Source organism: Triturus cristatus, chromosome 5_1, assembly GCF_964204655.1.
Source record: "Triturus cristatus chromosome 5_1, aTriCri1.1, whole genome shotgun sequence".
Taxonomy (NCBI): Eukaryota; Metazoa; Chordata; class Amphibia; order Caudata; family Salamandridae; genus Triturus; species Triturus cristatus.
In genome coordinates, this window is record NC_140587.1 from 915,056,026 (window position 1) to 915,128,114 (window position 72,089).

The 72,089-nt window shown below is 45.2% G+C and overlaps 1 long non-coding RNA gene across 3 annotated transcripts; it reads left to right on the forward strand.

Annotated features, from left to right (window-relative positions):
* Nucleotides 1-4,446: 4,446 nt before the first annotated feature.
* Nucleotides 4,447-48,552, forward strand: LOC146831593 (uncharacterized). Of its 3 annotated transcripts, XR_014961595.1 has the most exons (7): nucleotides 4,447-4,600; nucleotides 12,022-12,078; nucleotides 15,536-15,571; nucleotides 17,447-17,482; nucleotides 19,358-19,393; nucleotides 44,600-44,656; nucleotides 48,442-48,552. It is a non-coding gene; the product is annotated as an uncharacterized LOC146831593 (long non-coding RNA). The 3 variants fall into 3 exon arrangements; XR_014961596.1 differs by lacking the exon at nucleotides 19,358-19,393; XR_014961597.1 differs by lacking the exon at nucleotides 17,447-17,482.
* The last annotated feature ends 23,537 nt before the right edge of the window (nucleotides 48,553-72,089 follow it).

The following is a 72,089-nucleotide window of genomic DNA, read 5'->3' on the forward strand; positions in this document are numbered from 1 at the left end:
TGGAAATGTCCTGTGAGAGATTAGTAGTAGATAGCGCTTGCACTTTAACTGAATCAGGTATCATATCCCCATCAGAAAAGATTTGGCCAAAGAATTTCAAACTGGTCTTATGAAATTCACATTTGTCAGCTTTCAAAGTTAATCCAGCAATATTTAGCAAATGGCATACTTCAATGAGATCTTTGTCATGCTCTTCCTGAGTACCTCCTAAAGCAAATATGCTGTCACTATAGTTGAAGGCATTCACAACAGGTTGTATGATACGTTGAATTACATCTTGGAAAAGTTCTGCAGCATAGGATACACCAAAACTCAGTCGCTTATAGTGAAATAGAGCAATGTGTGTAGAAAAGGTTGCTATGTACCTGCAATCTTCTTCAAGTTCCAACTGGTGATATCCTTTGTTTAGGTCAAGTCAAGAGAAAAACTTTGCACCATTTAATTGAGCTATCATGCACCTCCTTCGCAATTTCACCAAACCCTTGTTAAATATTTCATCATATCTCTATTCTGTCGGCTTCACAAACCATAGATTTGTGGTTACAATTGGGAATTATGTAGCCACTGCTTTGTGCAGTCTGCTGAGATGCCAAGAGTTGAAAGACCCTGGAGGAAGAACAAAAATGTATGGCCCAAATACTGGCATTGTCAGAACCTCACACTGCATTCATCCTCAAATCCAGAGCTCTTTGCCGTGCTACCAAGGACACCCTTCCACTCTCAGAACTCACCTGACTCCCAGAGGTACCTCAGTTTGCAGTATGCTAAATACAATATGGGATTTTAATATATTACATGAAGAACACAAGTGCAGATACACAGCATCTGGGTAAAGAATACACTCTTAGGAAATAGGAACATGTGCACTGTTCAACATGAAGTAAAATGTGTGAAATTAACAGTGAATGCATCATTGACATGGATTGCCTTAAGGGTTAATGGTTTGCGTACTTCTTACACTGTCACACTTTTCAGGTCATCCAACAGCCCTACATCTCTCAGAAGCAGTCGCTGCAGCAGTGAGTGTCTCAGGGCTAATTTATGCATGCGACCTTTGGCCTAACTTATTGAGGGCCCTGGTGTTCATACAGTATCTTACGCTGATGACACATAACTATAACGTTGGCTCAGGATAACAATAACGCCACAGACGATTTCCAACTGTGTCGGGTAGACCTGGCCAACTGGATAAAGGACAGTTGTCTGAGACTGAATGCAAATAAAACAGACTAGGCCCTAAGCTGGTTCCTAAACCAAAGGTGAAAAATCTAGGACTCTGGTTTAGTTCCAGCCTATCTTTTGAAGATCAAATCTTGTTGGTACCTGAAAAATGATTCAGAAGATTTTAGGGCTTCTACCTGACCTTGCGCAAAGAACAGTAGTTCAGGCCCTTGTAGTATCATGGATGGATTAATGTTATGTACTCTATCTACGGGCCTCTAAGGGCAGGCTTCAAATGCTCCTGAGGGTACAGAATGTGGCAGAGTGACTGATTATGAATATTCCCAGAAGCGATCCAATGGGGCCTGCCCTGGCAAGGCTTCAGTGGCTTCCCTTTGAGGAGAGGATCTCCTTTAAGGTAAACGACCAAAATATAGAATCCAAAATATAGACAGGACAGAATATCAACTCTAAAATATAGATAGCACAGAATATCGAATTACCAAAATATAGATAGGACAGAATATCGAAATTGGGGTTTGAAATATCGATTTCCATAATATCGAATTTAAAAATATAGATTTCCATAATATCGAGAAAAAAATATTAGTGTTATGTATGGTAGTATATGTGTTTAATTTTTTTAAAGTAGTGAATGTTATGTAATTTAATTTTTGCGTAATTTAATTCCGTAGCGGGTTGTGGGTTTATAGGGGAATAGGGTGGGAAGTAATTTATGTATAGTAAATTAAATATTAATTTTTATTTATATGTATTGATAATTAATTGATTGATAATTAATTATTAATTGGTAATTAATTTTGATTAATTGGTCATTCATTTTTATTCATTGGTAATTACTTTTTATTAATTGATTAATTGATAATCATGTTAATTGTATTTTTTATTATTAGGAGCGGGTTGTGGGTTTATAGGGGAATTGGGTGGGAATTAATTTAATTGTAATAAAGTAAATATTATTTGTTATTTATGTGTATTCATAATTAATTGATAATTATTAATTGGTGATTAATTTGTATTAATTGATAATTAATTTTTATTAATTGCTCATTACTTTTTATTAATTGATTAATTGATAATGTTAATTGTATTTTTTATTATTGGGAGTGGGTTGTGGGTTTATAGGGGAATTGGGTGGGAAGTAAATTAATTGTAATGAAGTAAATATTATTTTTTATTTATATGTATTGATAATTAATTGATAATTATTATTAATTGTAATTAATTTTTATTAATTGGTAATTAATTTTTTCCAATGGTAATTACGTTTTATTAATTGGTAATTATTTTTAATTCACTTTTTTATTGGTATTGATAGTTAATTTAATCTTATTTTAATATTAAATCATTACTTTCCCTACTGTTGCACTCTCAGGAGTGGGAATAGTAATTTTTACCCTCCCGCTATCCAACGCTTTCCCTACTGTTGCACTCACTGGAGTGGAAATAGTAATTTTTACCCTCCCGCTATCCAACGCTTTCCCCACTGTTGCACTCTTTGGAGTGGGAATAGTAATTTTTACCCTTACACTATCCAACGTTTTCCCTACTGTTGCACTCACTGGAGTGGGAACAGTAATTTTTACCCCAACGCTATCCAACGCTTTCCCTACTGTTGCACTCACTGGAGTGGGAATAGTAATTCTTACCTTCCCGCTATCCAATGCTTTCCCTACTGTTGTACTCTCTGGAGTGGTAATAGTAATTTTTACCCTCCCGCTATCCAATGCTTTCCCTACTGTTGCACTCTTTGGAGTGGGAATAGTAATTTTTACCCTCCTGCTATCCAACGCTTTCCCTACTGTTGCACTCACTGGAGTGGGAATAATAATTTGTACCTTCCTGCTATTCAACGCTTTCCCTACTGTTGCACTCTCTGGGGTGGGAATAGTAATTTTTACCCTCCCGCTATCCAACGCTTTCCCTACTGTTGCACTCTTTGGAGTGGGAATAGTAATTTTTACCCCCACGCTATCCAACGTTTTCCCTACTGTTGCACTCACTGGAGTGGGAATAGTAATTTTTACCCCTACGCTATCAAACGTTTCCCTTCTGTTGCACTCACTGGAGTTGGAATAGTCATTTTTACGCTCTCACTATGCAGCAAAATCTCAACTTTTTTTACATTACATTTATTATTTTTACATTTTAAGCTTTTTTATATTATTTTAAGTATGTTTTATTTAATTGTTTTTAATATTTAATTACTTTTATAATATTTTTAATACATTAAAAAAATTCTATATTTTAGCTAACTATATTTTAACATTCTATATTTTGGAATCGATATTTTAGTACTTACCTGTTTGTAGATAGGGATTCTATATTCTGAACTTCTATATTTTGGAGTCGATATTTTGGGCATTCTTTATTATGTCCCTCGATATTTAGTCACTGAACCCTCCTTTAAAGTTCTGTGCTTTGTACATGAAGCCATTAACAAAAAAGGCCCCCGGTTATCAGTCTCCTTTGATTAAACCTTACTTTCCGAGTCAGTGTTTGAGATCATCTGGAACAGGTTTGACCAGAGTTCCCAAATTTCATAGAACACGTCTTGGCAGCAGTACTTTTAGGTTCCTGGCAGCCAAACAGTGGAACCGACTGCTGCTGAATCTTAGCCTAGAACGTTCTGAAGTCCTTTTTCAGAAACATCTAAAAACTTGTTTTTTTCAAATGGCTTTGTTCATTAACAATTCAGGGACGCCCGTTACCAGATTGACAGTTGGAATTAAGCATGGGGACACTCCGGATAGGAGTAACCAGGCGCTTTACAAACTGCTAACATAACACATAACATAACATAATTCACTCATTGCTGAAAAATAAAACATTGTGTTTGCTTGTAAAGTTAAGACCCTGAAATTTAGTGCCTGATCAGGGCCCATTTTGAAGTTTGTTTTGGTGAGCACCCACCCCACATTCAGCCCCGACTCACTACATTCACAATCATAGAATCTCTCTCTTTCAGTCTCCTGACAGCCCATTACTGTTGTTTACAGAGGGCTGCATCTGTCTCACACAGCATAAATGAACTGTCAACAAGCTGTTTATCAGGATCAAGAGTGTCCTGATCCCATAAACAGAGTGCCAGAGGGGTCCATGAGCAAATACAGTAAAAGTCATCTTCCTGTTTGGCAATGAACCATGCAACAGCTGACTAGTTTTACTACCATATTATGTGGCTTACAGGACAGAGATGATGCTTATGCAAAAATTTCAAACTATTAAACAAACAGATCTGAGGATATAAAAGTGATGTTAACACCTTCGAAGAGCAATCCACGTCCAGAATCTGCCAAACAGATTGAATTAAGGAGACTGCACTAAACCATGGCTCAGAAGGTGCTCTATGGCCTGGCTCTGGCCCTTATTATTGGAGTCATACTTGTGAATTGCGAACCTGCTAAATCTGACGAAGGTAATGTATGATCAATTTATCATCCAACTTGAAAATGATGTTCATTAAGGCAATCCTGTATGCTGATATTTCTGGGGTATAAAATGAACACAAATGTTGTTGAGTTGTAACACAGAATGAGATAATGTGTTCCTTTATTTTGTCCATGCAGCACATGGGTCCTTTCTTAATAGTCGAAAGGTGTTTATTTCGAGGTAGGACACATCTCGAAGGTCCTTGATTCAGTATGTCTTTTAAAGAGGCAGCAAACAAATTATGTTCAGTGGATGTTTTGGCAAACTACAAAAACTATTGAACACTACAATAAATGATGAACTGCTAATAGCTCTGTCATGGTCCAAAACTGAAATCTGTATCAAGACTTTATAAAAGCTTTGTGCAATGTGACATTTGCAGTATGACATTTGGAACAACTTCCAGTTGTCCATTCTTAAAAATGGTTTCAATTGTGCAATTATACATGCCAACCAGAGGTCTGAAATATTGGCTAAAAACATCAAAGTGTAACATTTAAAAAAGCCAGTTGTAGTTATACAGCAGATGCAGCTATCAAGAGTGGTGAAATACAACGTTCAGGACTGGGATCTGGGATCTAAAAGGGCATTTTATTTGCAGGAGTGGAGGTAATGAGGAAACATAAACTATACTATTCACCCTCCCAAACCTTATGAGATGATCAGAGTATGTGTCTATATCTATATGGTACTTAAAGCATGAACCTAGTCGAAAGGCAGCAGGATGCTCCACCCAGTTAAAGGCAAAGATATAATGACCAAGTGATTGGAGAGGAGGTGGGCTCTTGGTGAGGAGGAGGACAATTAGTGGCAAGTGATGAATGGATCTGGCTATATGCCATGACTGCAACTAGATACTGAACACATATCCCTGAGTTGTGTAGATGTATTGCTGATATTTTAGTCATTCATTTTAAATCTCTCTGCGGCAAGGGTTCAGACTGGTCTCCAAAAAAACACCTCCAGTGGAGGCCATGTCCACCAATTTGAGTACAAAACTTATAACATATCACATGAAATGTATCTGCAAATAGATTTCCCTTTCTCTAACTACCCCACTAAACTACCGCTGAAGGCAGAGAATGCCATCTTTAGTCTTCAAAAATGTAATTATTCTTATTTTAAACTGATGAAGTGGTGAAGAGAATGGATATATTGGGAAATAGATGAGGAAAGGGAATGGCACCATCACCCAGTACAAAACAATGTGACTAGGTCCATTCTTTTGCTGCTCTTTTCCAGTAGTCTGCTCCATACGAAATGCAGTAAATTCAACATCTCCAGTCCCCTTAACATGGCGTTAACAAGTGCTACATGTGCGCTCTATCATCTTTAAAGGGTGCTAGCACTCTAGCTCACTGCTGAACTTCTGTGGTGAAGCCATAATAGAGCAGTAGTGTCCTAAGGCCCCTGCTCTGTCAGCTGAAGCGGGAACTGAAGGGCTGCTTTTGGGGTCGGCTGTGCTGATCAGACAGTCTCTAATACCACCAGCACTTGTCAGAACAGGGCAGCCAGCAAGGGTTCACAGGCAGCGGCTACTTAAGGCATAGCATCTTCTTGGGGGTTGTGGTCCACATGTGCATTCCTCACTGAAACCACACTGAGTTTTTCATTTTTCTCAGGGAGGAGAAACAGGGTGGAGTGAATCATACTAGCGCTGCTGCAGTAACATGCTGATGGTGCACCCTGCAGGACCAGCACTTGTCACCACAAACAGCAGCATAGGCTGAGCAAAGGTTGGGAGCATAGGATGATCACAGGGATAGAGAGAAGTCATTTGGGGGCATATGAGCAAGCAGGAGTTAAAAAATTATTGCCGCTATTGCGTCCATTTTTGGACGAAAAGCGGCGATAATTTTATCGCCTGATTAGCAAGGTCACACTATCACGTGAAACCTTGCCTTATCGCCATTTCCCTTAACGCCCATCTTTGCATCTCTAATGAGATGCAAAGTGGGCGTTCCTCCCTAGGATAACAGGAGAAATGTCGCTAAGCGACATTTCTCCTATTATCAAGCCTCACGCAAAGCAGCATAGCGACAAGAAAAGTAGCGATAACCTCTGTTATCGCTACTTTCCTTACGCCTGCTTTGAAACTAACTTAGCCATGATATCCTATGGAAGGTGGATATCATGGCTAAGTATGTGAGGCCCTATCAGCAAGCTATTGCCAGAAGTTGTGTGATTATCGCTGGATTTCCAGCGATAATCGCACATTTGGCAGCTTGCGCTCTGAATTTTATCGCTTTGGAGATAAGCGTTGCTAGTAGCACGCTATCTCCACGATAAAATTCAGAGTTGGCAGGCGATAATTATCTTCACGCTAAGAGCGCTGAGCGATAATTATTGCCGGCCATTGCTGATATGCCCCGCAGTTCTTAAGGATGTCCGAGTCCTGTTCGAAACCCAACACTGAAACTGAGCTCTGTTCTAGTTTTCCCTCTATCTCTTCAGCCATCTTTGCCTATAACATGACAAGAAAACCAGATAAAACTGATTACGTAATTGGCACAACTAAATGTATGGTATTCCATCCCTATATATGTTCTGAAAGAATTGTTATGTATTCTGAAAAACAAGCAGGCAAAGATGATTAATAACTTGTGGATGAGGTGATGAAAGGATGGGTCAGAGGGAGTCATGAGAGCAGCAAATTAAATACTGTTTCATGGATTTCGACTACTCTGCCTTTAGGGACATATATGCAAAGCTTTGCCAATTGACCTTACATCTGGACTAGGTGACTAAATGCTAGAATAATACTACTGAGCCCATAGAAATAACTTTGCTAGTGTACCTCTTCCCTGGCCTGTGACAACTGATGCATATTAGCCAACATTCTCTGCAAATTCCTAACGATATGTAAAGAATGGTGCATTAAGGCTTTTCAACCGGTGCCCGAAGATAGCTTAGCGAGTTTATGTGGGCAATTTTTATTGGCACATAATATTTGCATCAAGCAACAAGGGCATGGGAGGTCTATGAGAGACTGTCTCAAAGTAATGTCAGGCCATGGTTCTCAGGCAGTTCTGTGACAATGTATGCATTGGCAGGTATGGGTTCCTGGTGCACAAGGTTTCACAACTTATACTAAGAAGGAGGGGACGTGGAGTGCTCAGAAGTTAGTATATCTGTGGCAGATATCTTTGCATACATCACTGTGTTGCTTATGAAAAGCCTCTGTATTGGGATGTTCAGCGGACTTAAATTTGGCCCCATTTCAGCAAAATAAATCTGGCAGGAGAACTTTACTAGCTCAAAACAACTTTGTATGTGTTTCAAGAGGGGGTAGTTTTTTGACTGGCTACTCCTTTACAATAGAATATTTTAATTGAAATAAAACCTGTTGTATCAGGTACACCTTTCCCTCAACATATCATAGCTTTTTCTGACAAGTTGATGAAGAGCATTCTACTGTTTGAGACACTTTATCACCATTTTACATTTATATAATATCATTCATATTTGCTCTTAAAATTTTATGAACAAAACCATTTTCATTAAAAGGCAATAAAGCTAATTGTTGCAGATGAACAATTTTGCCATGGTGAATGTGTGTTGACGTTCATATCCCTATAATCAGGGTTGTGCTCCTGACAAATGTTTAAATTATCCCTAAAATCTAATGTTTATCAATCAATCAATCAAAAATCTTTATTCGGATACAAAAAGATCCATAAAAGTAATGTTTATCACTTTGAATGCATTGAAATTTGAGCTACTCAGAAAAAATAATCTTAGGGTTTAATCATCAAAAACATTGTGTCGTGTAGTTCCTATATACACTATACAGGATCTACATGTTTGGATAACATAAACTGTGGGATTGGTGGCAAACTGGTTCCGTGCACCCCCACCGGGTATGTTAGCCTGTCTGCATCAGCTAGCTTACAGTGCCACTAGAATCTCCTCTTATTGGGGAGAGAATAGTTTCTGGCAACCTCAGAACATGCCAACCCTGATCCCTCAGAATTGTGGAAATTATATACTAACGTTCGCTCAGTCACTCGTACTCACTCAGTTGGTCTCAGAGATGCACAGAAAAAAACATACTGGGCATTTTGTCAATAAGAATTTATTGAACAGCTGTTATTCTAGTGTATAATAGATGAGCTGTAAAAACCATTAGACAGCAGCAGAGATATATGATTAGCAGTACTACGAAAGTGATGGGATGGTACAGTTCAACCCTTTTGCAGTAATCACGAAAATATAAAAGTACATAAAATACATGATAAAAAGTGTGTACTCCTACGATGCCTCCCTAACTAGATGTACCTAAATATACCTAGCATCTATGTAGCTGTTATGCCAAGAATCCCTCTAGGATCTAGTCAACTCCATTACCTGAGAATAAGAGAATATGGGACCCCATCCTGGTCTCAAGTTGGACACCCTGTGAGAGATGTTAGACCACTGCAAGCTGGAGTGTCTGCATGCAACAAACCGCAGCTACTCTGGTCAGTGTGTCAGCCGGGAAGTCATGGTCTCCTCTGTCTTTCTAAGCAAGACATGATGTATATATACACATAGGTCTTCCCAGGGGTCCTACCTTGCTGTGTTACTGTCTCGGCCTAAAGAATGACATCGGATCTGAACTTTATACAGAGATATTATACAGGAGATGGTAGTCCTGCTGTGCTTCCAAGAAACCTCATGCATAATGTATGAGATTCGAACTAGGGATAAACCCGCATTCTGAATGCAGTGTCATATCTAGGTAAAATGTCAGTCCCTAAGAACTGGTATATATGTAATGTAGGGAAGAATATAGGTGAAAGGCTGCTATGTTACTTGTGCCTATGTAGGGTACCTATATGGAATATAACTATTGCAGCACAGGTTTGTAAATGGCCACATAAATACTACTAACATCTTACAATAACCTTTGTGTGCAATCTGATTTGTAATAGCAAAATTTAAGACAATCTAATGCAGCTATTCATCATAGGAGAGGGATAGGTCTAGGCTTACCTTTGGACCCTAGAGCTCCATGTCTGGCCAAAAACTACATGGGATTGCCCTAACCCTTGGATAAAATTGTTAATATTGCTTACTTAATGACTGTTGCTCTGTTAAGGTCTATCTCGTCCCACATCTCTATTCACTGTGGATGGGTTCATGCATGCTCATGCCAGAGCAATAGGTTTGCCATCTCCCATGGATTACATTAGATTATTGTGCGATATTAGTCCTTTGACACTGTCATTGGCATTATTGTGTGAATTTAACATCAATCCATATTTCTGACTGGACATGTATGGTACCTTTACTGAAATCCTCTCATGGTGGCAGATGTGCTGAGGAGTGGTGAATATGTAACTCACATAAACAGGGTATGGTACTATAAAGATGGAGAGAGCAGATGGTAAAGGCTACCCGCGTTTGGCTTCAAGTGCTGAGGAATTACTTTAATGGCTACATCTCCCTCTAAATTAGCTTTTTTCTTTACTCATTCGTCTCAACAACTCTTATCTCATATGCTGCGTATATCTTTTTCATTTTCTCTCTGTGTCCATTCTCTAAATCCATACACCCACTTGTGTTTCCTATATTGTCTTACAACCTCTCTATCAATTGCCTTCCATTCATTCACAGATTGTTCATGCCATGTCACATGTGTGATTATATCTTGCAATCCTACCTTTGAGCATGAGGATACTGAGATGATGCCAATCTCTCACTCGCCCCATCCGAAAATTAACTATATACAACAATACAGTCTGCTTTGGCATGTGTAGTTAGGTCTTATTGCATGACTCAATAAGTTCAACCCCACTCTCCGCTTCGATCATTGGCACATCACAATATCGACTTTTATAGTTATCCTTTGGAGACAAAATTCATATTTGGTTCAACCAATATTCTCACCAAGCCTCTGGAATTTCTCCCCACATTGTTAATAGAAGTACTCAATATGCACAATTTGTATTCACAAACTAGCCTTCATATGCTTGATTCAAGAAGATTTGGTCAGAGTCATAGATAACCAAATATCTGCTATTGCATGAGTTGACTACCGCTGTTAATGCAGACATGCTGAATTTCATTATGTGAGTATGGTTGAGTGTTTCTGCCCTCTTCAATGTTCTGTGCAAGTAGAAGAATCGTTTTTTTCACTTTAGTGCTGCTTTTTCCATGTGAATGCCATGTATATGGATGACAAATGGTTTCAAATTAGGAGTGAATATTTGTGAAACTCCAAATCATGTATAGAAAATTCCAATTTTTGATGACCTTGGGATTTGTTTTTGTAAATAATTCACTTTATAAGCACTGTTGTACCAAGAGAGCATGTCAACATCTTTTTTTTACTATTTGTCACCTATGAGTTTAGAAAATCACCCCAATGAGGTTGGGACCTGACTACAGACATAGAAGACAGACCACCCTTTGCAACCTATATATCTTATGTTATGATATTCAATAGCTGCCAGAAATCAAAGTAGGGTCTTTAGTTTCCTGAGAAAATGTAGGCAAAAAATAGCTTGTAGAGCCAGTGGCAAGTAGTTTCTGTGAGACGGTAATGAACTATATGAACAGGAGTGAGATGATAAGCTTTAAGAAGCTGCAATGGATTCTCCCTAAAATATAATGCATGAAGATAATTATATATTGGGGACTCTAGTGAATTATTAAGTGAGGAGTTCTCTGTTTGATATGAATGCTGTGCGTCTATCAGCTTGTAACTGCTATCAAGGCCACTGATCTGGAAATTGTATGCAGGGATGATGTTGGACCTCAACTCTCCTCTAGGATGACTCCCGACCAGGACTACAACTCTAAATTAGCAGGTGTCCCAAAAGGGAAGGGGGGAAGAGAAGAAAGAAAGAAAGGAGAAGTTCCTAGACATCAAGATGTTGTGTAGGGGAACCTCCAGAAAGCCTTCTTCTAATTTGATTGCTGAGGGTCTTCTGTCAGACCGTTGCATGTCTGAGACTGGGACTGTATACCTGTTATCTATTCACAAGAGAGAGAGAGAGACCTTAGTGTTCATGTTACATCAACTCTCCTTATACACAAACAATCATTACGTATCAATATCTGTGTACTTACTGTCTATAAACTTTAACCACTACTTGCGTTTATGACCCTTACTTCAGGATCATCCTGTATACTGGAGTAGAGAACCTCCCTGCTTGAAATCTACTCTGAATCACTGATTTTCTTTCTCAATACTGAGCAGCAGAGGATAAACCAGTTATTTCCTTAAGATAAATTAAAATGCTCCCAAGAGCTAGTCCAAAGTTTTCTATACTTAGGAGTTAAAAATGTTAGTTGAACACAAAGAAAAGAAAAAACGCCAGCTAGCGCACTAACCTTAGTCTTTGTTTAGTTTTCAGTTAGCTCAAATAGGAATCCTTGAAACACATGTTAACCCTGCTCTTTCCCCTTTTACTCTTTCAGGCAGAATAATTCAGTCAGATGAGGAGGCCCACCAATTGAGCAGACACGAAGCATCAGGTAAGGATCTCATGGGACTCAGGCAGAGTATCAGGGTTCCAGGCGGCAGGTCTTTTCGGGAATGCAGATTTCCAAATTAGGGCAGGAAGAAGGAAACACTCTCTTTAAATGGAATGAAGCCGAGCAAGATCTTGTGGTTTGGGCATGGAATGTACACTGTGCTCAAGCCAGATGGTTGCTCCTACCATGTGACACCCGAAATCCCATGAGATTTTGTGTATCACTGATATTTAGGGAGAGTGGGCCTGACAATCAGTATCAATAAAGCCCTAATGCGGGCTTGAACTGACTGGGACAAAAGACAAAAGGCCCCGGGAATAGTGTATGGCAGCCTAAAGGGTCTTTGGAATAAAGGGCCCTGGGGGATGATCTATTGGAGCGCAAAGAATCCTGGGAAATGAAAGTCCCTGGGGGATGGCAATATGAGTGACAGTATGAAATCCCAGGACACAAATCACATAAAAGGGGAGCAAGAGAACGCTGGGCCAGATGTACGACCAACAAAATTGCGACTCTTTTGCGAGTCGTAATTTGCGAGGCGCAATTTGCCATGTACAACAGTGTGTTTAACACTGTTTGCGATTCCCAATGGGGCCGCACATTGCGAGGCTCATTAATATTAATGAGCCTCTTGCAATTTGCAAGCCCATTGGGAATGAGAGGCCCTCCCAGATATGGTGGCCTGCTGGGCTCAGCAGACCACCAAGTCTGGGACTGCTTTTCAATAAAGCAGTTTTTTTTTTAAATGCAGCTCGGAATGCATTTAAAAAAAGAAACATGAAACATTTTTGTTTTATTTTTTAAAGGCAGGTAGTGGTCCCTGAGACCACTGCCTCCCCTTAAAAAAATATTTTTAGAGGCAGTCACAAAGTGGAAGGGCCCCCCTGGGGACCCCTTCCAAATTGCTACTGCATTACCACCCTTTTAAAGAGAAAGGTAATTTGCAAGTGCTTTGCAGACACAATTGCGGTTGCAAAACATTCATACATGGGTTAGAGAGTTGCTGTTTGGAACACCCCCTCCAAATAGCAATTCTCTAAACACTTTTTTTCGAGTCGCAATTCATTTGCGACTTGCAAAATTGGGTTGGTACATCGCCATACCAATTTTAGCATTCACAAACGGGTTGCTAACCCGTTTGCGAATGCTAAAATTGGTCGTACATCTGGCCCCCAGATCCTTGACAGTTCCCTTCTTACTAGGATTGTGGTTCCTGGTTGATTAGGGTGCATACCTCTGTCAATAATATACCTAATTTTTAACACTTGTAATGGGAGAAACAGTTTCTGAATAATGGGTAATGAATCATCTATAAAAATTTGCAAAACCTAGGAAGCTCTGTATTTCCTTAGGGAGTAACCCATGATGTCATCTATGTACGCAATGACACATATATCCAATAAGTCTCTTAGGAACTGGAATGCTGCTAGTACCTTATAGAGGCCGAACGACATTACCATGTATTCAAGGAGGTCGAACTTAAAGTGAACGGCCATCTTCCATTCATCGCCTTCTTTAACTCTGATGAGGTGGTAAGCCTCTCGCTGGTCCAATTTGATGTAAATGGTTGCATTCCACACTTCATCCAACAGAACTAAGTTTAAGGGTAAAGGATAGTGGTTTTTCACCTTGATTTTATTAAGCGCCCTGTAATCAATATTTGTGTGTGCGATTTCCAACTCTCCCACATGGAGGAACGGCCCCAGGAATTATATTGATTCTTTAGTCAAACTCCCTACGGGGAGGTAAATTAATGGGATTGTTTTGTCAAATACATCCTTGAAGTCTTGATATTTTATGGGTAGGTCTGGGATAGTTCCCTGGTCAATAAATGCGCAGGTAAAAGGAGATAAAAGGTCTTGAGCGGTTTTATAGCACACAGATCAACAATGCTGCAAACACAAGCTCACAAAAGTAGAGCCCAATCAATATGAGGGATGTGGGTGTGCAATCAATGCACCACCAAAATTGTCCCAAAGGTGGGAGTGTCTATGAGGTCAAATGTCAGGGTCTTAGTGTGGCTATTTTCACAAACCAAAGACAAAGGTATAGTTTGTTATTGGATTGCTTATGATGAGAGCTCTGAGCCATCAGCTGCTCTCACAAGTTCCAGATTGTCTTTTATTAATTCAAGGGATTTTAGAGAAGTTGCAAGGATGAGATATGAGAAATTGCCAGAAGCTCCTGAATCTAGTGACATGAACGAGACCTTTCGTTATTAAGGTCAAATGATTACTGTGATCAGGATGGTTAGCTGACATGGGATACTTCCCATGGTGCTAGCCAAATATTGAGAGGTCTGTTTCCAAAATACTGCCTATCTTTCTTGTTTTGCGTAATCTTTTGATTGATAACTCCTACTGCACACAGTTTTAGGCTCCGTAAAGCAGTCCCGGGCACAGTGCTCCGCCTTATTGCAATAGAGGCATAGATTTAACTTTTGTCTTTGCTCTTTTTCCCTCACTTGATAAGGGACATCAAACACCTCCTATCTGCATAGGCTCTAAGGTATTTAGTTTGTGATGTAATTTGACCACCTGGTCTATAAACTTGGGGTAATTTTATTTTTGGGGGGGGGGGGAATGTCAGTTTGGGACTACTTTAAAGTGTCCCACAACCCCCTATAGAAGAGAGAAGTCCTTTTTTCCTCCTCCCACTGGATCTCAGCAACCAGTTTTTAGTCAGCAGGCGCCCAGGCCCAGCTCTCTACCTACCTCTGTTGGCCGTCGGACAGCTTCCAGGTAGTGTGTTCTTCCAGATCCCCTCTCCTCTGCTGCATTCTTCTTCTTCTTCCACTTCCTGCTTCTGCACCACTCTCTTCTCAAGCCAATTCCTGTTCTCTTACCCACCCTTTTTACTGCTCCTGCTGTCTTTCTCACCCTCTTTGCTGCTGCTCCCACCCATGTTCCGCCCATTTTTCTTACTCTACACTTCAGTCTTTTCCCTATTGAGTCATTCTCCTACAGAAAACATCTCTTAATCTGATTGCTAAGGGTCTTCGGTCAGAGCATTGCTCGTCTCAGACTGGTGCTGTATGCCAGTTATTGATTCACAGGAGAGAGAAAGACCTTAGTTTTACCCTAAGTGTTCAAGTTCCTGTACATAAACTCTCCTTACACACAAATAATCATTCACTACAAATATCTGTGTACTTACGGTCTATAAGCTTTACCCACTACTAGGGTTTCTGGCCCTTACTTCAGGATCGTCACTGAGTCCCTGTCTCGACATTGAGCAGGAGAGGATAAACTTGTTAGTTCCTTACATTAGAATAACATGGCTTCGAAAAGTTAGTCCCATGTTTTCTATTCTTAGAAACTCTAAATGTTGGTTGAACACGAAGAAAAGAAAAAACATCAGCTAGTGCACTAATCTTAGTCTTTGCTTAATTTTCAGTTAGCTCCATACTGAATGTTAAAAAACATGTTAATGCTGATCTTTCTTTTTTCACTCTCAGGAGGAACTCACCACGGGAGAGCAGACAAGCATCCAGGTAAAGAGCTCGTGGGGACTCCAGGTGGAGTATCAGGCTTCCAGGCTGGAGGTCTTCAGGAGGGAGTGCAGATTTTCAAGCAAGGACGGGAAGAGAGAACCACTCTCTTCAAAAGGAATGAAGCCATTCAGGGCATCGTGGTTGGGGCGCAGGATTTTTACCACGCTCAAGCAAGATGGCCACTGCTACTGCATGATAACTAAATTCTCTACAGATTGTTGGTGCAACTAATTTTTACTAGGGAGAGTGGCCAAGACAATCAGTAGGCACAAAGGGACCTGGGGAATCAATATGGCCTTAATGGTGGCTTGGACCAACAGGGACAAAAGACAAAAGGCCCTGGGGGATAGTGTATGGTAGCATAAAGGGTCTTTGAAATAAAAGGCCCCAGTGAATGATCTATTATAAAACAAAGGGTCCTTTGAAGGAATGGCCCCAGGGATGGCAATATGAACGACAGAACGAAATTCCAGGGCACAAATCACAAAAGAGAGTAAGATAATATAGATTCTTGACTGTCACTCCAAAAAGGAGTGTGCAGACATTGGCAGTTCTGAGCCATCAACTGCTCACACAGGTTCAAGATTGTCTTTTATTTATTCAAGGGATTTTAGGGAAGTTGCAAGGATGAGATATAAGAAATTGCCAGAAGCTCCTGAATCTAGTAACATGAACAAGACCTTTCGTTATTGAGGTCAAATGATTAATGTGACCAGGATGGTTAGCTGACATGGGATACTTCCCATGGTGCTAGCCAAATATTGAGAGGTCTGTTTCCAAAATGCTGCCTATCTTTCTTGTTTTGTGTAATCTGTTGATTGATAACTCCTTCTGCACACAAGTTTTAGGCTCCGTTAAGCAGTCCCGGGCACAGTGCTCAGCCTTATTGCAATAGAGGCATAGATTTAACTTTTGTCTTTGCTCTTTTTCCCTCACTTGATAAGGGACATCAAACACCTCCTATCTGCATAAGCTCTAAGGTATTTAGTTGGTGATTTAATTTGACCACCTGGTCTATAAACTCGGGGTAATTTTTTTGGGGGGGGGTGAAAAGTCAGCTCGGGTCTACTTTAAAGTGTCCCACAACCCCCTATAGAAGAGAGAAGTCCTTTTTTCCTCCGCCCACTGGATCTCAGCAACCAGTTTTTAGTCAGCAGGAGCCCAGGCCCAGCTCTCTAACTACCTCTGTTGGCCCTCGGACAGCTTCCAGGAAGTGTGTTCTTCCACAACCCCTCTTCTCTGCTGCATTCTTCTTCTTCTTCCACTTCCTGCTTCTGCACCACTCTCTTCTCAAGCCTCTTCCTGCTCTCTTACCCACCCTTTTTACTGCTCCTGCTGTCTTCTCACCCTCTTTGCTGCCGCTTCCACCCATTTTCCACCCATTTTTCTTACTCTACACTTCAGTCTTTTCCCTATTGCTTCATTCTCCTACAGAAAACAACATTGCTCGTCTCAGACTGGTGCTGTATATCTGTTATTGATTCAATAGAAAGAGAAAGACCTTAGTTTACCCAAAGTGTTAAAGTTACTGTACATAAACTCTCCTTACACACAAATAATCATTCACTAGAAATGTCTGTGTACTTACGGTCTATAAGCTTTACCCTGGCCCTTACTTCAGGATTGTGACTGAGTCCCTTTCTCAACACTGAACAGGAGAGGATAAACTTATTAGTTCCCTACATTAGATTAAAATGGCTCCAAAAAGTTAGTCCCATGTTTTCCATTCTTAGAAATTCTCAATGTTAGTTGAACGTGAAGAAAAGAAAAAACAACAGCTAGTGCACTAATCTTAGTCGTTGTTTAATTTTTAGTTAGCTCCATACTGAATCTTAAAAAACATGTTAATGCTGATCTTTCTTTTTTCTCTCTCAGGAGGATTTCACCACGGGAGAGCAGACAAGCATCCAGGTAAAGAGCTTGTGGGGACTCCAGGTGGAGTATCAGGCTTCCAGGCTGGAGGTCTTCAGGAGGGAGTGCAGATTTTCAAGCAAGGACGGGAAGAGAGAACCACTCACTTCAAAAGGAATGAAGCCATTCAGGGTATCGTGGTTGGGGCGCAGGATTTTTACCACGCTCAAGCAAGATGGCCACTGCTACTGCATGATAACTAAATTCTCTACAGATTGTTGGTGTAACTAATTTTTACTAGGGAGAGTGGTCAAGACAATCAGTAGGCACAAAGGGACCTGGGGAATCAATATGGCCTTAATGGTGTCTTGGACCAACAGGGACAAAAGACAAAAGGCCCTGGGGGATAGTGTATGGTAGCATAAAGGGTCTTTGAAATAAAAGGCCGCAGTGAATGATCTATTATAAAACAAAGGGTCCTTTGAAGGAATGGCCCCAGGGATGGCAATATGAGCGACAGAACGAAATTCCAGGGCACAAATCACAAAAGAGAGTAAGATAATATAGATCCTTGACTGTCACTCCAAAAAGGAGTGTGCAGACATTGGCAGTTCTGAGCCATCAACTGCTCACACAGGTTCACGATTGTCTTTTATTTATTCAAGGGATTTTAGGGAAGTTGCAAGGATGAGATATAAGAAATTGCCAGAAGCTCCTGAATCTAGTAACATTAAACAAGACCTTTCGTTATTGAGGTCAAATGATTACTGTGACCAGGATGGTTAGCTGACATGGGATACTTCCCATGGTGCTAGCCAAATATTGAGAGGTCTGTTTCCAAAATGCTGCCTATCTTTCTTGTTTTGCGTAATCTGTTGATTGATAACTCCTTCTGCACACAGTTTTAGGCTCCGTTAAGCAGTCCCGGGCACAGTGCTCAGCCTTATTGCAATAGAGGCATAGATTTAACTTTTGTCTTTGCTCTTTTTCCCTCACTTGATAAGGGACATCAAACACCTCCTATCTGCATAAGCTCTAAGGTATTTAGTTGGTGATTTAATTTGACCACCTGGTCTATAAACTCGGGGTAATTTTTTTTGGGGGGGGGGAATATCAGCTTGGGACTACTTTAAAGTGTCCCACAACCCCCTATAGAAGAGAGAAGTCCTTTTTTCCTCCGCCCACTGGATCTCAGCAACCAGTTTTTAGTCAGCAGGAGCCCAGGCCCAGCTCTCTATCTACCTCTGTTGGCCCTCGGACAGCTTCCAGGAAGTGTGTTCTTCCACAACCCCTCTTCTCTGCTGCATTCTTCTTCTTCTTCCACTTCCTGCTTCTGCACCACTCTCTTCTCAAGCCTCTTCCTGCTCACTTACCCACCCTTTTTACTGCTCCTGCTGTCTTCTCACCCTCTTTGCTGCCGCTCCCACCCATTTTCCGCCCATTTTTCTTACTCTACACTTCAGTCTTTTCCCTATTGCTTCATTCTCCTACAGAAAACAACGTTGCTCGTCTCAGACTGGTACTGTATACCTGTTATTGATTCACTAGAAAGAGAAAGACCTTAGTTTACCCAAAGTGTTAAAGTTACTGTACATAAACTCTCCTTACACACAAATAATCATTCACTAGAAATGTCTGTGTACTTACGGTCTATAAGCTTTACCCTGGCCCTTACTTCAGGATTGTGACTGAGTCCCTTTCTCAACACTGAACAGGAGAGGATAAACTTATTAGTTCCCTACATTAGATCAAAATGGCTCCAAAAAGTTAGTCCCATGTTTTCCATTCTTAGAAATTCTCAATGTTAGTTGAACGTGAAGAAAAGAAAAAACATCGGCTAGTGCACTAATCTTAGTCTTTGTTTAGTTGTTAGTTAGCTTCATACTGATTCTAAAAAACATGTTAATGCTGCTCTTTCTATCTTTTCTCTCTCAGGAAAAACTTACTACAGGAGAACACACACACTTACAGGTAAAGAGCTTGTTGGGACTCCAGGTGGAGTATCAGGCTTGCAGGCTGGAGGTCTTCAGGAGGGAGTGCAGATTTTCAAACAAGGACAGGAAGAGAGAACCACTCTACTCAAAAGGAATGAAGCCATTCAGGGCATCGTGGTTTGGGCACAGGATTTTTACCGCGCTCAAGCAAGATGGCCTTTGCTACTACATGATAACCAAAGTCTCTACAGATTGTTGGTGTCACAGATTTTTGCTAGGGAGAGTGGCCAAGACAATCAGTAGGCAAAAAGGGACCTGGGGAATCAATATGGCCTTAATGGGGGCTTGGACCAACAGGGACAAAAGACAAAAGGCCCCGGGGGATAGTGTATGGTAGCATAAAGGGTCTTTGAAATAAAAGGCCCCAGCGAATGATCTATAATATAACAAAGGGTCCTTTCAAGGAATGGCCCCAAGGGATGGCAGTATGAACGACTGAATGAAATTCCAGGGCACAAATCACAAAAGAGGGAGTGAGATAACATAGATCCTTGACTGCCCACTCCAAAAAAGAGTGTGCAGACATTGGCAGCGGATTCCCATGAACGATTGTCTGGCCCATACATTTCCAATCCATCAAATAAAATTAATGACCCTTGGTTCTCTTGTCATACATCATGTGATGGACCTCAAACTTTATGCGATCATCTACTTATATCAGAGGAGAGGGGCCCTCAAGACAAGTTTGAGCCTGATAGGGTAGAACCAAAGGAGCATCAAACAGTGAATGCATTGCCAAATCATCAGACAACTGGAGTTCCATTGCCACTGGGCTGATGACTCTGAGGCTAGACAAAGGATCTGATACCTGGGCTGGAGCTTGCAGAGTCCTTCCATTTTAATATTCATAGTGGAGAACCATACCAAATCTCCTTTGTAATTAGGCTGCTGTTTTTGATGTTTCTTGTTTTGCACCTCCATGTGTTCCTTCGACTCTTGTAACCATTGTTTAATGTGTATTTGGACTTGAGATAAGAGATCATGATTGTCCTGGATAAATGAAATATTGGTCAGGGCTTCCTGGTGGATCTGCAGGTAAAGATTGAGGAAGCTTTCTTATTACATAGTTAAATAGGGAAGTACCAGTGGCACAAGGCTGAGAGTTATAGTATGCAAATTTTAGTAAGGGAGTATCTGTTTCCATTCTGAGGAAGTGGTGGGTAAAAACATTGAATAATCTGTTCCAATTACTTTTTTACTTGCTCTGCCTGCCAATTGGTTTGCGGGTGATAGGCAAACAGAGTTGAGCATCAATGTCCAGTGAGGTGCACTACCTCTGCCAGAATTTAGAAATGTATTGTGTGCTTCTATCAAAAAATATAACAATAGGGAGACCATGAAGCTGTGTGACATGGTGAAGCAAAAGAGAGGACAAATCCTTTGACATGAAGAGTTTCTTTAGAGATACAAAGTGTGCCGTGTTAGAAAACAGGTCTACAGTTACCCTGACCGTAGTTTGTTTGTTGGAATTGGGAAGGACTGTGATAAAATCCACGCTTCTGTTATGTCGTAGGTATAGGGTGCTTGGAGAATATATTAGAATCCTAGTGGCACTGAGTGGGGAGTCTTATTTCGGATGGGTTTTGGACAAGAATGAACATAGTTGTGTATGTCCTTAGGCAGGCCGGGCCACTAGAACCATCTTTTACAATTTGCTATTGTTTTCTAAATACCTGGGTTTCCAGTTAGAAGGATATCAAGACACCAAACTAAAGCTTCCTGAACTTGCTCTGGGGAAGGAGGAAATACGTTACTTTTAATGGTAAAAGAGGCCATCCTGTATTCTACTCACATTATCAGTCAACTATTCTCCCTTGTCAATCTGAAGGGCTCCTGCTTTACTCTTTTGAGAAAGGTTTTATTTTTATAAACTCCCAGAACAGTTTCTGTGGAGATGATATTCTGTGGTGGCATGAAGTCGGTTTCTTGGGTGGTATATCCCAAAGTGACAGGGTATCTGCTTTAGGTTCTTGAGCCCCTGAATGATCTGTTATCATAAAATCAAATTCACTTAAAGCCATTAGCCACCAAGTTTTCCTCAGGTTAAAGCCATGAGAGATTTAAAAGATGTGTGAATGTCATGACAGTATGAGCAGCTCCTAATAAGTAATGTTGCAATTCTTGAAAAACTAACTTGATGATGAGCAACTCTCTCTTAGCAATCATGTATTTTTGGTCTGTGAGTAACAGCTTTTTATATAGGTAAGATAAGGGGTGCATGTGTCCTGTATAACTATCTTGCTGCTGACGAACCTCACTGCCACCTCTACTTGAGAGGCATGTGTTTTGCCGAAAAAAACTCTGCATAGGATCAGGGTGCCTAAGCACCTGGGCTGATGTGATCTTGTCATTAAGCGAGGCGAAGGCTTGGTCAGCTTCCTCGGAGCAGTGAGGAGGTACTTTTTCTTCAAAAGCCTGGTAATGGGTGTAATAAAATTTCAGAAAAATGGGTGATGAATCACCTATAAATATCTGTGAAACTCAAGAAGCTCTGTATTTCCTTCATTTTGGTAGGTGCTCACCAATTCAAGATTGCAGCTACCGTTTTCTTATTCATAGTTAGAGCTTCCTGGGAGAGAAAATAACCCAAAAAATTTACTATGGAGGTGTGGATGGTACAGTTTTCAAATTTATCAAACAGATTGTTTTCACATATACAATGTAGAATGGCCCAACGTGACTTACATGGTCAGTCAGATTCGGGGAGTAAATGAGGATGTCATCTATGTACACAGTGACACATGTGCAGTAAGTCTCTTGGGAGCTCATGAATAAAGAACTGGAATGCCTCAGGGGCCTTACAGGTTCCGTACTGCATTACTAGGTATTCAAAGAGGCTAAATTAAGTTCAGAGGCAGTCTTCTATTCATCGCCTTAAATAACTCTGATGAGCTGGTAAGCCCCTTACAGGTCCAACTTGGTTTAAATGGTTAAGTTCCACACCTGATCAGATAGAACCAGGATCAAGGGTAAAGGGTAGCGATTTTTTACCGTGACTTTGTTAAGGATCCTTGTAACAAATAGTCCTGGGTGATGGCAATATGAGTGACAAAACAAAATCCCAGGACACAACTCACACAAGAAGGAGCGAGAGAAACCAAATTCTTGACAGTCCCCTCCCTCTAAAGATAGATCTACCAGATGGGGTTTGGTGGGATAACTTGTAACCCTGGGCATAAAATCCACTCCGCTCATGAAGTTTGTGGATTTTTGGCAACCCTGCATTCCGCATAGAATGCGGGGTTACCGAAAAACTCCACGCTTCGCAACGGAGCAGAGTTTATTTGTGTTCGCGAGCTGAAAATGCGTTTTCCCACGCTTGAGAGGAATTTACTGGGATGCCTGCGTTCGCCGACGAGATTTCCTATCCGTTCGCGAGTGCCACGGGATTTGGTAGCCGGCCGCACGGTCCCACGAGAGTCTGCGATCGTGAACACATCATTTGGGCAACTCCATCGGGCTTCCGGCGGAAGTTTTGTGAAGATCGCGATACAGAACATGCAGAATTTGCAATCTGGAGAAGAATATCTCTTGAGCAGCATGAAACCTTCTAAAAAATGATGATTTGGATTAAAAAACTCCTCAGATTGACATTTGGCTGTACTTTTTGTGCAAGAAGTACTTTTTCTTTTTTACTTTTTTGTTAAGAGGAAGAAAGTGCCCCAGAGTCTCCAACTTCCAGTTCCTGTCCAACAGGCTCCTCCCAGTGCTTTGTGCATCTTCTGTTCACTTTTCATTTGGATTTGGAGCTGAAAGGATCACTCTTTGTATGTGCTGTATCATATATCATTGGATTTGAGGATTTTGGGATTTGAGATTTCACAAGTAAGTTGGAAAATAGTTTTTGCTTGTTTTATTGGGGCATTGCACCTATATTTTTTTGTATTTTTCATCGTTTTTTTATTTATTTATTGTTGTGGGTGGCCTGTAGTTTCAGTAGGGGCCTAGCTGTTTCTTTGTATGTAATGTTTCTACTAGTTCTCTTTTATAAAGGAAACATGTTGCAAAGTTCACTACATGTTCTCCAACTTTTGCAATCAATTTGCAATATTCTTTTAATTCACTAGCCCGGTAGTCTGCCAATAGGCCTTTCAGCCAGTAGGCCCAGAGCTACTCATGGGTGCATGAAACAACTGTTTCTATGGTGTCTGTTGAATTTAAACCTCATTTATGGCATGTATGGCATTGGATTGAATTACAAAATGTGTTTTTGGGGGGTATTTCACTTTTTTGTGTGTGTTAAATAAATGCCTTTGTTGGATGCGTGTGGTGTGGTTGTTGTATAACTTGCAAACCTTTTTTAGCCCTGTGGATTTTTGTTTTTGCATTGTTGCATTAAAGCTGTGTTGTTTAGCATGCCTCATTTGTCTGGCCATATAGGCCCGCTTGACTTCATTGATTTCCAGGCCTCCTGCTTGTTGTGACTGCGAGTGACCATGTGGCTGGTAGCCATTTTGTGGTGGTAGTTAGTTAGTGTGCTGCTTTTGCTGTAGGCCTGCAAGTCTTTCCTTTGTTCCTCTTGGCTTACTGCTTCTTGTTGTTGTGGCCTGGCCATGTGGCTGGCAGCCATTTTGTGAAGGCAGTCAGTGTGCGTTTGCAATAGGCCTGCATTGTCTGTATTGTATTCCCTTTCTTGTTGTTGTGGTGGCCTGGCCATGTGGCTGCTGGCCATTTTGTGAAGGCAGCTAGTGTGCTTCTGCATTAGTCCTGCAAGCCTTCTTTGTGGTCGCCATGCCTTGTTGTTGATTTGCATGCAATTGTTTCTTCTTTTACCCGGCAAAAAATGCAGCACAGTTCACTACATTTTCTAATCCATTTGCAATATTATTGATTTGAAATGATTCACTATGTGGCCTTGAGTGCATGAAACAACTGTTTCAGTGGTGTCTGTTGAATTTAAACATCATTTAGAGCATGGATGGCATTGGATTGAATTGCAAAATTTGTTTTTTTGGGGGGTATTTCACTTTTTTGGTGTGTGTTAAATAAATGCCTTTGTTGGATGTGTGTGTGCGGTGTGGTTGTTGTGTAGCTTGCAAACAATTTTTGGCCCTATGGATTTTTGTTTTTGCATTGTTGCATTTTAGCTGTATTGTTTAGCATGCCTCCTTTGTCTAGCCATATAGGCCTGCTTGCGTTCATTGTTTTCTATGCCTCCTGCTTGTTGTGAATGTGAGTGACCATGTGGCTGGTGGCCATTTTGTGGTGGCAGTTAGTGTGGTGATTTTGCCATAAGCCTGCATGTCTTTCCTTTCTTCCTCTTGGCTGAATGCTTCCATTCCCATTGCCAGCAGCAGCTCCCTGAATGCTGCATCCCACGTGATGCACAATGCCAAACAGGTTCCATTACATTTGTATTTTTGTTTTTGTTCTTCTTTTTCCCTATCCTTCCTGAGTGTTTACAGTACAGCATGAAAGCCCTTGTTGTCAAAGTCTCACAAATGGCTACACTGTTATTTTTTAAAATAACTGAGTTAATAAAATTTAATAATATTAATGATAACCCTAACAAGTGTGACCACAAACTAAGTTATATATTATATTTGTTAGTTTGTACTAGTAGTAATTGAACCACAACAACAAATGCTACGCTTCACTGATGTTCTTCTGGCTTCTTTGCTTTTAGGTGCACCAAAGTCTGAGGAGGAGGTGTCATCGTCACCCGTTGTTCTGCTAGACAGAAGTCCTGCTGTGCACGACATCACGTGACGAGTGACCACAGACAGACATCTCTTCAACTTGTGCCACTGCGTGCTGCTGACATCTGAAGAAGATGGCCCCAAAGAAAGGTATCAGGTCCCCCAGTACCAAGAATGTTGTAAGTGAGAAGAAGGAACTGCCATTCACCAAGTCTGGTGTGCCGCTCAAGATGTATTTTGGGAAACAAAAAACTGCACCTGCAGCAGCGGTGTCCAGGGAGCAAGCTGGGAGCAACACCCCCGCATCAGTGGACCCATCCCTTAAACCTAGGCCCAAGCCCATGTCTGTCGCAGAGGCAGGCAGTCTAATCACGACAACACCGACGAGCAGTGATGTTGAAATTGACTTATCGTTATCGCAAAGTAGTACCCAATCAATGCAGGAAACTCAGATAAGTGGACAACAACATCTACAACAACAGCCGCAACAACAGCCACAATCACTACCCACAATAGTAGTTTTTCCTCCCAAAGTAGCGGCAGTTTAGGAGATAGAGCTTCCTGCAGAGGAAGAAGAGCAAGACACTCTTTCAGAAGATCCATTGTCTTCCAGATCCCCAGCAAGGAAAAGGAGGGTTAGTCCATCGAGTTCTTCTGCAAGCCCCCCTTCTGATGAACTAAATGCCACTTGGAAGCCACCACCTCAGTCTGAGAGGGAGATATGCCACGAGACAAGGCTAGGGAAAAGGAAGGTTTCAGAAAGCCTTAGAGTTATGGAGGTTGATGTAGAAGAGGAGGATGATGACAAGCCAGTCATCATGGACATTAATCCCGCCCCAGTGGAGACCGGCATTACCCCATCCCAAATTGCTGTGAGGGATGTGGCATGGATACCACCAACACAGATAACACAAACACCACCTGAAGCTGCCATATTTGCATTTGCAAAGGCCCAGCAGTGACCTACATCCAGCACAACCACCTCAGTAGAAGTAGGTACTGCAGAGAGTCAAACTCTACACCCACCTTCCATCCGTCATTGCAAGTGGCACCTCCAGCAGCACCAGAAAGTTCAGTTCCCCAGTTTGGGACTTCTTTTCGGTTAACAATAAGGAGGAGAACTATGCTATATGCTCCATTTGTGGACAAGGTGTTAGTCGGGGTAAGTTTGGTACAAACTATGGTACCGGAGGCCAAACAACCCATCGAAAAAACACCACTTGATCCAATGGGAGGCGCACCTTAGCGGCCACAAAAACTGCACCCATTGCTGTTGGTGGTGATGAAGATGTAGAAGATACGATTGCGGTGGAAGGTGAACAAGAGGGAGACATTTTCTCTGGTACACAAAGTAGCCCTGTCCCCAGCAGGGCAGTGGTACCGGCTGCATCCTCATCAGCCTCAGCAACACCTGAGTGGCACAAGAGTAAGAATCAGGCTGAGACACTAAGGCAAGAGAGAACGGCAACAAAATAACGTACAGCGTTGTGGCTAACATAATCTGGCTTCAAGAAGTCACCTGCATCAGTGGCACCAGAAAAGAAAAAATACAGCCAACCATTCTCACTTGAAACTTTCATGTTTCTTAGAAAGATACGGTCATACAAGATCTGTGACAGAGACAGACATGACAACGATTCTGCATAAAGGTAGGAATATGTTGACTCCTTCTACCTAAGATGGTGTCAGGGTCTACTCAAAATTGAGTGGGACCTTACGGGCTTTAAGAAAGCTGGTAATGTATTCACCCTACCTGTAGGAACCTGGGTTCACCAGGCCCTAAGGGCGGTAACGTGGCGCGAGCCGGTCGGGCAACCAGAGGGCTATGTGTTAAGCAACCATACACCACACGCTTCTCATGGACTAGAGTCACACACAATAAGGGACGCCACACCGTTTAAATTATGCAAATACTTCAAGTTTATCCAAGTATAGCTGGTCAGTTGCAGTTCAGGAAATAACAAGGTAATACATGAATCACAATACCATCGTTCAGTACATGCGACACTCTTGGTGATATCTATGCAGTGCCTAACCTCGATTCTAGCGCTGTGCGCGCTTATGTAAAGTCTTTCCCTGAACAGGCCGTCTAACACAGCGTAATACTTGTAAGGGGGAACATTGGGTTCATCAACATGGCGCCTGTCGAACTGAGCGCTCCTCGTGACCACTGGCCCCTAGTACTGTGAAGCAAGGCATATAAAACACAGCGCTACGCGCAATCAGTTGCATGTGGAAACGTTGGCGTAGAACAGTTATCACAACGCGTTACTCGTAATCAGTTGCATATCATTACCTTCGAGCAGAGCATATAACACAATGCGCTACTCGCATTCCTGGGCATGTAACTACGGTCGAGCAGAGCATATAACACAATGCGCTACTCGCATTCCTGGGCATGTAACTACGGTCGAGCAGAGCATGTTACACAGTGCGCTACTCGCGTTCCTTGTCATGTAATCTACTTCGAGCAGAGCATATAACACAGTGCGCTACTCGCATTCCTTGTCATGTAATCTACTTCGAGCAGAGCATATAACACAGTGCGCTACTCGCATTCCTTGTCTCTCCGGCTGGGGAAGCAGGGTCGGTGGCGTGAAGCGCCACACGAGGGTAATGTCAGTCAGTTCTTTGGGTGGCTTCCAGCGGGGAGGATGACCGGACTTGAGGAGCGGGTCCCTATGCTCCGGTGCAGTTCACAGAGCACCGCGCTCAGTATTACAGAAGGGGGGACACGGACAGGATCCCTCGGCGGGGTCTCTCCGTCGCGCAGGCAGGGGAGGGGACTCCCACGGAGGGGACAACCCGGGCCAAGTGCGGTGTGGTTTCCAGACCAGCAGGGGGCGCACCAGGGGGGATCTCGGCCTCCGGGCTTACCTCCGTCTCGGCGTCAGCAGGCGTCCGTCCTCACGACGTTGGGGGAACTCGGCCCCGACCTTGCGCACCTCCTCACATGGCTGCGACGGCAGCGACGGGGCCCCGGGCTTCACCTGGGCCTCGCGACACAGCAGGGCACTCCTCCAGGCCTCCAGGCCGCGGCGGTGAGCGCGCTGGCTTCGTCGTCGCAGGGGGGGGGGCTCAAATTAAGGATGGGGGTAAAGTGCTCAGCGGAACACGCTGCCGGGGGTCCCAGACCAGGGCAGGGAGCGCGGGGGTCACAGCGCTAGTACCTGGTCGATCCCCGGTGACTTGGCAATCGGCTTAGTATTTTGTTCAATAGGGTAGCTTGAAAACGCAGTCTCAGCTCTGGCATTCAAGGCTTACAGCTCGCTCTTGTCATGCAGTCTCAGTTCTTAAAGTTAGGTTTCAGTTCTCAGTTGACAGATGAAGTCTTTTGGCGCAGATGTATCTGGCGCCCTTAAGGGGTTCTGTTACAGGGGTAGGGATGGAGAGGGCGACTAGGTCCTTCCTAGTCAGGTTGGCAGAGAGTCTCTGGGTCCTCCTACTACTGGGCAAGATCAGTGAGATTCACAGGGCACCTCACTCACTTAAGAGGCAGTACCTAAATCCTGTCACTCTCAGAGGCATAAGTCCCTGGCTAGGCCCTACCGCCTACACTCCTGGTGGATTCTTCCAGCTCTGCTTCACCCCAATGGCCAACTCACCACAAAAGTTTCCCTCCCACTCTTAAGTAGCCCTAGGTCAGGTGACCTCTAGCCAAGGCGGCAAAAGTAAAACCCCACCTCCCTTCTAGAAGGTTCCAGCTTCTTCCAGGAGCTTCCCCACTCTAACTATGGGACAAAAAGGCGGGCTGGTATCGCAACATTGTTGTGGGTCCCAGCCAGCTCCTGGCAGCTAGGGTGCTACTGTGAAAAACGACCACCCTGCAGTAGCAGGGGTCTGTGGCAGCCATCTTGGGAGAAGTAAGCACCTGCACCTTAACACTGCAAAAACTAAAAAAATGAGGGAAAAAGGGCCAAGTCCAACACTACCCATTTGTTATCATCCTCATTGATTGCATTTTCTTGGGAATTGTTATAAAGCACTCGCTTTAAAGTCCATTGTACTGTTCTTCTTCTACATGTGATTTTTGAGGTCCCTTCATACAGGTATGCCTCAAAGAAGGTAAGGCGTAAGAATAATTCTGGGGACAATTCATAATCCTGTTTGCACATCCAAATCCAAATTACATTGTAGAAATTGTATCTAAAGGAATAAAGTAAGATCTTGGGGCCAAATGTGCTCTACATTTTTGTTGTTAGAAAGCCTTCATTTCACAATTATTGCAAAAGCAAAAATGCAAGTTACACAAATAATACACTGCGAGTCTGAAAATACTTTCTAACTCACAAAATTTAATTCGCAACTGATTGAGATTCAGTAGGAAGAAAGGACTTGAAAGAGTTGTCCCCCTCCTTGTATCAAATCACTTTTGTAAGCGATTTAAGTTGTGTAAGCCCTTGAGCAGAATTTCTCAACCTTTTATCTTCTGCACAATTTCTGGATTCCACAATTTGGAATCCAGGGGCAGCCAAGCACTTCTGAACCCAAGGAAATCATCTTTGGTGTCCCACAGGGCTCATCACATAACCTTGTCTTCTTTAACACCCACATGACACCCTTGGCCAACATCATCAGATCCCACGAGCTCAGCATCATCTCATTTGCAGATGATACTAAACTTATCCTCTCCCTCTCCAGGAACCCCACCACCACCAGAAATAGATTCCACAAGTGCATGACAAGCGCCGCCAACTTGATGAGAGAGAGCTGCCTGAAGCTCAACACCGACAAAGCAGAAGTAGTGAACTTCAACAACAACTCCACCCCCTGGATCGCCTCCTGGTGGCCTGCAGAACAAAAACCATCACACTCTCCATCTGTCCATGCCAGAAAATGTGGCATTATCCTCGACAGCAAGCTGACTATGAAAAGCTCAGATCAACGCAGTCTCATCAGCATGCTTCTTCACTTTCCACATGCTTCAGAAGCTCTTCAAGTGGCTTTCCATGAAAACTAGATGCACAATTACACAAGCTCTTGTAGATTGGACTACAGCCATGCCCGCTACTACAGGATCTGTACACACCTCCTTCAGAGACTTCAGGCCATCCAGAACGCCGCCTCAGCCTTAACCTCCCCTGACGGGTCCACTACTCCCCTCACGTCAAGAAACTCTATAGACTCCCAGTACAGAAGAGATGCCAATTCAAGCTACAGAGCCACTGGTACAAGGCCCATCACAATCTAGGACCAGTCTACATCAACCACCACCTGAACTTCCACCAACCAGCCATCCTTAGCACTTGTCCACTCTCCCCGCATCAACAAAAGCACGAGTGGAGGACGCTTCTTCTCCTACCTCAAAACGAAAGTTTGGAACAACCTTCCCCTGCAGCTCCATACCCCCCATCTCTACCAGAATTTCTTAGAACACTCAAGACCTGTCTGTTTGACTGAGCCTATCGCACCCTGCAAGCTCTTGGATTTTAGGTGATTAGCTGCACTGTACAAATCAACTGATTGATTGAGTGATTTCCATGGTTTGTACCTCAACAATATTATACAAAAAATAGATAAACAAGTACGCACTGTATGAACATAGAACATAGTCTTTCCTCTGCAACTAAATGTTTAGATATTTGATCTGCTACACACTTTTATAAGGCCCAAGTCATATTAAAATATTGATTGATATTCATGTGAAATCACATATCACAGCAGAAGTAATGGGACAGAAATAGTATATGGATTGACATTGGCCACTGACATGGTAGTGATCAAGCTTGGTACAGACACAGCTGAAGAGCAGGCAGGGTTTTTGTGTCAAAAGGTGATGAGGACAGAGGTTGAATAAAAGCTAAAGAACACGCTGTCTGCTGGGAAGTTGTACTCTGCCTGTGGCAGTATGTAAGCTCAGCTGAAAAGTACAGGCTTGTCCTATTTCCAATACAAGGGATGCAGGGCTTGAAGCCTTTAAATGCCTGCTCAAGTAAAGCAATGAATAGAATGTGCAGCCTGGAAGGGCCTTTTGCTCAGTCTGCCGAATCAGAGGTAATTAAAAACAGAACTTGTCACAAACATTGCTATTTAAGGTCTGCCGTTTTGAATACAAGCAGTGACTGTGCACACTCACATGGGCATCATCTGAAACTATCAATCCTCTTCTGACTACACATTTGTGAAATGCTTGATTATTTAATTAAACACATTGTTATTGATTTCATTAATACATATCTCAAACACATTAATATAGTAGACTTCAAGTAAGTATTATTATTGCTTCATGAATCAATTGTCCTTGTAAGAAGAATCATCTTCATACAATTATTTAGCTCAAATTCTGGTGATTATTGATAGAAAAAAATGGTTAGATGTCATATGGGTCATCAGACCCCCGAATAGGTGCTGTGGATTCCCAAGGGTCACGGACCATAGGTTAAGAAAAAATGCTCTACAGGTGAGTGTATCCCATTTCTAAATTCAATGCTGTCCCAGTGATATATTTAAAATGTTGTAAAATATGTGTGTTTGGCAGTGAGGAGTGCAGACTATGTCCCATGTAGCCACTGTTGTCTACCCCTTATATAATTCTCTGATTTACTGCTTTTATTTTTTAAAGCAATTCCTTTTCATTTAAGTGATGCAACAACTTTAAAAAACAAGCATTTGCAATGTTAATAGGGTTGGCTTTAATGTACTGAAACACTACAACCCACATGCTATTTGCATACTTTAGCACATTCAAGCCAGACCTATTTCTTTGCTAACACTATTTGTCCAGAAAATGACATGAATTTTCAGTGTCCCACACTAACTTATATATTTTTTTGGGTCATTCCCTATCCGTTATCAACAAGGACTCTTTAGGCTAGATCTTTTAAATTAGGGGCTTCTTCTGCTGTGTGTGTGTGGCTTACCATGAAGTTACACTTACGCTGGTTGATGGTACTTACCCAGGGTTAGAAATGTTGTTTGTAACAGACATGTACAAAAAGATAAGCAGCAAACAGCCACTAACTCAATACACTTGAAGTCACACCTTCAGACACAGATCAACAAGCATTCAACATATGGAGGCACTAATTCAAACATAGGCAACACATGTACAGCTGCCTTTAAACACATGAACAAGGATACATGCCCAGATGGACTGCTGGACTAAATGGTGTATTAGGCAAAAGGCCAGATGAGTGGGAATGGGTGCTTCTTTCAACAAAGAAGAAAAAATCAGAATGCGTTCTTTGTGTGTGAGTATTCAGAGCCGAGAGAATCTCTTCATTGGAGGGATTGAATTGGTCTACTTTTTTGAATACCACAGCACCAGGAGATGCAGTGACAACCAGCGATCCACTCATGTGAAGTCCTGGGCCTAGCGGAGTCTTCCGTCTGAGGCTTCTGCTTACATTGCCCCCGATCAGCAGGCCAAACAGCAGAGGTGGGTTGAACAGCTGACCCGCCGATCGCCCAACTTTCACCAGGCTGGGCACCATCATTTGACCATGCCCTGTGGCAGGTGAGGTGCCTGGCAAGTGCCATTGGGCCCAGTAATTATGGCAGCCTATATTTCCCTGTGCCTCAGCCTGTGACCTGGAGGAGCGATGGCGGCCCTCCCGATGGCCAATGGGGCATTGCGGCAATGTTGGCTGATGGACCATCACCAAGGGGCCACGCAGAAGGAATACTGAAAGAGAACTCCTCTTCGCTGCCCTACTGATTAGTGACTTGGGGCAGCAAGTAAATCTCTTTGTTGCCTGGCAGGGGAGAGCAAGGAAGGACTACATATGGCTTACACAACCAAATACTACGCTATAGTGCTGGCCTCAGACTGCGACAAATGCTGCAGAGAAAGAAATGCTGGGACCCTGCATGGTGAGAGTCAGCACCCCTCTATCACTTACCTCCTGTTTTGCACTTTCCTTCACTAGATCACATATACCCGAGGCCCTAACATCAATGTGCTATTCCAATGCTTCCTTCCATAGAGGCTGTTCCAAATTGCCATAAATGACCTCCCTGTTATCGTCGCGGTATGAGCTTGCCAATTGTGACCATGCCTGCTTACTGAACCACCCTGAACCAGTGCACCCTTAATGAGCACCAGTTAGGGATGCTACATAAGCTTTAGGACTTTCCAAGGGGGGGCAAATATTGCACAAATATTTGAATCTTCTACCACTCTTCTTTAAACTTTGACCTGACATGGACAGTCGGTCCTTGCCCACTAGCTTCCAGTCTGTCCTTCCTACAAACCACGCCCACGCCCCCACTCATGATGCTAGACAACTTCTCTTGACTGAAGTGGTGACTAGCAAGCAGAAAGACAGCAAGGGCAATGAAACACAGCAGGATATAGAACTTGAGGCCATTTTGAAAGAACTGTCTGCTCTGAAGGCTACTTGGATCAGGGTAGCTGAGAACATCTCCAAGACCTTGATTGGCTATCTATCTGTCATGGCCTGGCCTCTTTCAATGCTTGCTAACTGGTGCAGAATTATACCGTGATCATATAGACCAGCAACTAGCCTCAACCATAGACTGAGAACAAGATCAGTGGTATTGTCAGAAAAAGATAGTGAAATTAGAAGATTGGAACCACCACGATAATCTTTGTTTCTCTAGTGTTCCAAAGAAATTGGAAGGTAAAGACATGATGGGGTTTCTTTTTGAGTTCATACGTACCATTACCAAACTATCCCCTCCTGGAGTTTGAGAGAGCTTTCCTCTTCAGATCCTACCTACCACAAGAGCAGACTGGAAAGCACCAATGTATTGCCTGAGATAGTGTGACACCAACAGGCTAGGGAAGTGCTCCCTGTTTCCAGATGCACGAGCCTGTTCCTCCATGGTTCATACAAAGTCTACATTTCACAGAACATTTTCCAGGAGACCGTAAACCTCAGGAAGAGATTACTACAGCTGTGCCTACACCTTAAACTCATGAATATCTGAAATGGCCTTCCAGACCTGGTAATGATAATCATAACTCACGTTTATGAAACCATGGAATTCAGAAATCCTAGACAACAGGAAGAATACCTAGATTCCTTGGACTCACAAGGGATAGCTGTTGAATAGAATAGAATAATAAATTTATTGTTTAGTTAATAAAAACCGTAACAATATAACATTTGTTAACAGTGCGTGGTACCTATGAGATCAGTTAAAAAGTATTATAAAACAGGTGCTTTTTTCATTAAGTTTTGAGCCGTTTCCTTGTGCAAATAGCCAATGTGTCAGTAAATTTAGGCTGTTACCTGGAATTAGTTCTGAAGTGCCGTCGTACTAGTAACTTAATATTAAAACATACATACTTGCAATTTGATTATAGATAATATAAATGATGTACAGAAAAATTTGCATTAAAGGGAGCGATTGTGTACAGCAACAGCGGGGTGAGCAGGCAAGTTCATTGTTCGTTCAAAGGGGCTATCTTGTAGCTGAAGTTAAGTCCTTAAGGACTAACTGAGACAAATCCGTATCTCATTCGGAGTTACGAGAAACGTTGATGATTTTTTAGTCAGTTACCAGGTTTTTTAGCCGTTTTTGTTCAGCAAGCGTTAAAACTTTTGCTAGGCGGCAGTTTAACTGAGTGTTTTCTGGGTTAAAACATGCTAGTACCGCTTGTCTCCTTGTTCGAATACCCATTATGTTGAATAGGTTTTTTAGGAGTTTCTGCCGGTCTTGAGCCATATTTTTGCATAGGCAGATTAAATGTAAAATGTCACCTTGCTTAGCTTTGCACAGGCTACAGGAGTCTTGACCTATCTGCCGTTGCCATGGCGGAAGATGTTGGGCACAAGGCAGAACTCCCAATCTGAACCTCATAAAGCTCATTTTTACTGCTTTAGACTACCCCTGATTAAAGTATGTTTGTGGGGTCAGGGACTTATATGTATTCAGAGTCATCCAGGCATGGGCTCTATTAGAAAAGGTTGCCTTGTCTTCAATCAGTGACGCTTGTTTGATGACCTTCCAGGCTAGTTTTTTAAAAGCGTAATATCCAATTTGGGTTTCCCAGAGTTCCTGTAGTTTAGTGTATTCTAAGGCTGACTGAAGGTAAGCTCTGGCTTGTGACGTATCTCTGAGTTGCAGTTCTTGCCACAGCAGACTGTTAAGCATGTGGGATCGAGAGCTTTTGATCTTATACCAACAAATAATATATGCACCTTGTCTAGCAAGATCTTGTCGCAGGAGCCCGAACTCCAACCTAACCTGGGCTGGAGAGATGTAGTTCGGAAGACAAAACATTTGTTTGTAGGCTTTAACCTGGAGATTGTCTAATTGCTTAGCATCTCTGCCCCGCATTGCTTCACTACCGTATGCAATTGTGGGAAGAAGTTTTGCCTGGGCTACCTTTAGTAAGGGGGTCAGGAGCGGCCCCGTGAGTTTGTGCGCAAGATTTTTCAGAGTGATGGCCATTAACGTGCCCTTTCTTCTTTCCTCCTTCATCTGAGATTTAAACAAGCCTCCTTTGTCTATTATTACTCCTAAGTATCTGTACTCATCTGCCGCATCAATTTTTCTGTTGCCGAGGAACCAATTTCTCTGACATATTTTTTTGTTTTTTTGGATTGTCATCGTTCGTGTTTTTTGCAGGTTTATCCTTAGATTGTTCTCTTCTGCGTAGTTCTGCATTGCCGTCAGGAGGTTCTGTAATCCAACGTGTGTGTGGCTTAGCAAGACTACATCGTCTGCGTACATTAGGTTGGACAGTGTAATCCCTCCTAACCGCGGGGAATGAGAATTACAGGCATTAAGTACTTTTGGCAGATCAGCCAGATATAGATTAAACAGGGTTGGTGCAAGCACACAACCCTGCTTCAAGCCTTTTGAGGTGTAGATTTTCTTGGAGACGTGACTACCATCGCCTAGTTTCACCTGCACCCAGGTATTAGTGTGTAAAAGCTTCAGCATGTTTACCGTGGGTGCTGGTGCTCCCCATTGATCCAATTTCCTCCACAGTCTGCCTCTATCCACACTGTCGAATGCGGCGCTAAAGTCAATATAGCACAGATGTAATGGTTGCTTTGAGATTTTGGCTGCGTCGATTATTAAAGATATTGTAAGAATGTTGGTGGTGGTACTTGTTGATTTGCGGAACCCAGTCTGATTCCACGGTATAGTAAGACTAGCCTCTGCCCAGTTTGTTAATTCTTCAAGTATTGTTCCAGAAAAGTATTTTGCCTCATTATCAATCAAAGCTATTAGGCGATAGTTGTTCGGATCAGCCTTGTCCCCTTTTTTATGGATTGGTGCTATGATTGACCCTTTCCAAAGTTCTGGTATTATTTCCAACCTCCTGATGTCCATGAATAAAGAACAGAAAATGTCCACCCAGGCATCAGGCTTAGCTTTGTAGAGTGCCGGAGGAATGCCATTCGGGCCTGGTGCTCCTTCTCTCCTTCCTTTTCCAATTTGTTTCCTTATTATTTCCAGGGGGTGATGGCTGGCGGCACCTAGTTGGCTGTTTTCGTTGTCTCCAAGATCTTGGTTGCTCAGATAGGTTGAGGTCTGGCTAATATGTGCTTGCGGCGTGAGAAAGCTTGTTTGATTATTGCCAGATGTTTCAATAGGGTTGTTAAAATGGCTTGACAAGTAGTTTATCCATGTTGATTCTGTTATGTTTGACCCAATTCCGGTGTGATATGGTCGGATGATTCCGTTGACTGTTTTCCAGAAGCGACTACTGTTGTTGCGTTTTATGTCGCATAGTAATTTTGCCCAGTGGTCATTCTCAGAGTCTCTTTTAATATGCCATTTGAGTTTCTTCAATTTTGCCCTTTGCTCTTTTAATTTTGTTCGAAGAAAAGTATTCCATGGTGAATATCTTAAGTTGCGCAGGGCTGCATTAATTGTTTTTTTAAGAGACTTTATCTCTAGTCGGGTTTTATTCGAGATGTTGTTCTTATTTCGTGTGAACTGTAGCTCCCGGGTGTTGTTGTTGTTTTTTGCTGATTGACTTATGAGTGAGTCTGTGAATTTTTCCCAGGTTTCTATTTGATTTCCTGGGCTTTCAGCTAGTTTATTAAAGAGTTGGATTGCAGCGTCAACTTTACTGGCTATATTTGTTGTTGTGCAATTAATCCTCCGTAAATTAGAGGTATGAATGGTCTCCTGAGTTGCTTCTGGCGTGATTGTTTTTGAGGCTATGCAGGTTATGTGGAATTCTTGTGGGCGATGGTCACTGTCGCCTTTATCCCCCATTCAGAACCCACCGATGTATTCAAAAAGTGCAAGATTTACAAAGGTGTAGTCCAAGATGGAACTGGTTGTTGAGGAGTAATATGACGCTACAGGTGGAATGTCATCTGAGAATCTGCCGTTTAGTGCACGCAGGTTTAAGTGTTCCAAATCATCTAGTAGGTGGTTATTGAGCAGGTTCTTCTTCTTCTGCTGTGGAACGTGTTGTTTAGAGATATTATAAAGGCCTGTTTGCAGCACTACCTCATATCCCTGAGCCGAGCCAATAAGATGTTGATTAAAATCCCCAGACAAAATGATCAAAGGATTCTCTGATGCCATATAAATTTCTGTCACATGTTTCACTAACTCAGTGGCATCTTTTGTTTTGCGTTTAGGATGAATATATGAGTTTATCCAGATCACCTCAGTTTCTTTATCCTCAATATAAATTCGAGTTTTGACTGTTATAGATGTATTTGAGTTTAGATCCATCGTTGTTACTGATGATATACGAGTTATTGACACGTAAGTGGCCAGCCCTCCAGAGCTGTGACCAAATCTTCCGGATCTTATTGCCGGTGTGGAAAAACACATGTATCCCTCAATTTGTATCGGGGTCGTGAGCCAAGTTTCCTGCAGTAGTATTATGTCATGGGCCTTGATGTAATTTAGGAAGTCTAGGTCAGTTATTTTTGCAGCTAGGCCGTTTATGTTCCATGAACAGACTTTAAGGCCTGTTGTTCCAACTTGTTGGTCTGGTCAATCCAGCTCTGTGTGTCTTTTTATGGTACGTGATATTTTTTCTATTTTCCGAACCTGTTGTGTTGGAGCCCGTGATTGAGATGTTAGTTCCTGTTTGTACCTGTAGTCATCAATGCTCCTTTGGCGAGATCTCCCACGGGCGCCCTTGAGGATACTCGTTGGTGGAATTTTATCTACTTGTTGACCTGTGCCGTCAGTATTTATTAGTGGTGCCGGGTATGCTGGGTTTTGAAATGGAAGTATCTCAATACCCCATTTTTTAAAAACATGTAGTTCTGCCAGGATTAGTTTTGTAATTCCGCTAGAGGACCATGTTGTTTTTGTTGCTTCCATAGGTTGAGGATTGTTGGTGTTTACAAACTCTATGAATATTAGATCCCTTGATCTTATCATAGCTAGAGTTGGAATTGCATTGCATAATTTTAAAATGTTGCCGCGATTTAGTATATCCTGAGGACCACGAGAAGCATATGTTGGATGAAAAACCAGAACTGTTGGCTCTTGCGTTAGTTCTTGTATTTCCAAAGGCATTGGATTTGTTCTGTCTGTTTGATTAGTTTGAAACAGACCGCTGATTATAGCTGTGTGCTGTGTATCCCTCTCATTATTTGCAGCCTCAGTTCTGTAGTTTTCTGAGGGTGGCTCAGGAGATCTTTGTGTGGGGTTTGTGTGTGTTATTCCTCCCCGTCTGAACTGTAGCTTGTTATCTGGTAGCCTAGAACTGGAGCATTCGTTGGCTTGCTCCTGGAGCTTAGACTCAGTTAGTGGTAGTGCCTGCGTTGGCCAGTCAGGCCTAGCTTCACTTCCCTGGGCATCTCTTGTTACCTCTTGGTTTTGTATCGGTTTCCGGTTATGTTGGATTAAATTGACCGGTATGGGTGCACGCAGAAGACTGCCCTTTTCTGTTGGTCGCGTGTGTATGTTTTGGAATGTCCAAGATGGACTCTTTTGATCAGAAGTCTGTTTTTGTTGTTTGTTTTGAGTTGTCATCGGATTTTTTGTAGTTTTTGGATCTGTTGGATCACTTTGGCTACACCCTGCTGCTTGTCGTGAAATTAACGTAGTTGTTATTTGATTTAGCTTGTCTTTGTTTGCGTGTGTACAGATGCGCAGATTCAGATTTTGGGTACTTTCAGATTCCTGGGATTGATCTAAAGTATCCGCAGGAGATAAGTCACGAATTGATTGACTGCTTGTGGTGTCTGGGGCGTTTACATTTTTAGCGCGACTATCATGCGGATAGGCAAAGATGGGGTAAAAGGAAGACGTACTTTTGTCTGACCTTAGATTCCGACCTTTCCTTTTTTGCTTGCGACGCTGTTTGGCGTTTAGTTTTGATTCATCGCCGTTTTTGAGGACACTAAAGGTAGCCTTTACCATTGCCTTGGTGTCACTGCCTTGCTGTGGAGTTTCTGCCAGACAGTTGGTTTCAGATCCCTCCGCAGTGATAGAGACCGCCTGCGTGTGTTGTGTGTTTGTCGCAGTTACTTTTGTCGTTACACTTTTAATCTCTGATAACATGCTGTTAAGCATTGAGGGTAACGTAGATAATTTTTCAACAACCTGATCACAATTACATTTGAGATTCGAAGATGTTTGAGCTCTTATGATCAGGCTGTTTAAGTTGCCCAATTTTTCATCTATGCCAGCGGTGAAGACGGCCAGAGTGTTTAACAATGTTAACTGAATCTCCATTTTTTCAGATTGGAATTGCAGGGCATTTACGGCCAGTTGGATTGTATTTAGTAAAGAATCCCAAGCGCTGATATTTTGTGCCTTTACCGATTCAGAGTCGTTGACGATGAAGTTCGTCCGATTTGTACAGCTTGTTACAGAGTTGTTAGAGGAAATTATGGGGCTGGCCTGCCCATGATCAGGTGCGTCTTCTGGGTTTGATTGATAAACCTCCAAGTTGTCAGCCTGCCCATGCGCTTCAGGGTCTGATTGTAGTATACTTGTATTGGTTGGTGTTGCAGTCGTGGTTGTGGTCGTCCTCCTAACCCCAATCGAGGATGTGTCTGTTGGCCCTTGACCCTCCAATTTATTTCTTTGATGTAAATTTGAGATGGGGTTTGCTATTGGATTTCCACTTAAATTTCCACTTTCCAAGTCATTGCCCATGTTGAGATTGGTGTTGACATCACTGAGATTACCAAAGAATAGGCTGTTATTTAAACTAGTGTGGCCAGTGATGGTTCCTGCGCTCTTTGGTTCTTCTTTCTCTGCGGTTGAGGTCTCTGTAGAGGTCTCTGTAGTCTCTGTATCGTGTTCATTAACAGAGTGTTTCCCGAGGCTCACGCCATCCTTCTTCATTGGTTTTGGGGCTTCCGTGATTTCTAAAGTTTGTTTTAATACTCGAACCACGGGATGAACCCATTGGTGCCCCGGAGACCGCCCTGGTGGCTCATACTAGTTCTTGTTCTTGGCCTCTCGCTCGTTGTCCCTGGGGTCTCTGTTGGTGTGGAAACTGTGATGTCCAATTGAGCCGTCGTAGGCCCTTCTTGTGAGATAAGGCTGGTTGACAATTGTTTAGTTGATTGATTATCCTGATATGAATCCTCTTTGCAGACTTTCCCTGAAAAATTGGGTTGCGTAGGCAGCATGGGAGATTGCAATCCTGTGAGTGCGGCATTGCTGGAATACAGCGCTGACCCGATGTCTTTTAAAAAATGAAACTTTGTGTAAATCTTGGGCTGGTTGAAGCAAGTAGCGTTGGTGGTGTTATTAGAAGCGCACTGCTTCTTACCCTTACCCTTACTGAGCTCTTGCTCTTGCTCTGTTACTATTACTTGAGCTTGAGTGCAGTCTTGCTCTTGTTTCCAGCTGATAAGCGCAGGCACTGAGCTGGACTGGGCGTGGGTTTGCTTCTTTTCTCTCCCCCGCCTGAGCTTGGATGGCAATGGCAGCATCTCTTCCCTTATCCTTCCTGATCTCATTCTGCTCTTTCTTTTGATTGGGGGATTTATGGCCCCCCGTCGCTGCTGCTGCTCCTCGCTGCTGCTGTTTGTCAGAGTCTGCTGCTCACTGTCCTGCTCTCTACTGTGTACTGCCACAAAACGTTGATGTAAGGGAGCGTGGCTACCGACCACCACAACAGGAGCAACAGAGGCGGGGAGATAGGTAGTTAAGAGGCACTACCACTGGGTCAGCCTCAGCAGGCAGGCAGTGAGGCAGGCTGGATGTAGAAGGTTTGTGTGAAGCTGATAAAGGAAGGAGGGAACGTGAGGTCTAAAAGCCACTGAACCTCAGCTGAGTCTCAGTCTCAGTCTCAGTCGTGCTAGGGTGCAATTTTCCGCCGTTATCCACCCGCTGCTGGGAGCTCGCCGGGGAAAGGGCGAACGGGGAACCAGGATCTAGTGATGGCACGACCCCCCTGGCTTCCCCAAGTTACCCCCGGGCCCCTCCGGTTCCTCAAATTGGCGTTTAGAGTTTTTTAAAAATTTGCGGTTTGCAGACTCGGGGGCTAAGCTCACCTGGGCTGTAGGACCGTAGGACCGGCTGGAAGCGGAGGCTCCGGTTTGCTGGTTAAGCAAGTTCTGCTGTTTTCCGCTGTTTTCCGCCGCAAAATTACCGGGAGCGGGAGACCCAAACTCCCAGGCGCCCCCAAGGCTCATGCGGCGTCTCGATAGACTTCAGTAGCGGAGGCGGCAAACGAAGTGAGGAGTAGGGAACACAGGCACATACACGGACACAGGGGGTACAGGGCTGCACAAGACCGCCGAGCGGCCCCCGCCTCCACGCCGTGAACAGAGGTCCACAACAAACCGCTGCTTCCTCCTGCTCCTGCTGCAGCTACGATCAAAGCGAAAATGCGGCCTGGAATTCACGGAATGCAGGCAGCGAGGTTGCAGAAAACAGGTTCTTTCAATGATCGAATGCTGTTGAGGGTGCTTGGCTGAACCATCACGTCAGCCAGACTGGTCACACACTACCCAACCAATATTCCTGAAGTCAATAGCAATCTCTAAAGACCTCCAAGTGAGAGGTAAGTCTAAATCCCCCATGAAACTTATTCCATCTCCATAACTAGACTTCGGTTACCTATAGCCTCATTAATCCAACTATATACTAAACAACTCCTTGTCATTTGCGTCCTACCCCACACCTTTTCTTGATATCTTAAGTAATGACTTCCCTAACTCATGCTTTCAACAACTTCTCAAGGTGACCCACCCAGACACGTTGCATCCCCTAGTGCATTTCATCGCCGGGTCACAGCGCATACTCACCGACCCACTTCGGGTCCTCGTTTTAGGTTTCCACTCTCTACCATATGCATTCACCTTCCGTACCCAACTCCAGACCAGCCCCATCATAACTTGGGTGCCATGGCAAAAACTCCATGTATTTCATTTGTCTCTCTGAATTTCAACTGCCTTTTTGATTATGTTAAGTGAAAAAAGGCACATGACTATATGAAGTTCAGCACCAAGTCCTTGTTCTCCTACAAGAGACCCACCGTACAGGTGCAGAAAGCCATAAAGTTAGCTGAGACTGGTTGGGAATATCACGCTAGTATGTCAACTGCAGGGTGAGGAGAAGCACACACTACCAAACTTTACCATAGAGTGGGTGGTCATACTAGTAGCAAAATGCCTCCCATGAAGGTGAGTAAAATTTTCTGAAATCCCCACTTTGACTACTTTTTTCTTAAAGCTTCTCTTATGAACAGACCCTTCGGATTGTCTCAATTTACAATCGAGAAATGCAAAAAAAAGAGAGAGGTGTGGCGCAGAAGCCAGAGCGGCTGACTCCCGAACTCTAAGCTCATGGTTAGATCACTGGCGCTGGCAGCAGCTCAACTCAGCATCATGTGACTCAGGGCAATAGCTCACTTAATCACCCTGATGGCCCCCTGTGTCTGGATACCCTTAGGGATGATAAATGAGTGCTTTACAAATCTGGAATTATTATAACCGAGAAGCCTTTGTGGACATAGCGAGAATTCTAGAGCAACACTCCCACACTAAGTCCATATTATGAAGAGACTTGGTGTAACCAATACATAAGTAAGTCCGACCACCCCCTTTCCCATAACTCCTTTCAAAGGGAACTCCTCATAGATCTGATATCTGACTTCTCTTTGACTGATCCTTGGAGGCTATTGCACCCCGAGCACTTCACAGGTCTTTAAAAGACCATTTGCATGTTAATGAGGCCTTGCTGTTGGTTCACCCCTTCTAAGAGCCCCTGCAGCTTCACTCTGCCTATTGCTTAAAGATACAGCCCCCCCAGATCAGCTCCACTTTGCCTATTGCTTAAAGATTCAGCCCCACCCGAATTTTTTTCTTGCCCCCCCCCCCCGAAATGTGTCTCTAGTTGCGCCTCTGCCTCCTGCATACACTGTACTTGAAAGTAGGACTGGGTGGTTCACAGAGCTTTTGTTACTCAGTGCTCCGCTTAGAGTGCAGAGTTCTGCAAAAACTGAAAACTCAGCTAACTTTGCTTCTGCAACACACCTTATCCAGCACTAGTTGCTGACTCAGAAATAAACAGGAACACCAAACTTCTCACTGATAAGAATGAAGCAGCATATTCCCACTACGCATGCTCGAGTTGGATTAGTGTTCCATTGAGCATGCGCTTTAAGCCTCATCTCTGCTCCGAAAGTGCCCAGTTAAGGACAGCACACCCACTGTGCCTATCCACGCATTTATGAGTATGTGATGGAGGAGGCAGCAGTTCTCGTGGTCTGTCCTTCTTGGGCCATTCCGTGCGGCGAGCACTGTGGCCCCATGTCCCTGAGGGTCCTACTGGCCTGCCCACTTTGACTTTGTGGGACATGGAACCCTGCGTATGCACTGTGGAGTGTGGTCTCACATCTTCTGTCGGAGAGCTGGAGCAGGAGCTGCTTGGGGTGAGTGTGAGGGGCTCCCCTTTAATTAACACCTATTATGAGGCATGTGAAAAGGGTTGGAGAAACAACTGCACAGGGTCTTAAAGAGACCCAGCAAGAATAGTGTACTGAGCTGTTAACTTCACATGTGTGGAAGTATTGAAAGGGCGTTCAACATGGACCACAGCATTTGTTATGTGAATGAACAAGGAGCTTTTTATTTTTATTTCAGAATTGCCCCGCAAAATAAGAAACTTCTTGGCAGCCTCCAACAATAGACATTTAAAAAGTTAAAACACATCACTATAAATAGCCAATGTGAAGCCTTAGTTACTCGAGTCAGGACTCAGAGAAAGCAGACACATTTGCCTTGAGGGACTCATTGCAGCAAAACCTGCCACAACTAGTTCCCTTTGTTTTCAATTAGAACAATTTGGCACAAAGACCTTTTTGACTCCAGTATACTCTGGCCACCTGCGGAACTCAGCAGCGCGGGGGTGGGAGAGGGGAGTTAATTGGGAGTTGGGGGGGGGGACAGTTTTTAAACAGAAGTTGAGTAGATAACAGTATCAGGAATGGGTTCCTTAGAAATGACTAATGCTAAGAAGCGGCTGATAACGGCAGCCTGAACCACTGTAACATAAGTAATGAACATGTTATGGAATCACTATGGTTTTTTCAATTGATGGTTAAACATGTGTATATGGACCAATGGTGAAAAATGAAAATGCTAAGAAAATCTGTTTAAAAAAAAAAAAGCTTTGTACAACTGCAAAAAAACTTGAGCTAACATATTCAAATCTCTCATTTCTGTGTACAGCGAGCGATCTTCCACAAAACTAAATGGGACGATTCTTGGATCACTCATTCTAGCATGGTAAGAATGGGGTAACGCGATAGAACCTGAAGGAGGTGTGAGTAATCATATTGTATATCCTAGGCATTCCCCTGAAATGGATTTAATTCTTCCCATCAGAAGCATGTTAACAAATCACCATTACCATGGCCACCTCACTGTTTAAATACACTCTCTGCAGTTCTAGTTGTTGCGTTGGCAACGCGTTGATTCCCAGGATCACAAGAGTTTTCAGATACACTGCCACCTAAAAAACTGTGAAAAACATAGGAGTCTGATCTGGTCATACCTTTGCTTTTGAAAACAAATGGTAGCTGCCTTGATTAGTTCCAACTTTCAAATCATTTTGCCACAAATGGTGCTCATTAGCATGCAAATGAACAACAACCTTAAATTTAATAAAGCTCTGGTATCGCCTTGATGGAAAAAATGTGACATAGTGTACGAGGGTGCAATGAAAAAGTGAAATACATATCAGCAAAATTGGAAAGCGTATAAAGCAGAGTGTCATTATCTGGCTTCTTCTAGCTCAAGCAGAGTCTGGCCACTTGGTTTAGAACCTCTAGAGGTTAGTACTTCTTTTTAAGTGGCCCATTCTATGGGGGTCATTCAGAGTTTTGGTGGGTGGGTGGCCTGCCATCCACCAGCAGGGTGGAGGTCATAACTTGAGCCCACCTGGCAGAATACCGCCTGCCATATTTATAGAACTTTGCTTGCCTGGTGCAGACCTCAGTGCATTCTGAGATGCCACCGCCACCACGAGGGCTACTTTGAAGACATTGTAAGTTTGCTGAGCAGCCACCATGTTTCAGCCGGACACTTTTTTTTCTTTTCAAAACCAACTCTCAAAGTGGGAGTTTGTATTAGAAAAACAAAAACTAAGGAGCCATACTCTCTGGGATATTTCCCCAGGTTATGGGGATGATTTAATTTTTTTTCTTCTGTTGGGGGCCACCATGCTTTCTCCTGGTGGGCCCAAACAGGCAAATGAGTATATCAGATTGTTTGCCCTGAATGGGGCGACCAGTCTGAAATATTTAGAACGATGGCTGGATATCTGTCAAATCATTCGTTGGGGGGGGGGGGGGGGGATTTACCTGCCCTAATTCTGACAGATCATTTAGCTCTAAATAGAGAGGATGGACCATCAGTTTGGTGGACAGGGTACTCCACCACATTTACCCTATACATCAATCTGTAAATTGTCCCCATGCCACAACATTCTTGTTTGAGAAATAGCAGTGCTTTATTAAATGTCATAAATTTCTTAAAGGATGCTAGGCTGTTTAGGGTTTTTTAGAATTCATAATTAATCATTTATTTCAGATTCAAGTACAAGAAATATGGTAGAAAAACTCTATTGAGAGGGGCCTACGATTTTCAAGTACACTGTGCTCTCTGTTGAATCTACTACACAACCTACCCCATTAATAATGCCTGTTTCTTTCAACCCTACCCGAAGTAGCTCCCACTGCCAAATTCTCTTTTCCTCCTGCCACCAACACTCAGACACCTACCTGCAGAGTTCACCTGTTTCCCTTACTCTATTCAATCAACCCACCCCTCACCTTGATCTACTGCTCCCACGTTCTTCATAATTCTCTCTATTGGTTTGGTGCTGGTTTTGTGTTATGTAAACCCATATACATACCCAGATACATGTAAAAATCCCCTGAACCCTGCCCTTCGCATGGAAGCCTTTCACACTCTTTCAGACATCACCAGGCTCACAAGAGAGATTAGGCCCTACTGATACCACAAATGCTCCACCAAGATCGTTCATTATTAGCATCCAAAAGTTGCAGAACTTCGTCTCGAAACTGCCCTTAACTTTACCTGGTATCACACATGGTCCAGACACCCAACAGACCATCAGCGCTGCAATTCGCTGCAGAAATCATTTACATAAATAAATACAGACATCAGTGACTCTATCTACAAGTACGATTTACAAATAAATATATAATACTATGGTTGACTCGATTTGAGAGATAGATACTTGTGATGAAAACGAGTTCTGCTCTAGATTTATAACTATGATGCTTTCAACTCATCCAACTACAGAACAGAAATGCTAGGGGCGGAACATAGGGTGATAACTGGCAGAGAATGGAAGGGCATTTTCTCCAGGTCTGCAACTAGTGCATCCAGAGAATCAATGAAAGAAACCCTTTAAACATAGCAGTACATTGGTACTACACTCCCCCACGGATCCATCAGTGGAATAGGGGTTGAATCGCTATCTGTTGGAGGGGGTGTGGAAGTATGGGGTCTCTGCTCCATTTGTTGTGGGAATTCCTAAAGCTGATAAGATAATGGGCAGAAGTACTTGAGTAAATAGACTTGGGGGCTTATTTATGTGAGCCCTGCACCACATAAAGTGGCACATGCGTGTTGCAGGGCCCTCATTTCGATTTATAAAGCCACCTAAAGCCACCCTGTGTGCTTTTTGGTGACCTCATAATTCGTGAGTAAGGTGATGCGGAGCAAACGACTGCTTCGTCTTTCTCTGGGCCTGGGAGGTACTTCATTGGCGTTGCTGTGGGTTTTCCCATGCTACACCCATGGAATTTGAGGCTGCCTAGATTTACATGGCGATGTAAACCTGAAGAAGTGCCAAATCTGTGCACCTCCCTTGATGTTGTGTAACTAGAAGAAATATGTTTATTCCTCCTCGTTTTTTCCTCTTTTCCTTATTTGCTGCAATCTGCAGCACACATGGAAAGAAGACATCACCTCAGGGGATTGTTTATGTGGAGAAAGGTACCCCTTCCCACACAAAAATAATCCTGCAAGCAATATAGGCTTTCTTGCACAATGGTGCAAGGGTGCATATGTTGGAGCGAGGCTGCCGAAATGGCACCAACGCACAGAGAAAGGACAGGAATGCACCGTAATGCTTAAATATGGTGAAATTTGTCCCTTTCACTTTGGTGTAGGGTCACGGACCAAGGTGCCTTGCTGCGCTGCCCTATGCCAAAGCCCCTTAAATGAGGCAGTTGATGCTCAACATGACGTTGATTGGATTGTAGGATTACATAATTTTGGGGGTGTAAGACACTTTATCATACACTGCACATTCTCTGAGGTGGTGTCTGATTACTCTGCCGCTCTGTGCAGGTATGCAGGTGTTGCTGGGTATGTGGGGTAGAGCTGAGGTGCTCATTTATAGGACATGGTTGTACAAGATTTGGGAGCTCATAGGAATAAAAGAAATGTCTATGTCAGTAAAAAAGGGATGGGCAACAATTAGCAAAAATGAGGAAACCATGTGTGAGTGTGAGCAAACTGAAGGAGATCACTTGTCTAAGGTTCATGTGGGTGCTTAAAATCACTTGATCAGAATAGTAGAGTTGAGGGATCAAGCCTAAATTTGAGAAGTTATTGGGAATGCATAAAAGAAAGGTAGAAGGACACATTATGCTCCAGGTCTGATGAGTGCAATCGTAGACATCTAAAGGGATGGCGACAGAATGAGAGGGCACATTTGGGGACGATTTAAGTGTGGCTATTAATATTGTTTTGAATTTATAGATATTCACTGAATACCTACATAAGTACATTGGATATTGTTCGGCTCATGATGGTTGGCACAGGTTGTATGCCTTTTCTGAAAATGATAATAAAAAGATTTGTCCCACAAATACATAATACAGCAGCTGAACTGCACGCTCACCGCAATTATTAATCACAACAAGATTGGCACAGACCAAAACGCCTTACCTTGTTACACTTAATATGTTTTGTTGTCAAGAACTTGATGGTCTGTTATTACCAGCTAATTATTTTTGTTTTTTAATCCACAGATTTTCATGACGTGCAATGTAAACTGATTGAGGCTGTTACTCTCACCAGCTTTTGCTGAATTCATTGGCTGGAGAATTAAATAAAAAATCAAACTGAGCTGTATGCTGAAAGTGTTTTATTTGTGTTCTTTTGTGTCAGATATTTGGAATTACAAGATTAATCCATGCCGTCACCTGAGAGATTCAGAAGAAGCATCAAAACCCACCTTGTTTACCTTGTAGCCGAATATTTCTTCAACTTTGATGATTTTGTGTCTCAATCACTTCTTTTCTTTAAGGTTGGTGCCATCTTGCATGCTTCTAAATGAGATCAATATGCAGTGCATTGTGTACACTATGCACAGCACCACACAGACTCAACATCAAATATCCACGGATATTGTTCAGAATGAATCGTAAAGCTGTGCACAATGAGGCATCAAGTGAGCAACAAATGTCAATGCCTAGTAACTGATAGTGTACATTTGTATGGCACGTTTTCACAATAGCTTGTGAGTAACAGCCAAAGCACTGACAAAAATAGGCAAATGCTAAGTCAAAAAAGACCCCCCTGCATTCAGAACCATCAATTCATCTTGATTTTTGGAAATCAAAATATTTTACCAGATAAGCCATCTTTGTGTGGGCACATGTTAATAGGATGCCTAGATACATTTTCATGACGTCTAACAAATAAAGATGGCAATATATTTGTTAAAGATTTAGCTTTAGTTTTTATTTCACTAGGTCATTATCTTATCATCCAATATTATCTTCATCAGTATTACCCAACCCACCAGAATATAACATCATATTACAAAGGAAAATAAATCAGGTCATGAGAATTGTCAGAGCATAATCAAGTTCATGCAGGTTTCTATAACCAGTTTGATATTTTAACAGCCCCCCACTTTACACTCATCCTCAACATCTGAACAGGAAAACACAAACTGCTCACTATGATGCAGAGTACAGAAAACTCCTGAATGAAGAAAAAGTTATCTACCTTCTGTATCATTTTTTCTAGTGAATATCTAACTACAGATTCCTCACCTTTAGAACATTCCCAAGTGCTAGACCTAATCCAGAAACAAATTCCAACACATTTCCAGTTCACCGGAAGGTGGCACTATGTGGCTGTGCAGTGATTCCACACTGCTCTATAAGTGACAGTGACACCCCCACCCGCTGACATTAGTAACATAAAACTTTCTCTTACCACACTCTCAGAAGCTGAGCGTCTTAAGAAATGTTGATGACAGAATGAAATTGGGACCTTATTATGATGATCAGGAGTACACTTGTCAAAATGGAAGTGCAGCCAGGGATATGTTTTTAGAGTAATACATACTAAAGTAGTAAATTCCAAAATGATGGTGGTCTTGGGAGTGGACCATGAATTCTTGTAGGACCGGACAAAGTGACCTTTCAGCCAGACCTGCTCATCAGGCAGTAATACTTTCTGAAACCTTACAGATGTCCAATACCAATACTGCTTCAACCAGTGCCACCAGAAAAGCCTTGGCTCAAAAGCAATGAGCCTACAAACCTCCAAGAGTCTGTTCTTGGCCAATGCGTAACAGATTTTGATATAGAGGACTATCCAGCTTCACAAGCTTCTGCCCTGCCTCCCTTTCTTTGCTCTAGAAAACCCTACAAAGAGCTAATTTCTGCTGATGCATTGTTTAGGAAATGTAGAAGCTCAGTGCCCATTAAGACTCGAGCCGCTGGAATCTTTAGTCCTCTTGTGAGAGCTGTGAATACGGATAAAACCGTCAAAGTTACCGATTAGTCAAAGAGAAATCACACATTTTGATAAAAATGCCCCTTCAAGTCCTCGGCACCAATGGGAGCAAGTATTGGCAAAGCTTATAGGTCTGGTGTCAGGCTTTGACCACCAGCCTTTTAGCAATTCTTGTTTTGTTTTGTTGGTTTTTGCAAAACTTTATTGTTTGGGAAGCTGGCGGGCCCTCATTAAATTTCAAATAAAACAATGGCTAAAGGCAAAAGTATTTTTCTGGTCTCAAAAAAGTAAACATTACTATGGTACACCCAGCAATTAATGGAACTACCTTGTGTGTCGATGTGCTCCTTGTGAAAGGGCAGCATGCCGTAATTCATAATGAAGTCAGTCAATGGCTGAAGTCGGCTTACAATACCCCTTGATGCATGCTGGTATGGGTGGAAGAAAAATGCGAATGACACGATCACAGGCTAATTGATGAAGTCTGGCTGAAACCCCCCATAAATACATGTGTTATACATACTTTTAATAAAATAAAAAGGGCTTGGCTAACACACACCTAAAAAAGCCATCAACATTGGCTGCTAATCTTTCCTTTAAGAAAGAAGGCAATAAAGAAGGAAAAAATGTATTGACGGAAGAATGGAAAACGGAAGGAAGGGAAACAAAAAAGAAGGGAAGGCAGACAAGCAAGGAAGAAGTGCAAAAAAGAAAGCTAGGAAGGAACAGAGGAAGAAATAGTGAGGGAGACAAAAATTAAAGGGAGGAAGGATGGCAGAAAGGAGAAAAGAAGTAAATTGGGAAAAAGGCAAACAAAAAGGAAGGATGAAAGACAAAAGCAAATAAGTCAACTAAGAAGGAAGGAAAGAAAGAAGGCAAAAAGAAATAAAAAGAAAGTGTAATAGCAACTTTACTACATGCCTTTATTAAGCCAGACTCTGTTTGTGCCTTTCACATGAGAACGATCTGCTTTCTGCATTCTCTGTTTGTTCCTGGAGTTTAGTCTGAACGTGGAGTCGTAGGTCGATAAACAATGCCCCTTGTTATTCTTTTCTGGTTAGTCCCTAGCACTTAGACAAAACATGCTACACAGCTGCAGCTGCTGGGAGCTTGTGCTTTGAAATTATGGGGTTGCATGTTGGTTTAACACACACTTGGAGAGGGACCTTTCCAGGAAGAAGAGCTATGCAGTTCCTATGACGTAAAACTACAATCTAGGCACTAAGTTATGGGGTCTGCTGACAAAGCCCAGAGATCTTCCTTTATAGAATAAAACTTCGTCTTGCCAAGGAGAGGGTGGCTAGGCACAATAGTCCTTTATCCACTGTCTGTATACGATGACATCCCCTTTCATGGTCTATTGACTTGCTACAATGCTATCTGTTTTAGGTTTATGCATTTTGCTGCTGGTAGTGGCTCGTATACTGCATCATGGAGCACTATAGTTGAAATATACATTTTGAACTATAACAGTGACTCCGTTTATTCCTTTTGTGGACAAGTACAAGTGAGTGAGCGAAAGGGTACGTCTTGCTACCACGGTTCCGAAGAGAGTCGGGAGTGTTGTGTTCTGGGTTGTCTAATAATTTGTAGCTTTGTGATTATGTAGGAGAACAAATGAGACACTTAGCTATTTGGTTCTGGGACTTTGGGTACTGAGGCAGTAGGAAGGCTTAGCCCCTACACACCAAGGTCCTGTCTTCCTGCGCATAGTTCTGCGTATGTGCAGAATCCCTGCAACAAAGGGCAGGAGAACAAGAAGCCTCATATTAATCCTACCAAGACCCAGGATTGAGCTGGAAATATTGGGATCATAACCTAAATGTCAGGACACACCGCAGTGGTAGGAAGGCCTTCAACACCATTGTTTCAGGGCAGCCCCAGTGAAGGATTTCCTCTGTGTGGGGCATAAGTGGGACCATGAATCATTACCTGAGAACCCCAAAGATGTCTAGAGATGAGCTAGCATATGATTGACTATGGCAAGCCCGCCTTGAGCAGCCAGTCAATGAGCTACAGGAACACATTTATCCCTGACCTCTAAAGGTGGGCAGCGATCACTGCCATCATTTTCCTGAGCAGCCCAGAGACCAAGTTAAGGCCGAAGGGGAGAACTGGAGGTTTGAAGTGTTCCTAGCCCACTAGGAATTATAAATAACACACGTGGGACTACAGGATGGGTACATGAAAGCATGCATTCTGAAGGTCTACAAAAACAATTCAGTCTCCTGGATTCAGAGTGGTTAGAAGATGAGACAGAGTAAGCAAATTTGAATCTATATTTCCTTAAAAAGGTATTCAGTGGTTGGAGATTCAGTGTTTGCCTTGACAAAATTAAGTATTGCTAGTTGCACCCTTCGACTCTGTCTGAGTCCAGCACCAGTTCACTGGCACCCTTTGAGAGAGGAAGCATGGCTTCTTGCATGAAGGTTGTGGAGTGAGCTTCTAAAAGTCACCCTGGCATGACAGAAATATGGGGTAGGGAGCAGATATAAAGTTGGGTGTAACCCCTTTGAATAAGTTGCAAGACCCACTTGTCTGTTGTGATGGCTCACCAGGGAAAAAATAAAGTATCCTCTCTTCCACTGACTGTTTTTTTGCCTGGGAGTGCAAACTAAATACATTATGGAAAGGCTGGTGTTATCTGGCCTCTAAATGCTTGGCATTATTGGTGAAACTGCTTGGTAGAAGACAATAGTATCAAGATCGTGTTGTGATTTACCTATCCTTAAATTGATCTAGTGCTCAACCAGCCTTTGAACCAAACAACCATGATCCATCAAAAGATATATCTCGCAATGACACGTGCAAGGCCCCTGAAAACATGGTTGCTGGCTACAAGGCGTGCCTTCTAAGCACTACACTGGTGTCGATAGTTCTTTCTATGCAGTCTGTGGTGTCCTGGCTGGCACGCAGAACATACTAGACTTTGTCCTGGTCATATCCCAATGCTTGTTCCAGTGAGGTCACCCAGGATGTCCAGCAGGATTGTTCTAGCCATACCCCATGAAGCGTGGGTGTACTGGTAATGGTAATGGTAAAAAGTATTTCTAAAGCGCTAGCATTCATCCCGAAGAATATCATGGCGCTAAGATTGAACAATGTACAGCGAGTTTGTAGGGGTCAATACTAGTTTAATGAGTATTGGGGAACAACATGGTTTTAAGTTTCTTTCTGAAGATGAGGTAATCATCGGTCAGTCTTAAGTCAATTGGTAGTTTGTTCCACATGTTTGCAGCCAAATGTGAGAAGGCACGGCCACCCGCCCTAACCTTCTTTATATGGGTGGCTGCCGCTGTTGCGGTAAATTGAGATCTAAGATTTCTATTTGGTGCATAAAAATTGACTCTATTTCTCAGGATGGTCGGGCCGGTATCGTGTAATACTCTATGAGTGATGCACAGAATTTTAAAAGAGGCCCTTTCTCTCATAGGCAGCCAGTGCAAAGTTTTTAGGCAGCTTGTAGCGGAGTCGTATTTCTTTTTGTTGCATACGGCTTTTGCTGTCGCGTTCTGAACAATCTGAAGCTTTGAGAATAGATAATCTGCCATGCCAACGAACAGGGAATTCCCATAATCAAGTCTACTGATTAATAGTGACTGGACTAGGATCTTTCTGCATTCCAGGGGGATCCAGGGAAATACTCTTCGTAGCATTTTCAGAATCGCGAAGCCTTTACCACAGGTGATTGTTACGTGGTCTTTCATTGACAATACATTGTCGATGTGGACTCCCAGATTCTTTGCCATCAGAGTTGGTTTGGGGGGTATGCCAAGGCTGTTGGGCCACCAGGTGTCATCCCAGAGCTGTTGGGAACCACCGAACAGTAGAATCTCAGATTTATCCAAAAGGCAAACTACATTGAGAAATCTGAGGGCCAAAGCGTTTTGACTCCCCCTCCGGAGGGTTAGTCGGAAAAAATTTGTTTAATTGACCAGGCTTTCAGATGTTGATTGTCTAGCTAAAACATGCAGATCTAGTTTATTCTGCCAAGCAGATGCCAGAGGGCCAGAACATGGATTAGTCATTATCAAAATTTCAATTAGTAAATTCGTTGTTGTTTGAATGGTAGGCAAGACTTCTAAGACTAAGGGCTTGATTTAGAGATTGGTGGATGGGATACTCAGTCACAAATGTGGCGGATATCCCATCTGTGGAATTACAAGTACAATAGCGGCATAATGAACTTATAATGTGGCAAATGGGATATCCGTCATGTTAGTGATGAGTAACATGGCCGCCAAACTCAAAATGAGGCCCTAAGGTTCCTGCTGCACCTCGTACCACTACTGCAAACTAGGTGCTTTTTCAGTTGGTGACATTAGTATAGCTCCATCCCAAGAGACATGTTCAGGCCACTGACATTTTGTAGGCCAAATATAAGCATTCATCAGGGTAATTAGGGGGAAGTTAATTACAATGAGGAACAGTAGTTATGTTCTGAACCTCATCAAAATCAGAGACAAAGAGAGCCTCTAGTAATACTGCCACTGGAACAGAGGTTGCGGATTATAGTCTGGTTGCATGATAACTTGCTGCACTTCTGTAAACTTGTAGTGTGATACAGGCCCGGAGTGGGCTGCCATTGATTCGGGGTCAGAGAGTGGTACCGGTTCTGGATCGAGGATTGCTCAAAAAGATTTGGCATTGGTGCCAACAGCCAAGAAAATGGCCTGAACCTAAGGGTTAGTGCGTGGCAGTCTGAACCGGTGTTGGTATAGCCCTGGTAAGGGATTCCAAGGGTTAATTTTGGCATTCAGGCAAGACCTACCTTTGTAAGTCCAACTGGTGGTCCCTTAAAGCGGCTGATGCAGAGCTCTGGTTAGGGAGCTGTAGCATCACTCTGACTGTTGTATGTTGGACCATCTTAAGTTTCTAAATTAGTTATTTTGAGCAGCCGATCTATAGGTGGTTGCAATAGTCGAGTCCCGCAGTAAGGAAGGCAAACACCACAGTTATCCTCATGGTAAGAGGGAGGAAATGAAAAAAGCTTTTGAGAATTTTAATCAGATTAAAACGTAGCCCGGCTACTGCTTGAGGTGTAAAATAGAGTTCACTTTCAAATTTGACCCCAAAATTCTTTCCTACCTTAACCATGTCTGGTGGAAGGGGGACTGAGTTGGCCACCAATGTACAGAAGAGAGAAGAAATTTGCAGTTAGAAGTATCCAGCAGAACGAAACATTTGCAAAACAGGCTGCAAATATATTAAAACAAAGCAACATAAACCAAAGCTTTTTCTAATGTATTAAGGCAATAAGTATTTGAATGCACCATGGAACCACCTTTACAAGAGAAATAGTCCATACCAATTAATTTACTATTCAGTCCTGCTTATCACTCCCTCCCACTGGCCGCTTCTTCAGTTAACAGCCTCAGATGTATGTAGTAAGTGAAGCACTTCAGGGGTATTGCCCAAGCAATCTTAGTGTTCTTGGCTAGTGGTACTGAACCAATTTTACAGATGGCTGTGTTCACACTGTGGATTAGTACTACTTGCTGTAAATTAATTATGTAAAGTACTACGTGCATGTACTTTTGTTTCAGTGTGCCACTTCTAGATAAGAACGTTGATATATCAATCTATCAATCAGTATTTGTGAAGCTCACTACTCACCTGTGAAGGTCTCTAAAAGCTGGGGGAGGGCATGAGCAGCCCTGTTGTTGTCAGTCTTGAGGTCCTTCGTGAATTGGTGCAGTTTCAGGCTCTGTCGGAGCTGAAGTGGGAGTTCCTTCCAGGACTTCCCTGGTAGGTAGGAGAAGGATCTTCCCCTGCTCTGGTCCTGAGGTAGTGGGACGGTGGCTAGGGCGAGGTCGGCTGAGTGAAGGTTTCTCTTGGGAGTGGAAGGAGATTCAGTCGTTGAGGTATTGTGGTCCGATGTTGTAGAGAGTCTTGTAGGCGTGTGTGAGCAGTTTGAACGTTATTCTTCTTTCGATGGGAAGCCAGTGAAGGTTACGGAGGTGTTGGGTGATGTGGTCACTTCGTGGCATATCGAGGATAAGTCTGGCAGCGCATTCGGGACAGTCTGGAGTTTGCGAGGAGTTTTTTGCTGATTCCAGCATAGAGGGCATTACCGTAGTCCAGGCTGCTGGTGATGATTGCATGGGTGATGGTTTTCCTGGATTTAGGGGGGGGATCCATTTGAACATCTTGTGCAGTAATTGGGGGATATTGAAGCATGCAGAAGGTACCGAGTTGATATGGTGATTCATGGTGAGTGAAGAGTTGAGTATGATGCCGAGGTTGCGTGCGTGGTCTGTTAGAGTAGATGGGTTTCCGAGGGCAGGGGTTCACCATGTATTGTCCCAAGCGGAGGGGGTGGAGCCGAGGATGAGAACTTCTGTTTTCTTCGAGTTGAGCTTCAGACAGCTGTTGCTCATCCATGTCGCGATGGCCTCTATTCCTTCTTGGAAGTTGTGCCTCATGGTATCTGGTTCCTTGATGAGGGAGAGGATGAGCTGGATGTTGTCAGCGTATGAGAAAATGCTGAGCCTGTTTTTTCTGATGATGGTTGCAAGGGGGGCCGTGTAGATGCTGAAGAGCGTGGGGCTGAGGGAGGATCCTTGAGGGACTCAACATCTGATCTCTGTGGGTTCTGAGAGGAAGGGTGGGAGTAGAGGTCCATTAGGATGGCGGGCGGGAAAACACCCCAACCGCCATGGAAGCGGAAAACAACCGCCCGCCAGCCCCGTGGGAAAACCGGCGGCCAAATTAGCATTAACCGCCGTCGGAATCGTGGCGGAAAAACAGCAACCCGCCGCAAGTATAGCAGAGACACCGCCCCGGAAATTACTATATCCCTGATGGTCCCGCGGTACGTACCACCATCTCCGACCGCCGCGGTCGCATAATGGGATGAATGGGAGAGTCTGTGGAAGAGCTGAAGCACAGCCAACGCGGCGGACGAACCGTCAAAAATATGGCGGACGAAGCCAAAACCCCACAAGAAGGCCAAAAAGTGCACACAGAAAACTAGACATGCCTCCCAAATACACAAAACACAACCCAATAACACAACCACATGGCAAAACGAAAAATGCAAATCCCAGGACAACACACCTGTCAGCAACACCCCAATTGGACACACCCACATAGCTGAGTATAAAACCAGCCCCTTCCCTGACCACAATCCCTTGCAAAACTCCAGGCGAGAAGGGACACATACCCCAGCTGACAGGAGAGGCAAAGGACACAACATCACCAGCCACACCACACACAGCACCACCACCACCTCCACGCCAACACAACTAACCCCCCTGCACAACACACACCATACACAGCACAACCACAACCACCACTCACGCTCCTGCACCCACAATCACTTTGCACACCACACACCATGCCCACACAGAAAATGCCCAAATTCACTGAGAGTGAGTTGAAGGTCATGGTAGATGAGATAGTGGAACCACAGCTTTTTGGTACCCTGGTCCAACATACACCATTAGCCACAAGGACACAAATCTGGGCTAGGATAGCTCAAAGGGTCAATGCAGTAGGGACCACCCAAAGATCAAAAAAGATCAGGAAGCGTTGGCATGATCTAAAAAGGGTGGTCAAAGAGAGGAGGAGCAAGAACAGTGAGCTGGCTCAGAGGACTGGCGGTGGCCCTCCCATTCCACCAAAACCATTCACACAATGGGAGGAGAAGGTGCTTGCCATACTGCATCCAGAGAGTCTCACAGGAGTAGCCGGGGGAGTGGAGGCTGGTAAGTACAAACAAATGACTACCGCCACTCTTCTATGAACTGCCTTGCACAACTACAAAGCTACACCACCTAGGACACAGACCATCCATCTGCACCACACACTCACAAAAACATGGCTCACAGACCCAAAATTCACCCACTCCCATTCACCCCAAACATAGCTAACAACATAACCATGGGGGCATGTGTACAGGCAGACAGCAGTACAACAACCACCAGGCCCCCTGGCCCACACCTGGGCAGGATGGACCCCTCCCCCACCCCACCCAGGAGCATGTGACAGCCATTACACAACCCTCATCAACCTTACAGGTAGGTAGCCATCTTCCCTGGGATGGTGTTTGTGTCTGGGAGGGCTGCACTGCTACTCTCAACATTCCCTCTGTCCCACAACTCAGCAGGATGGAGCCCTCCCCCACCCCACCCAGAAGCAGTTGGAAACCATTGCAGTACACCAAACAAACTTACAGGTAGGTAGCCATCTTCACAATGAGTGTGTCTGGGGGTGGGGGGCCTGCACCACTACTCCCACCATGCCCCCTGTCCCACAACTCAGCAGGATGGAGCCCTCCCACCACCCCACCCAGAAGCAGTTGGAAGCCATTGCAGTACACCAAACAAACTTACAGGTAGGTAGCCATCTTCACAATGAGGGTGTCTGGGGGTGGGAGGCCTGTATCACTACTCCCACCATGCCCCCTGTCCCACACCTCAGCAGGATGGAACCCTCCCACCACCCCACCCAGAAGCAGTTGGAAGCCATTGCAGTACACCAAACAAACTTACAGGTTGGTAGCCATCTTCACATTTAGGGTGTTTGGGGGTGGGGGAACTGCACCACTACTCCCACCATGCCCCCTGTCCCACACCTGAGGAGGATGGACCACTCCCCCACCCAGAAGCAGTTGGAAGCCATTGCAGTACACCAAACAAACTTGCAGGTAGGTAACCATCTTCCCTGGGATGGTGTTTGTGTCTGGGAGGGCTGCACTACTACTCCCAACATTCCCCCTGTCTCACAACTCAGCAGGATTGAGCCCTCAACCACCCCACCCAGGAACAGTTGGAAGCCACTGCAGTACACCAAAAAAACTCACAGGTAGGTAGCCAGTACGTGCACCCACCTATTTTTCACAAATTAAATTGTGCCATATGACAACACCAGCCCTCTCATTGCACAAAGAGGCATACCTACCCCATTGCCAAGCACAGTGTGCCCACAGGTAAGCTAAGGAAACTGTCACAACCACCAAATTGTGACACACCAATGCACAAGTAGAAGAAAGCCTGGGCACATTCATGCACAGCAACTAGTTACATGTGCATCACCATGGGGCAAGTGCAACAAGGACCATTCTTAAAATATGAAAGCATGTGTGGTGGCACAAACCAAGATATGCACATTACAGGACAAAGGGATGCAGGAGATGACAATGGCCAGTCCATGGCCAGATGTGACGTCTGCTAGGTCAGACACATAAACTATGAGTCCACAATTAAACACATGTTGTGCCAGGGCCTAGATGGCAACAAGTCCCTGTAAACCTCAATTGTGCACGCTTCGCATGGTATGCCTTGACACCTCGCACCATGGACAAGTAATGCTTGTACCACTGCATCATGTCAGGAAGCACAGTACTGCATGACACACAGCTAACACAAAGCTTGCCGGGTGCACTGCAATGACCATTTCACATCAGACCCACTGGTGACCAAGAACTTACTGCCGAGGACAACACCAGCACCTGCAGAGCCAGTTCCCCCCCCCCCCCCCCCCGGTACATGGAATCTCAGATGTTGACTTCCAGGATTCCATGGACGATGAGCTCGAGGCCGGCCCATCTGGTGTGCCAGGGAGCAACAGGTCCCAGGACCCCAGGTCCCCCCCACCACATCTGCGGCAACAACAATTCCACAGCAGACCCCTGCTGTCACGACCTGTGTGGCCACCACCACCACCACCACCACCAGTGCTGCCTGCAACACCCTCCCTGTCCCAGAGGATGCCCAGCACACACCACCCATGGAGGAGGGCAGGGAGAGGATGCAGGTGCCCACAGTGGTGAGGCAACAGGTCCGTGGCAGCAGGGCAGGTGGGAGGGGCAGGGTCACCCAGGGACACCAGGAGGCTGGGACCCACTCCCTGGAACACATCACCAGAGTCCTGGGTGCATACGAACAGGCCCAGGGACGAACGGGCCGGTCGGACAATCTGTTGCACGAGCTCATCCTGCTGATGAGGTCCATTGACAGCCGTATGGGACAAATTGTGGACCTCTTGGGCCAGCAAGTGGTGGTACTGAGGGACAGGCATGCGCCCCAGACAACACCTCCGCCTCCCTCTGGTGAGCAGCACAATGACAGTTCACCATCCTCCCCTGCGCCCACAGAGAGGGGTGAGTCCTCAGACCCCACTGGCCCTGCAACAGGGCCCCCCCTTCCAAACGATGAAGGGACCGTCCCAAGAAGACCCAGAGAGTATCTGGAGGCCAAGCACCTGCCACATGCCAGTCACGGAGCCAGCCATGATGGCAACCCTCTCCACCACTGCATTGACTCTTTGGACTGTCCTTCCCCACACTGCCTTGTGAATGGCATCTGTCTGTTGGACTGGGTCACCACAGCAATGTGGTGACTATTCGACCATCTCATCTACCACGACTGTCAACTCACTGCTCCCCCCCAATGGAAATGTACACCCCCCTCGCATCTCACCACAGTAAATAAAATATCCTCACACACATGTTGTTGTGTCTGCTCCGTATTTATTGCAGGGTGTACAGTATTCAACATGATCACAATGTACCATGAGCATGGGCTGTATGTAGGCAAGGAGAAGTTGAAGGCACCTAGGGAAACACAACAGAACAACTGTCACTGGTCTGGGTGTGGCATCACAGACATCACACAACCCCTCCCATCAGGATAACCCAACATGCACATGTCACAATGGCCACCAAGTGTCAACATACATGTCCCGTTGATGATCCCAAATGACATGTCCTAGAAACATTTCCAACCACCACTGAATCTACAACTGGCTGATGCTACAATTCTAACATGCCCCTTCACGACAATAGCAATATCATCAGACAATGGGTATGTTGCACATTGACACCCACCGTCAAGTGAAGTAGCGTGTGATGAGCTGTTCACACAGGTCAACTCCTTCCTCCTCTCCAATGTCCTCATCACTGGACATGGCTTGGTTTGCAGGCTGGAGCTTTGGGTCCTCACCATCATCCAGGAGCAGGGGAATCTCCTTGCGAATGGCTAGGTTGTGGAGCATGCAGCATGCCACAACAATCTGACACACCTTCCCGGGCGAGTATGCCAGTACACCTCCGGTCTTGTCCAGGCACCGTAAACGTGACTTGAGCAGCCAAAAGTACGCTCCACCACACGACGTGTCCTCCCATGGGCCTCATTGTAGCGGACTTCAGTCGGGGACCTGGGATTCCGCAGTGGGCTCAGCAAACAGGGGCGGTTGGGATATGCAGAGTCACCTAGGTATGACAAACACAAATAGACATTGCAATGCCGCAGAGGCTCAGGGCAGCAGGTCACACACACAGCACGCCACATGACTAGGCATACTCACCCACAATCCATGCACGCTTTGGAAGAAGATTAGCCATCAGCTGGGGCACTATGCTGTTCTGCAGGATGTAGGAGTCGTGGGCTGAGCCTGGGAATTTGGCACACACCTGCGAGATGGTCATATCTGCCAGGCACACCACCTGCACCTTGATGGAGTGGTAATGCTTGCGATTGCGGTAAATGTGCTCACTTGCCTGTGGTGGCACAAGAGCGGCATGGGTGCAATCAATGGCCCCAACAACATTGGGGATGTGTGTCCAAGGGGATAGAAGCCTCCCTTCAGAGATGACAATTCAGCACCCCTGGGGAAATTGATGTATCTGTCCTTGTATAGCATCATGGCGGACAGTACATCACACAGCACCATGCTGAACATCGGTTGTGACATCCCACCAGCGCTGGCCTCAGTCTCCTGGAACGATCCTGTGGCAAAAAAATGCAGGGCTGCCATCACCTTATAGGTAGGGGTGAAAGCTGTTGGATATGTCCTGCGTGGCTGCAGGTGGGGCTCCAACAGATCACAAAGGGTTTTCAGGGTGGCTCTGTCCAGGCGGCATTTGCGTATGATCGCAACATCCTCCATGTCCTCCAGCACCGTCAAGTGACGAGTCAAATTTGGCCTCCTCCTATTGGAGATGATAGTGGACACATGTCAATGCAATATATCATGAGATGTGCACAGCATATCACGTTCTGGATGACACAACGACAACAATGACTGACATCTATAGTGACTAACAGACCAGCTTACATGGAGGGACACCTTCAGCTACACAAAGGGCACACGTGTCAACTTACACAAGACAAGTACCTCAAACACCACCTTTGGCAATGTGAATGAACATAGGGATATGCCCACAGTACACATGTGCATGCCTGGGAGTCTAGCATCCAGCATATGTGTAACTAATCAAAACCACTGTCTCATACCTTGCTGCTGTACCGGTCACACCTTAATGCGTCATTACAACCTGGCACTCATCCACCACACAATGACCACAGTCGGCGCTGGAATGATGAATGTGTGCATGAGCAGACATGAGAGGCAATGCTAAATAGATCAACATTCATCGAGACGAGCATTGCTGTGATTGTCACTGGACCTCAACACATTGACATGTGTACACATTGTACAGTCCAGGACTACACTGTCCTGCCTACACCAACATCAAACCCTTAAGTGACATGTGAGTGGGTACAGGCAAATCTACGTTACACACACACAAACATGGCATGTGTAGCCATCAGTGGAGTAAATTGAAGATTGGCATCATGTGCACAATGATGTGCCATTGAACATGTTGGCACTGTGCACTGTTGATGTTTGACAGATGGCCATCGCCATTGTATGGCACCCATATTGCGGTAGCTACCACCTGGCACCGGCGGTGTGTCACCAGCACCCCCATTCACACAAGTTTGGTAGTCATAGGCATGGAGACATGTGGAAATGGCGGTTGGCATGTTCCGCCGTCAGAATGACAGTGCCTCGTGTCAATGCATGGCACCCATATCGCGGTAGCTACCGCCTAGCACCGGCGGTGTGTCACCAGCACCCCCATTCACACAAGTGCGATATTCATAGGCATGGAGACATGTGGAAATGGCGGTTGGCATGCCCCGCCACTAAAATCGCTGTAGCGCACACCGGGCCCCTGCGGTGTTACACCACCATGGACCACACCCTAGAGCCAATGCGAAGCTCGATAGTGGTGGCATGATGCAATTTTGAAGATCGCGGTAGGCGTGCTCCGCCACTGCGGAGGCGGCCATTGGATGCATTTGAAAGATGCACCATCGCGGTGGCGCACCCCGGGCCCCAGCGTTGTATCACCGCCATGGAGCATGCCCTTACAGCCAATGGGATTCATGATTGTGGTGACATATTGCAATTTTGAAGATCGCGGTAGGCGTGCTCCACCACCGCAGAGGCGGTCATTGAATGCATTTGAAAGATGCACCATCGCGGTAGTGCACCCCAGGCCCCAGCGTTGTATCACTGCCATGGAGCATGTCCTTACAGCCAATGGGAGCCATGATTGTGGTGACATAATGCAATTTTGACGATCGCGGTAGGTGTGCTCCACCACGGCGGAGGCAGTCATTGGATGCATTTGAAAGAGGCAGACCTGGACCACCAATTGCTGCAGCTTGGCACCTTTGAAATGACCCCAGGGGGCTATATATGTGGGAGTGAGCCTCACATTGCCACTGTTCACAGAGCCTGCTGCCTGAGACCCCTCACCTGCTGCTGCCTCCAGGGACTGCTGCCAGAGACCCCTCACCTGCTGCTGCCTCCAGGGAGTGCTGCCAGAGACCCCTCACCTGCTGCTGCCTCCAGGGACTGCTGCCTGAGACCCCTCACCTGCTGCTGCCTCCAGGGACTGCTGCCTGGGAACCCTCGCCACCAAAATCCCCTGCTATTGTCTCACGTCCACAGTGATGGCAAGGACAGAGAAGATCCGTGCCAGTCCCTTCACGAGCGAGGAGCTGGAGGTCCTGGTGGACGAGGTGCTCACACAGTACCCAAGGCTCTATGGTGCCCCAAATGTTGTGGTAAGTCATCAACAGTGGTGTGGTAGGGCATGGGGTCCACACATGTAGTGGACTGATGCAGTATGTGCCTGGGAGTGTGGGGTAGTGTCATGCACTGCCTGACGTGCTGTCTCCAGTGGGAGGGTGTGTGTACCCAATACCACAGCTTTCCCTCCCTGCACATGTATGTATGAGTGACCTGTGTTGTGTTGTCAGCCATACAGTGACACAGAAGGTTGTTCATGCTGTAGTCAGGACGGATGTATGACGTTACAACGCACACTATTACAACGCATGCACTTACAACGCATTTTTTACAACGCATAATCCATTACAACGCATGACATTACAACGCATGACACTACAACGCATTTTTAAAAAATACCTTTACAACGCACTACCATTACAACGCATACTACCTTTACTGGGACGACATCAGCCGGCTGGCAAAGAATGTGGCAAAGAATGTGGCGGAGATGACCCTGGGGCTGCTTCCTCGCACAGGGCGTCTGGCACGGCGCAGCATGACACCACTAATGGGGCGCATTTTGGAGGTGACACAGCCTGAGCTGGATGCACGTTTGAAGGAGCATCAGCAGCAAGCCAGGGGTGAGCATTTGGGGAGTCTGACTTTGGATGGGAGTGAATGCATGTGTACAGAGCCTGTGCCAGCGCTGGCCTCTGTGATGTTGGTAGTGTGATGCTGTGGCATGTAAGTGGCTGCTGGCCTTGGTGCCTGTGGCATGCATTTTCCCTACCTGTACTTGCAAAGTAGATTTGGATGCTGTGCCTTCACATTAAATTCTGAGTTGTGCTCTTCAGGTTTCTTCTGCATTGGTGTAGTCTTGGGAATCCCATGCAAGGGAACTGCAGTGTGCCCAATCGGACTGTGCGTACATCAATGCATCCATTGCATGCACCCATATTGGGGAGGGCTAGACATCTTACAGCAATGTGCAGCATTCTATTGTCCTCAAGGTACGACATGGTGGGTGGCATGGGTTAATGTCCATTGTGGACTGTCATGTTGTAGTCTGGGTCTGTGTTGTCACCTCCTGTTCCATCCAGTTCTGTCATTGGCAACAAGTAGTGTGCCCCCATCATGTCCCTAGGTGTGCTCAGAGCTAGTTGTGTGTCTGTTTGAACAGAGCCACAAGCAGGGTGTTGTGCTGTGTGGTCATCACATGGCTCACTCATGCCTGAGTTTCCAGTTTCCACACACTGGTTGAGTCTATGTAGTGAGTTGGCACGATGTGATTGCACAGGGTGGTGTGCAACATGTAGATTTGCTCTACTTTTGTCATGCATTGCTTGCATATGTTTGTTCTGTTTTTGCGACTGACCTGACCCTACATCTCTCTCTCCCATGCAGCATCACCTGTGGTTACGGAGGGACAGAAGACGGACACCAGTGGGGGTGAAACTAGCACCACAGCTGCCCAGGAGCCCTGTGACACAGATGTCACCAGTGCATCAGAGGGGGTCAGGAGTCTGCTGGAGGAGTCCCAGCCTGAGACGCAAAGCACCACATCATCCGATGCCAGCGGGGATGTGTCCATGTTGGAGGGCACAGGGAACGGGGACTCTGCATCAACTTCCACCACACAGCTGCCATTGCCCACCCTCCCAGCCACTTCCTCAGGTGCTGCCCGTGTCTGCCTCAGTAAGAGGGGAAGGGGGTCCTTCACCCCTGGCACCGCTGCCCCTACCCCTGTCCCCCCTACTGCCATCAGTGCTGAGTCTGTGGACCTTTTGCGCCAGTTGTGTGTAGGCCAGACAGCTCTCCTCAATGCCTTCATTGACCACAACAAGAAATTGGCCCAGGTGGTTGCTTTCATGGAGGGCATACATTCCGACGTGGGTGGGCTGCACCAGACAGTCCAGGCTTTGTCATCAACAGTGACGTCTGCCCTGCAACAGGCAAATTCTCACAGTCCAGCTCCAGTCCCTTTGGCCCCCCCGGCCAGTGGCACGTCTGACGATAGTGACCACGGTCCACATACATCAAAGTCACAATACAGTACACGGAGCACACAGCAGCAGCAACCCAAGTGGTCCCGTGCACAGACACCATCCCCACAGAAGACCAAAGGCACCCCAGAGCACAGGGAGAAAAGCCCAACAGGCGACACCAGTGAACAATTAGCAAAGCAGCAGACCTCAGGCACACATGCCTCAGTGGCATCTCCATCCAAGGACTCTCCTGCCCAATAAGCATCGCGCAAAGATAATCGTACAGTGTCTGTGCCCACCAAGGAGGTGGTGCATGCCAAGGGTAAACCTAGGAAGGGCTCAAAGGCAGTATCACCAACCACCTCGACTCCCATTCCAAGGCCAATGAAGCAGGGGCCGGAGGGCACTGTAGGGGTAACACCTAGTAAACAGGGGAAGGGGGGGTGGGGGCAGAGGCAAAGCAAGGCAAAGCGTTCCGCTGGGTCCAACACATCACCAGAGGGGCTGCCAGCGCCTGCACCTGCTGCAGCAGTGGTGGTGTGTGTGCCTGTTGTGCCCACACCAATTCCCATTGATCCCAAGTCAGGCAAGCCATTTAGGATCCTCAAGAAGTGGAAGGGCACCCCTCCACAATCTCCCAGTGTTGGAAGGCGTTAACCGGGGAGGCTGCGGAATGCGTTCCTGACCACCGGGGGACCCACCTCTCCCAGAGTTAGGCCGAGCAAGATCGGGGAGGCCCTTCCTGGAAGGGTCTCGTACCTAGGATCGCACACGCTGCGCTTACACTCTTCTGATAGAGGGAAACCACACAGTAGTTCTTCGTAAGACAGTATACTTTATCGTTAGTTGTAAGGGATCTTTATGATCCGGAAGGCAGGTATGGAATTAGTGCCACAAGCGGCGGCGATCTCGTGATAGGGGTATGAGGCTAGCGGGACAGTCTTTGAGTCAGTGTCTCTGCGGAGTATCCTGCGCACAGCTCTCAATCCTCGAGCAGGGGGGATGTTGCTTCTCTCGGCAATCTCTGCCGATTCTCTTGGAGGAGGGTGCCGCGAGTCACTCAGCAGGCACAGGTGGTTCGTAGTCCGGGGAGCCGCGACAGCGTCAGCAGGGCTCAGATGGTTCAGAGTTCGGGGAGCCGCGACAGCGCCAGCAGGGCTCAGATGGTTCAGAGTTCGGGGAGCCGCGACAGCGTCAGCAGGGCTCAGATGGTTCAGAGTTCGGGGAGCCGCGACAGCGTCAGCAGGGCTCAGATGGTTCAGAGTTCGGGGAGCCGCACCAGCGTCAGCAGGGCTCAGATGGTTCAGAGTTCGGGGAGCCGCGACAGCATCAGCAGGGCTCAGATGGTTCAGAGTTCGGGGAGCCGCGACAGCGTCAGCAGGGCTCAGATGGTTCAGAGTTCGGGTAGCGTTCTTCGGTTCGGGGAGCGATCGAGCCGCGACCAGGTCAGCAGGCTCTCGTCAGTCCAGGTCTTCTCTGCCTCCCGCCCCTTCCGCACCCCTTGTTATACTTCCCCTCCTCTTTGAAGTCCGGAGTCCTCGCCGAGAGGGGTCTTGGTGCCTGGGGGCGGTGTGTCGGGGCTTCCTGTCGCTCGGCCCTTTGATCTGTTCAGGTGGGTCCAGGAGGGACTCCAGACACCCAGCAGGCGAGGCGGCCGCTCACCGGGGGCCTGGTGGCCGATCGAAACCGTCCTTGGGGAAGAGACCAGAGGTGTGACAGGGTCGGCGCCTCTCGGTCTGGCTTGGGGGGTTCCTCTCTCCCTCGGCCGGGCATGCGTGTTGGGGTTGGGCCGGCCATCGGGATGTTGGGCCGGGGTGGCCGGAAGTCTGTGACATCGAGGATCGGTGCGGTTGCAGGGTGGCTTGCTGGTCGGGAGGGCCCAAGCCACGAGGCCGGTCTCACACCCAGCCACACAGTGACTCCCATCTGCATGACTCCACCTCCACGTGCCACAACACCACCTGGTCCAAACAGCCCTCCAGCTTGCCAAGCCACTGATAGCTCTACCTTAGCTGTTCTGCGCTCTTCCCCTTTAAGTGCCCCGACAGTCCCCGAGACACAGCCAGCTCCCAGCCTGCCTGACAGCCAAGTCTGAGTGTTACTCACCCTCACACACCTGTGTCTCAAACAGGTGGGCCTGTACTGCACATTGTAGCCCCCTGACTGTGTTGCTGACCATGGAAAGGTACAGTCGCACACATTCCCTGTGCAGCTTCTCATGGACTCAGTCTGCAGTTTGTCATGCCCAGTGGCCATGCCGTGCACTGCTGTTTTGCCCTTGCCTGTGCAGCTTCTCATGGACATGCTTTGCACTCTGCCCTGGCCACTGGCCATGTTGTTCACTGCTTTTTTGCCCTTGCCTGTGCAGCTTCTCATGGACATGCTCTGCACTCTGCCCTGGCCACTGGCCTTGTTGTTCACTGCTGTTTTGCCCTTGCCTGTACAGCTTCTCATGGACATGCTTTGCACTCTGCCCTGGCCACTGGCCTTGTTGTTCACTGCTGATTTGCCCCCTTGCCTGTGCAGATACTCATGGACATGCTCTGCACTCTGCCCTGGCCATTGGACTTGTTGTTCACTGCTGTTTTGCCCCCTTGCCTGTGCAGCTTCTCATGGACATGCTCTGCACTCTTCCCTGGCCACTGCACTTGTTGTTCACTGCTGTTTTGCCCTTGCCTGTGCAGCTTCTCATGGAAATGCTTTGCACTCTGCCCTGGCCACTGGCCTTGTTGTTCACTGCTGTTTTGCCCTTGCCTGTGCAGCTTCTCATGGACATGCTCTGCACTCTGCCCTGGCCACTGGACTTGTTGTTCACTGCGGTTTTGCCCCCTTGCCTGTGCAGCTTCTCATGGACATGCTCTGTACTCTGCCCTGGCCACTGGACTTGTTGTTCACTGCTGTTTTGCCCTTGCCTGTGCAGCTTCTCATGGACATGCTCTGCACTCTGCCCTGGCCACTGGCCTTGGTGTTCACTGCTGTTTTGCCCCCTTGCCTGTGCAGCTTCTCATGCTATGCACTCTGCCCTGGCCACTGGACTTGTTGTTCGCTGCTGTTTTGCCCCCTTACCTGTGCAGCTTCTCATGGACATGCTCTGCACTCTGCCCTGGCCACTGGACTTGTTGATCGCTGCTGTTTTGCCCTTGCCTGTGCAGCTTCTCATGACATGCTCTGCACTCTGCCCTGGCCACTGGACTTGTTGTTCACTGCTGTTTTGCCCTTGCCTGTGCAGCTTCTCATGGACATGCTCTGCATTTTGTGCCTTACTCCTCTCTTCTCATGGTGCCTATCTGTGCAATTTGTCAATAGACAGTTGCTCCAGTTGTCTATTTTGTCAGTGTCCTTACTGAATAAAGTTCTTTTGCTGTGTGTAAATGGTGTACTGTGCCACATGGTCTGTGTGGCACTTCAACATAGTCAATGTTTGGGCTCACTTACTCTCTTTTTCTCAGGGGTGACAGGGTCTTCAGTTCTTCTGGGCACAGATGCTTGTGGTGGCAACGGTGTCAATTTCGAATGGTTTGCAGTTGTCATTTACTTGATTAGTTCATGTTGGCTCTATTGTACACATGTCAGGTTGGGGGCACATTCAGCACAGGGTGGGTTTCTGCACACAGTATTGCAGGCAGGTTGTCCAGGGTCATCATGTATGTGTTCTTTCTATATGTGTGCCCAGTGGTGTATGTGTGTGGTCATCTTGTGCTGGCCAGTCACCCTAGTCCCATGGCTTACTTTCCATGTGTGCTCTTGGATGGCCAGGTAGTGTGCAGTGTGAAGGGGGTGAGTTTGTGGGAAGTGTTCATGTGTGCATGCCTATGCAATGTCAACTACACACGTGTCACCCAGGTGTTGTGTGCCTGTTGTTTTCATTGTTCATCCCTGTGGATGTGGTTGTATGCCATGTGTGAGTTGTATGTTGTGCACTGTGCAGTGTGTTGGTGTGTCCTTGCAGTTCTGTCTGACTCCCACTTGTTGTTTTTGTCACTTGTGCGTATGCAGAGGTTGTTACTGGCAATTAAGTGTTGTGTTTTGTTGCACATCCATGTGTCTGGTGGCTGTTTGTGGGGTCTGTGCAGACCTGCTGCTCCACACTGCCATTGTGGTTGTGTTTTCTCATGCCTTGCTGTCCCATGGTGCCTTCTTGCCTCCAGTGTGGTATGTTGTGTGTGCTGTCATGCCATCCCCTATATGTGCTTCAGCTGCCTACCCATTGTGTGTCTGCACTCCCTCTCTTTGTGTATTGTACACTCCTGCCATGTCCCCTACTGACATGCAGTACACTTCACTTTGGTGTGAGCTGTCCCTTGGTTTGTATGTGGGTGTGCCTCCCCATGACTTCATTTGTGCCACTGTACTTTGTGGTGCAGTTCTTTGTCCAGGGTCACTGTGTCACTCAGTGCATTTCCCCAATGGGTCATGTGTGATGTTCTGGTGCTGTTAGTCAGTCATGGTTTCAACTGTGTGTGCTGCCCAGTCCTGTGGTCAAGCTGTTTCCACCTTTGTGTCCCAGACTTTTGCATCTATTGGGTGTTGTGTTGTATGTATGTGTGTTGTTTGTGTTATTGCTTCACTTCCTGGGTGTGCTGTTGTGTTTGTGCTATGCTGTATGGTGTTGTGTGGGTTACTGTTCTGTCACTGATGTCTGTGTGTGTCTGGTATGCTCACACAGCTTGTTGTGCATGCAGTGCTGTGTGTGTATGTTGCCTTGTGATTGCCTGGTGTGCATCTCCTGATGTTGTGCTATATTTGCTATGTGATTGTTCTGCCAGTGCATCTGTTGTTTGTTTGCTGTGGCTGTGTTGTTTTGTGATGGTGCACTTCTTGTGTGTGTTGTGGTATGTTGTCTGTGCATTGTTCCAGAGTGATGAGGTTGTGCACTCCTGTTGTGTCTGTGCTCCCATTGCCTTTCCCCAGTTTAGCTGCACAGGGCATGTCTGTTGTTGTTGTTGTGGCTCTGTGTGTGTTTCAGTTCGGTTATATGTTTGTCTGTTGTATTTGTTTCCACGTGTGTGGTGGCATCCCTGTGTGTGTGTGTGATGTTTGTGGCTGAGCCCAGGGTGTGTGGTTGTTTGTGTGTGTATTGCCTGTCAAGTATTGCCAGCCTTCAGTGTGTTTGGCACTGGTGTTGTGTGCTGCTGGTGTGAGGGGGGTATGTGTGTAGATTGTTACTGGTGTTCGTCAGTCCCTGTGTGTAGTGCTGCTGGTGTACTCCTGTGAAGTAGTTGTATGGATGTGTGGCTGTTCCCAGTTTGACTTCAGGGCCTTCCTTTCATCCTTGTGCCTATACATGGTTTGCCTTGCTGTCTCCCTATGTTGTTGCACTGAGCTGTCTGTAGTTTGATTTCCCTGACTGTGCCAGCCATGTGTGCTTTGATGGTATGAGGGTGTTGTGCTCTGTTCCTTGTGTTGATGTGATGGACACATGCTTGCTGTGTGTCTACATGGCCTTCTATTTGTGTGCAGCCCACTTTGGTTTCCCTATTTGTTGTGCTCCATTGTTGTTGGCATGTGGGGTGTGTATGTGTGACTGTGAAGGCTGTGTGTCCATTTGGATGTTGATTCCTTGTGTGTGTTCATTTGTTGCTTGCCCTCATCTATGTTTCCCTGAGTGTGGTGTAGTGTGTATTTCCCTGGCCCTGTGCTACTGTGCTGTGTGTTGTGTGTTCCTGTGCAGCCACTCCTGCATTGTGTGTCTCCATGATTGTTTGTTGTGTGGTGCAGGGTATGTATTGCCCTGGGTTGTTGTTGTGCATGGGGTGCACAGGTGGGGCCCATGGCATGTGCCTTCATGGGGTATGCTAGTGTGTGGTGGGAGTGGGTGTGTCCCTGTGGTCTTTGTGCCCTGCCCATGCCTTGCACTGGGCCTGCCTTCTGCATTGTGCGCATGTATTTGCTTGTGTTTGCCGCTGCGGTGATGTGACCGGGACATTGCTGCATGGTGGCGGTAACTGTGTGTCCAGTATGCAGCGGGCTGACTTTGTGGCAGGTGGGTGATGTGTGGGTGCCCTTGTGGATGTGTCCCTGCCCCCACTAGGGTGTCTGATGTAGATTTGGACCCTGTGTCAGGCAATGGGTTGTGTGTTGTGTTATTGCGTACCTGCAGCGGTGTCCGCGGCGGTCCATGAGTTCCT